Source organism: Jaculus jaculus, chromosome 7, assembly GCF_020740685.1.
Source record: "Jaculus jaculus isolate mJacJac1 chromosome 7, mJacJac1.mat.Y.cur, whole genome shotgun sequence".
In the NCBI taxonomy this organism is placed as follows: domain Eukaryota; kingdom Metazoa; phylum Chordata; class Mammalia; order Rodentia; family Dipodidae; genus Jaculus; species Jaculus jaculus.
In genome coordinates, this window is record NC_059108.1 from 77,315,125 (window position 1) to 77,387,213 (window position 72,089).

Consider the following 72,089-nt stretch of genomic DNA (forward strand, 5'->3'; position numbering starts at 1 on the left):
CAGCAATTCCAATTAAAACCCCTACAGTGTTCTTCACGGAGATAGAAAAACTGATCTCAAATTTCATATGGAAAAACAGAAGGCCTCGCATATACAAACATATCCTCAGCAAAAGAAATACCTCTGGTGGCATCACCATACCTGATCTAAAGCTATACTACAAATCCTTAGTAATAAATACAGCATGGTACTGGCATAAAAACAGGAGTATAGACCAATGGAATAGACTTGAGGACCCGGATTTTGGGTCAAGCAACTATAGCTACTTGATATTTGACAAAGGCCCGAACAATATAGGCTGGGAAAAAGATAGCATCTTCAACAAATGGTGCTGGACAAACTGGATAACCACATGCAGGAAACTAAAACTTTATCCACACATTTCACCCAACACTACACACAAATCCAAATGGACCAAAGACCAGAAACTCAATACTACTGGGAGAAAATCTAGGAATTACTTTCCATGATATAGGGATAGAAAAAGACTTCCTGAACAAAAGCCAGTGGCTCAAGTTCTTAAACAGTCACTCAACCAATGGGTTCCTATAAAGCTGAAGAGTTTCTTTACAGACAAGCATATAATAAGCAAAGCCAATAGAATACCCACAGAATGGGAGAATATATATGCAGGTTATCCAACTGATCGAGGCCTAATCTCTAGAATCCACAAAGATCAAAAGTCTAAACAATAAGAAGACATATACCCCACTCACAAAATGGGGCTCAGTGTTGAACAGGCAATTCACAGAGGAAAATATACAAATGGCAAACACACACTTAAGAAAATGTTCATCATCCCTAATCATCAGAGTAATGCAAATTAAAACAACTATGAGATTCCACTTTACCCCAATAAGTATAGCCAATATCAAAAACTCAAATGAAAATAAATGCTGGCGAGGATGTGGAGAAGCAGGAACACTCATTCACTGTTTGTGGGAATGTAGGATGGTACAATCACTTTGGAAAGCAATATGGAGACTCCTGAAAAGCTGACTATAGAGATTCCAACAGACCCAGTTATACCCTTACTGGGCATCTACCCTAAAACCTTAAAACACAGGCCAGAGAGATTTGCTCAACCATGTTTGTAGAGGCTCAATTTGTAATAGCTAAAATCTGGAATCAACCCAGATGTCCATCATTAGAAGAATGGATAACAAAGATGTGGTATATCTATGCAATGGAATTCTATACAACAGAAAGAAAAAAATGACACACTACATTTGAGGAAAAATGGTTGAACCTGGAACAAATCATTCTCAGTGAACTTACCCAATCACAAAAAATAAATCACCACATAGACTCACTCATCTACAACACCTAACCTGAATCTACCCAAGATACCTTACATACCCAGCAAGCACCTCATGGACTAGACAATAGGATGAATGGGGAGGGCAGGGAGGGCATTGAAGGGTGGAAAACAGTAACCTGGACCCAAACGGCAATGGTACCATAAAATTTTACTTCCTAAAAGACTGACTAAATGGCTGAACCTTCACTAGACCCTTAAAGGAAACACCTGAACCACAAGACACTGGAGAGGGTAGGATAAAGACTAACCTAAATCTTCTACATCTTCACTCCCTCCCTCTCCCTCTCTCCCCTCTCTCTCTCTCCTCTCTAACTCTTGTATATTAGTTATGCTTTTCCTCAATTTCTTAGTGGGCACTGACCTGTAACCCCCACTTCCAGCTTGGGGATACCATCCACAATGAGCTTTTGATCAGAGAAACATACCAAGGTTTCCCAAAACAATGACAGGCTTCTGTCAGAGTACTTGATGACCCACCAAAGGCCAGTGGTAAGACCCTATTGCTGAAGACTCCATACACAGCTGACACGTAAAATGGAACAGCATGGCTGGAAGCCAGGAGAGAGTCAGTCCCCAGACAGTCAGCGTGTCTAGTGCCAGAAGGTGCTACATGGGTGAATGGAGGAAAATATCTGTCCAAGTAACTCATTGTCTAACCTAATTAGCAACAAATAACCTGTTGTGATGCCCACACAAGTGCAACAGTGGCACACAGCCATGGTGGGGAACCAACTGCTCTTGATTTGGCTAACTGATACCCTCAGTGGTACAAGACCCATTGCTGGAGCTGGGAAACAAGTCAGAAGCATACCCAAACATACGCCCACTCTCCAATATCAAGCTACCATCAATCATGGGGTACAAGAGGGCCTATACCTATCAAACTCTCTATCAAAAAAGTAATTGTTATCTCAATTTTCCGCGTGCTAACTTACTCTCCATTGGAGAATCTGCTTCTCTTTTTCAGATAGATGCAGATCCTAAGGAGAGAGCTGGCCCAACATACCTCAAAAGGGTGACTAAAACTAAAGAAAATTGGCAAAACAAGCAAGGGTGCTGTTTTCCTGATGAACCGGATACCAGCACAAAGGGGAAGGAGGCCAACACAGAGCAAAATCAACTCCTACAAAATCAGAGAGCCAGAGCATCAGAGGCCCCCAACACCTGAGCACTGAAGCAGACCAAAAATGAACCCAACATGGCTCAGGGAAATTTTGCAGAAGAGGGAGCAAAAAGAATGTCCCAGTCACATGTTGGGTCATGATATGCAGAGACATTTATTGTACCAATAACTGTGGGCTAACTCCACAATGCATGACCCATTTACATCAACAAGGAGGGTCCAATGGGAGGGGGTAGATCATGGATGAGCCTAAACAATGGTACCAAACTGACTGTATTTGCTGAAAAGAAAACTAATAAATTAAATTTTTTAAAAAATGACATAGTCAGCAACTATTCGAATTCTCTGAACCAATTGTCTATAGCAGTTACTTTCTTGTTTCTGGAACAAAGCTTCAGACCATAGGCAGATTATAGAAGGAAACAATTTATTTAAAACTTATAGTTTCCAGTGGAAGCTTCCATATGGCAGAGAAAAGTTTGCAAGTACCAGAGATAGCTACCTCTAAGCTAAAATAATAATTCATCAGTCCATCCCAGTTACACAGCTCCTCCAGCAAGGCTCCATCTTCTAAAAGGCTGAGTTGTCTCTGACAGTAACTAACCCTGGGCAGCATTGACTAGAAAGTGCTATCTGTTTTCCATTATTTTCTTTTTCTGAGCTATGTGTAAGTTGGGTGCTTTCATTTCATACTTCCTTTGCATCTGCTGAGTGATTCCACAGAAGGGCAGTACTTTACACATCCTCCTCCCAGTTGGGATAGCATGATAGATACCGCAGTCACACCCATACTACTCACCAAAGCCATAGCCTCATCCTGGTTGTGGGTGTTCTAATGACCTTTCTGAATTCCTGTAGAAGTAGTAAAATAATGAGCTCTTTGGTTTCATAAGAATACAAAATGAAGTGTAACATGAAATTTCACCTCTTTTTTTCTGTTTTTAATTTTTTTTTTCCTGAGGCAAGCCCGACAAACTGGCCTGTTTGTAATGCAAATGAATAAGAGTAAGACAGAGAGAGAGAGTCAGAGCAAGACCGAGAATGAAAGATAGAGAGAGAGAGAATTGGCATGATAGGGCCTCCAGCTATTGTAATTGAACTCCAGATGCATGTGCCACCTTATGTGCCTGTGTACCATGTACACTTGCCTCACCTTGTGTGGGATCTGGAGAGTAGAACCTGGGTTCTTAGGCTTCACAGGCAAGTGCCTTAACTGCTAAGCCATCTCTCCAGCTCTCACCCCTCTTTTCTATTTTTTTAATTTTAATTTTAATTTTTTGCTGTTTTGAGGTAGGGCCTCACTCTAGCTCAGGCTGACCTGGAAATCACTCTGTGGTCTCAGGGTGGCCTCAAACTCATGGCAATCCTCCTACCTCTTCCTCCTTCCTCCCAAATTCCGGGATTAAAGGTATGCACCACCATTTCTGGCTTCACCCCTCTTTTTTAAATTATATCTACTCACCAAAGCTGCAGTCATCATCAAATGCTCTTTCAAGATTTAAAAAAAAAAAAAAGTGTTTTCTAAAAGTAGAGAATAATTAACAGATGATTAGTGAAAGATATGAATCAGAGTTTTGGGGATATCCAGGTTTTGATTTCTGTGTTAAATATTTTGATTCTAAGTATTTATCAAACTTGTAAATATGATTGGAAAATATGAATGCACTGATGTTCAAGTAGTCTGACTGTATTTAAAAGTCTGCCTTTTGCTTCAGATGCTTTGGTATTTGCTAGTAGAAAATAGTGCTTGCAGTGCTAAATGTTTACCTACATATCAGCTTCATGGGACATAGGTATCACATAGAAACTAAGTCATTTTTGAAATAAAAGTTAGAAAGATAATCTGTACTTGTGAACCATGCCTTCTAAGAAATCAAAAGATATAATCAAAGTCTAAAATAAAAGTAATTAAACCATTTTATAGGAGAGAAAGATAGATAAATAAAGAATGATGTGGTAGAACACTTTTTTAAAAAATAAGGATTTACATAAATGTCCTGTTCATAAAATTAAATATATTCGGAGAATATTAACACAGTCACTAACCCTACTGAAATCTCACTAAAGCCAGTCAACCACGTGGTTAAAAGTATAAGTATGCATTTCTGGGGAGCATGTGGAATATATGATCATAAAAATTGATGGTCACAGTCACAAAGGAGATCATTTCCTAATCTCCAATATCCTGTGGACTTTGGGAAGCATGGGTTTTGAATGGATTTAGACATTCTGCAGAGTGTGTGGGAAAAAGACTAGAAAAGTAATAATTAAATTTTTGTCTCGTGAAGGTTATCATTTTTTAGAAAAAATTAAAAATTTGGAAAACTGATGATGTTCATTACTATACAGTTTCAGGATTGTGCAGAAGCCAATTCATTGTCACTGCTTTTTAAAAGACACTTAAAACATGAAAGAGCTTCTGTAAATGCATATGTACCTTCACCATTGCCATTTAATATCTTCAGACCTACTAAAAATGAACTTTGAACATTTGTGCATGCAAATCCAGGCCCCATTAAAAGAACATAGTTTACTTTAACTAAATATTAACTGAACAGCTTGGGAAAACTTCATAAAACTCTGCCAAATATGAAGTATTAATATTAAGGAGTTCATAGTAAACATAATGCCTATGCAATTTGTGACAAATCCTCATAGTTGAGGCTGTCTTTGATGATTTATAAATGACCTCATTGTCTTAAAGAAGCTTCAGAAAATGAAAACTGTATGCACACTAACCAATAGAAGTCCTAGGAGCCGTAAGAGTGACTTTCCTGCTGGTGGTATCAATGGAAATGAAGTCACCCACTACATTAAAATAAAAGTCTGAGATGTGGAATTTCAGATAATCAAATGTAAATCCTTTATCAGATTTTAACTTGTGCAGTACTTGAAGTGAAACATAATAAAAAATTTTAACATAAGTTGTCTCAATACATTTATAGTCTTGTATTTACAAGCTAAATATATAGGAAATCACAAATAAATCCTTTTTAAGTTTGAAAAAAAAGAAGCTTCAGAGCATTCTTCTTGTATCCCCAATAAGTAGCTTTACTGATACCCACACACCACCCTGAAAGACTTCACACTATAACACAGATAGGAACAGGAAGCTTAAATCCACTCCTGCAGTTTGTGAGGCTTCAAAGGGTGTTAGCAAACAATGCACTCAACCGTTCTCAGCAATGCTTGTATCGAGGCACACAACCATGATTGTTTTTGATCAATGCCCAACAGTGTTTCAAAGACAACTTGATGAGGGATTTGTCTCAGTAGTATTAAACATCCAAAGCATACTTATACCAGGTTAATTTATTATAACATTAAACTGGATTTGCTATTCTGATATATTTTCCTCCATCCTTTTGATGAGTTTGCTCTTTTCTGCTTAGGGATTTCTGCCAAGCTGAAAGCAGAAGCTACTGAGAATAAACATGTCTCATTGCTTCTCATAAAGCCTAAACTCCTTGATAAGATTATACCATCTGTGATAGAAAGGGAAGGAAGAAAATTGACTGTTCTCAGCATTGCAAGAAACAATGGCAATATCCCTGAAATAGGAAATGGTAATAAATGTACAGGCCTTGAAACAGCTGTGTGCTTCAGGGAGGTGGCAGTTTTCAGGAGCTGAAAGCTCTGTCATGCACGTGTAAGAGCACATGCAATGGATGTGGCACTACAAGAGTCACTGATACTAGGAAATCTGAAGTGGCCAACACACAGGCTACCAAAGAACAACTCCAAAGGAGACCACTGGGAAGCTCCAGCTGGAGGATGACTGGCCAGGCTTTAGTATTTCAAGGAACAAAGGAATCCACATAGTTTTTCAGGGAAGAAAGAATCTTAAGGAAGATTGAGATAAAAAGTCCACTCCAAAATGGTTTAAATTGATTTAAAGGAAAATATTATGAGCCTTCTTTCTTGAATTTGTAGAGTGCTTTATTCTTTCTAAAGAGTTCTAACATTCTTTCTGGTTCTGATACAAAAGAATATTGTATTAGCCATGTGATATTTGTTTTCATTTTAATTTTAATATACAATACATGTAACATAGGATAAAACTTAAGACTTGGCTGTGATTTAGGTAAATTTTCCCCAGGATATACACATACTTAAGGATGACTGTGTCAGATAATCAAGAAGGCTCTCTATTGCAATATTTCTATTTTTGCCTCTGTCCATTCCTCTATTCTTTGTAGATACATGTACATACACACAAACACAAACACACTATAGTGTTTTTGCTTTTACATTTTTAATTATTTTTTACATATAACTACATTGCAACTCCTTCTCATTTTCTTTTGTTTGAGAAAATCAAGAATTCTAATTTCTGCCCCATTAAATGAACCTGAAATGAGAAACAAAAGACAGATTAGGCAATGAATGATGTTTATCTTACAGCTAAGACAAAGAATAAGAACCTTAAAGCATTGTTTGGACATGGCATTACATCTATGACAACACACTGCAGTCAAACCTAGAGGAAGGTGAGAATGATTTACAAGTCTAGGTTTGGCCAACAGAATGCCTTGATAGAAGGGATTTTGTGTGAAGTACATAATTTGTTGGTCATCTATTTTAACAACATGCTGGCAGCTTAGTAAGCAAACATGCGATTAGCATAGATGGAAATACAACTAGTGTGTAAGTCTACTTCAACAGAACTACAGAAGTCAGAAAATGATTTATTAGAAAGATAGCAGGCACTCAGTTGGTACCAGCAGAGAAAATGAACATTTTGCTTCTACCTATAATATATGTGACTTTTTACAACTATGTACATCACAATGAAGGTACATAATAAATAAGTCCCCAAAGGATTTAAGAGAAAACATCCACTTTTAGATGTGGTTAACAGACAACTTTTACTGAAGCTCCCAAAAAGCTGGGGTGGAGGAATCACAAAGTAAGTAACATTGCCCAGTAGCCCCTCAACTAGCTTAGAAAGAGGGGTAAACAAACACACAGATCTTAATAGCTTATGAGAACTTCCTGTATAGAACTTCACACTCTAAGACCAAATCAGGAATTCTAACTCCTGTACCATTAAATGAAGTTAGAAATAAGAAAGAGATTGGGTAATGAATGGTGGTATTTGCATGTAAAACTACCCTGGTTGTCAACAGTGATTATGAATCTCACAAACTTTTATTGAGAAGAGAATATCTGTAGCACTACAGTTGTCAATGGCATTAGTCTTTGGGAAAAGTCAACTGAAGGAAAATAGACTCTTCTCTGAGAAACAAAGATTGGGAAACATGCCTATCCCCAGTGACCAGAAAGATGACTTTGAATGAAGATTATGTTTCATTAAAATGTCCTGTCATGGGCTGGAGAGATGGCTTAGCAGTTAAGCGCTTGCCTGTGAAGCCTAAGGACCCCGGTTCGAGGCTCGGTTCCCCAGGTCCCATGTTAGCCAGATGCACAAGGGGGCACACGAGTCTGGAGTTCGTTTGCAGAGGCTGGAAGCCCTGGCGCGCCCATTCTCTCTCTCTCCTTCTATCTGTCTTTCTCTCTGTGTCTGTCGCTCTCAAATAAATAAATAAAAAATTTAAAAAAAATAATAAAAATTTTAAAAATGTCCTGTCATAAAACATGCATGGTGGTGCACGCCTTTAATCTCAGCACTAGGGAGCAGAGGTAGGTAGATCACCATGAGTTCAAGGCCATCCTGAGACTACATAGTGAATTCCAGGTGAGCCTGGATGAGAGTGAGTCCCTACCTTGAAAAATGAAAAACAAACAACAAAAAAAAAGTCCTGTCACTATTTATTGCCAATCACTTGAAACATACTGTAGGACCTACTTTCAGCATGTAGCTTTGAAAACAGAAGTTACTCCACGGACTTGAGACCTTTAGGAAAAATTCCTAAACTCACTGAAAAGATTTATTTGGACACCTGCACAGAACATGAAAAAATAGCATTAATGGGATAACTGGCAGATTCTGTGGTGAAAAAATTCACATAGTCATTACAGTGAAACACAGGCAAGACCCCTCTTCAGCAAGCTTCCAGTTTAGTTTACCTCAGATGATTTATAAGAAATATAAAAGCATTATTTGGCCATGTTATTGTAACTAATATGTGTGTACTTAACTGACATGGTGAAGTTAGTTCTTTTTATTCTGATAAATCACAGGCATATCAATATGTAATTAGAATAAGTTCAGCTTTCAAACCTTCACAGCTATGAAAAATATTTGCACAGAATACCCAATTTAAAATATGGAAGCCTCATATGAAATAATTAGCATAAAGCATTCCTTTAAAGTCTTTGAATCTAGACAAAACAGCTGATAATAAAAACCTTTGTTAAACCCTTGGTACACATATAAGAAAAGAAATATCATATTTTAACAGAAGTTGAATAAATTAGTCTTAAGAATGCATTTGCTGAGAAAATTGTAGCTGCAGGAATAGAGCTAATCTTCAGAAAGGTTTCTAGCTGAATTATAATCAGTTCTATCCTTATGAAAAAATAATAAAGAAACTCATGTTTTTGCTGTATGGCGTTTTTTGTTCAATAAATGGATTTTTAAATCTGCATGAAAGGAAATACTGAGAAAAATAGCAGATCTGGCAATAAATAGAAGCTATAAAATTTTAAATTACATTAGTCATGTATGTTCCTACATCACCTGTTCATATATGATTTTATCTACATAGTATTTAATTTAACAAGGTTAGTGAAGGCAGGACTTAGAGCACTGCTGCCTGGCACTGCAGTCTGTATCTGACAGCAGCTGTTAACATGAGAAAGCCTTGGACAGATAGATACACACACACACACACACACACACACACACACACACACACACACATATATATAAAATTATTATAAATTATTTATATATCTGCTTATTATAATTACTATATTATGATTATTAATCATATATATGATTATTTGAGGGCTAAGGAGGGGGAGAGAGAAATATAAGCATATTTGTTAGTATTTCATAAGTGAAATTTCTTACTGTCACAATTAGGTATTCATAAACCCAAAACTCAATGTCCTTTCATTCTCTTTTAATCTACCTATATATGATGCCCAACATTTGTTGCCTCTTTTTGCTTTGAATATATTCATTAATGTTAAATCTATCATTAACATGTCAGACAACATTCAAGAGCCAGGTATATTTGTCTTTCAGTGGATAGATAGTTTTTTTTCAGAACTTGGCATGATTTTAACCTAACTTGGCACAGAATTTTTGAATGTTAAGAATGGCTATACATATTTAGAAGGAACATTGCAACCAGAGCCAATTTGAATTGATTTTGTATTTTGAGGAATTTAGAGGATTTTATTAATGAAACAACTCAGACATTTCCCAAAGTAAACAAATAGTAAATAAGCACCTGTGAACCCACTATATAGCTTAAAAATATTAATTAGGGACTTCCATGCAAGATGGTAGTTCAGAAAGCATCATAGTGACCAGACTTGCTGTATTACCCAGCCAACTTGCTCCTGCCCTGACATGCCTGACAAGCACTTGCTCTGCACACCAGCAAGCTTCCTCCAAGATCCAACTCAGCACCCACCACTGTTTCACCTGTGTTGATGACAACTGGGATGTCGCCCAGCCTTATTTGCCTCTTCCACTAAACCTTCTTCAGGAGCTATATCACGAGAGATCTTCACAGCAGCCACCAATAAGCATCCACGAATCAGCATCAGTTGTCTCCACAAATGAACTTCCCTCAAGTGTATTCCCTCTGAGAATATAAGAGGTAAGAATACTTGACTATAGAAAAATAGTACAGATTTCAGAGTGAACAGGGTAAACACAAAAGAACAGCTACAGAATAATAAGGCTAGAAAACTTGATCATGAGTCTTCCAATCAGAGAAAGCAAATCATCTTCCCCTTTAATCCTGTGGTCAAGCTACAAGGGAACTCTATGCTACAGAACTCAGTACTCAACCAGCACACAAAGATTCTCAGGTGGACAGGACTTCCAAATCTCTTCAAAGCATGAACCACAGAAATCCCTACCTAAGCAAAGTGATTTACCTCACTCACAGTGGTAGAATTGTATCTGGTCAAGGAGCCAGAGGGACCCAGGCAAGAAAGACATTTATATTTACAAAGGTCATTCTTATCTAAAAGGACACACAGACTTCATGTGACTGAACTATTATGCTTAGCAACCTTCCCTGTATTGTGGAAACTGATGCAAATGTCAATCACAGGAAGAGAAGGAGGGATCATATCATGTCACTGTAGGAAAATTTCAGGTCAATACTTTCTACTCCAGGTAACCACCCTTTATCTTGTTTGTTTTTGTTTTATGATTTGTCCTTTTTAAAACATTTTAATAGTTTAGTTTATCTAATAGGATTCTTTATTACTGCTGGTAATTTTCTAAATTAGTTGTTAAGTTACTATATTTTAATCTTTGTCTCGCCAGAATAGATCATTCATGACTCATCCTTACTTTCCTACACTAACAAAAATCTCCTCTGTATTTCTGTTTATAATAGTCTCTCTACTTCCTCTCATACCACCAAACCACCAAATCATATACTTTTCTTCTCATTCACAACTTACTAGTTTGTCATTTTATTTTCTCATCTCACAAATTAAATATTGATATGCTTTGTTCAAAAACATCTTATCAACCAGATGTTTTACAAATAATACCTTGATGCTGCTGCCTCTGAACCTTAATGGCACCAAAGTATGAAGCAAAATGGACTCCTACAACTAGGTAAAACAAATTGCTGATAATTTAGTAGAGTGTTCCACTGTATCTTGTCCATAAACAGCTGCAGCAAACTTAATTCCCAGTGCAGAAAACCCTTCAGTAGAACTCAAAAAAAAAAAAAAAAAAAAAAAAAAACATACAGAGCTGGAAGAAAGGGAAGAGTTAATAAAACTGGAAGACATGGTCGTTCTAAAAAATGTACAAAACACAACAAAGAAACACAAAGATTAGACCATGCCCAACCATGACACACTCCTAACTCCAAAAAAATCAGAGATAATCTATTTGAGGCTGACTTGAGAGTCCTAGTTTTATAAAAGGATCAATTACTATATAAAATAGTCAAATTAGTGGATAAACAAATGAAGGAAATCTCTTCAAACCTTTGACAAGACAGAACAAAATGAAAGTAACTATAGGTTATAGAATATCCTCCATGAGGAAAAGAAAGTGTGGAGAAAAAAATTGAGCAAACAAACTGGAAAATAACCAAACAGGAATACTGGAAATATAAGAAACAATCATTTTTAAAAAATCAGACTACATTAATGATACATAAGACTATGGAGCATAATTAATTTCATGAATTGAGAACAAAGGTAAGCCAATGGTACACTTAAACATATAAGCGCTTACATTAAAATCAGGAGATCTCAAATAAATTACCTAATTATGTACTTTAAAGGTCTAGAAAAAACATTTATTGTTCAGTTTCCAAGTATTTGTGTTAAGTTTCTGAGGTTTGTTTGGCTGTTGATTTCTACCTAATTCCAATGTTATCTAATAGAATACAAAAAGTTATTTCATATTTTGAATTTTATGAAGCTTTATTTGTGGTCTATAACTTTTGGAGAATGTTCTCTGATTCAAAGACGTCCTAAAAGAACAATAATGAAAGGTTTTAGTATCTCACTCCCATATTTGGATAGGTGTTCCAAACTAAAAATCAGTAAAGAAACTTCCAAGCAGGGCTGGAGATATGGCTTAGCGGTTAAGTGCTTGCCTGTGAAGCCTAAGGACCCCGGTTCGAGGCTCAGTTCCCCAGGTCCCACGTTAGCCAGATGCACAAGGGGGCGCACGCATCTGGAGTTCGTTTACAGAGGCTGGAAGCCCTAGCGCACCCATTCTCTCTCTCTCCTTCTATCTGTCTTTCTCTCTGTGTTTGTCGCTCTCAAATAAATAAATTAAAAAAAAAATTAAAAAAAAAAAAGAAACTTCCAAGCAAATTAGGCCATAAATTAACTGGAAGTGGGAAACTTTTGCTGCAATAAACCTGACTATGTGATATGTGGTCTTTTGGAACTAGCTTGCAAGAGGAATGTGGAAGATTTCTGATAGCTAGAAAGCACCTTGAATATTGTAAACTGAGATTATTGAATTATTCTAGTGAGAGTTTTAAAGACAGGAAAGCTCAGAGAAATACACAGTGGAGGTGTGGCTCATAGGATTTCATAGGGGAACATAGTATATAAGGAAGTGGGCTACAGACATTTCATGTGATATTCTGGCAAAGAAATTAGCTGCTTTCTGCCTGTGTCTAGAGACCTTGAGTGAAGTTGAATTGAAAGTTAAGGAACTAATGTTTGGTAGTGGAAATTTGGAGACAATACAAAATTTGGGCTGTAGCATGGCTTATTTGACTCTACTTATCCAAGTTTACAATGAAAAGGAGAAGCAAATAGATGGAAAATGTGCCATAGATTGAATCTAGAAAGCTCTCCATTTAAAAAAAAAAAATCCAGTTTACACTTGGCATTGATTAACAAACAAACTGAAATTGCAGCTAAAACAATACACACACACACACACACACACACACACACACACGTGTGTGTATATATATATATGTATGTATATGTATGTGTGTATATACACATATACACACACCCATATGTTTCTCTGTACTTGACAATAGAAAAAATTCCCTGATGGCAAGTCTACCTATCAAAAGCTCTAGCTTGTGAGAATGCAAGCTTTTAAAGGAGGAAACCTGAAAGTAAAAATGCTGAAGAAGTTGCCTTTTCCTGAAAATCCATAACCTAGGGAAGTGCTTTGAAAGGTCAACCTGGAAGGCATAGAGTTTTCTACAACTTTGATCTAAGAGGCTAGACCTCAATGCCCTTCTGGCAGCAGAACTTAGCAGCAGCATCCCTGGAATACTGGTTTTACAGGATTGAAAAAAATATGAGATTGATGAGGTCATGGACTATTAAATCATGGTAACAGAGAGCTGCTAAGGCCAGGATATATATTGCAGAGTTGCAATCCCTTCAGGCAGACTATGAGAGGCCACTGCATGAAGTTGAGGAGAGAAAACCTGAGTTTCAGTAGAAACCATGAGATATTGGAGATTCTTGGATAATGGGACATTCACCAAGAAATCTATAGATTTTGAGCAATGCTGAGACAAGAAAGAGGTTATATCTGCTATAGGCCCATTGGATCCCAGATGAATTAATGAGTGCCAGGCACTGGACATGGAGCCTTAGGATTTAGGTTTGCTGTGCTGTGTCCCGTCTTGCTTTGGTCCAGACTTTCCTTGTCATGGCCCCATTCCTCCCTTTTGGAACAGGAATATTTATTCTGCATCATTATCTGTCAAAAGTGTGTATTTTTATTTATTTATTTTTTTGCTTTATGGGGCAGATACAAATTAAGAGATTGTATTGAGTCTCAAAGAGACTTTGGATTTTGAATATTGTAGCAGTTATTAAGTCTATAGGGACCTATGAAGTTGAATAGAGTGCAGTTTATATCGTGATTCCCATGGGCCTATGGGAGCCTGTAGGTGGAGTAGCCTTGCTAAAAGAAGTTACAGCCCAGTTTACTTCCTGTTCATTCTCTGTTTACTGCCTGTAGTTAAAATGTGTTGAGCCAGCCTGCCATGCTTTCTCTAACATCAAATACTGCGCACACTTATGCTACAAGCCAAGATAAACTCTTTCCTTCATTAAGTTACTTCTGGTCAGGCATTTGTTCACAGCAGTAGGAAAATAACTAAAAACCCACTTGCTATACCAGTCATAGGTATATGTTCAGAGGACTCCAATTCAAATAAAACAGATACTTGCAAATCCATGTTTATTGCTGCATTATTTACAATAAATAAAAAATGGAATCAGTATATGAGACCAACTGATTAATAGCTAAAGAAATGATAAAGAAAAATGAAACTATTACATTTTAGGAAGATGGATAGGACTGGAGATTATTATATCAAGTGTCCTTTCATACACAAAACTCATATTTAAATTTACTTGTACATGCATGTAGGAGTGTCATGAAACTGTAATCTGGACATTAATAGCGAAAGCAGTTGAAATCTTACTGGTGAGTAAACATAAATGAGAGGGCAATAAAATGCACATGACGTGAAAGAAAAAAGGACTATCTCAGGGAGGGAAAGAAAGAAGCAAAAATGATTAGGGAGAGAAGCATAAGATAGGGATTTGGTAGAGGATGATTTAGAACAAAATATAATGAAACATGTATGAAAATTACATAATGAAAATCATGAGTACAAATCCTAACTTAATATCAGTTTTAAAAATTAAAAAGCAAACTGATATAATGCCTGTCTCTTTCCAATGATATTCTCCTTCCTCAATCCATAAAGTTAGCAGCATTTATAATTGTCATTTCTCTAACATTATGTTATTACTATTAGGTAGTCTCCAACTTTAGGTTTTGAAATAATACCGTATGTATAATTTTCAAGGAAACTTTCTTCTCTCAGGATTGTGCTCAAAGAATTACACAAAAGGAGTTACTCAATCTATTTCAGTAATTTTCATCACTTTGATGTATTTCAACATATGAGTTTTCCATTTACTCATGCTGCTACTGATGATTTAAAATCTAAAATGATCTTTATCAACTTACAACTTCAATGGTCCTGTGCTAACATTTCCTTTGCTGCATGGGCTTTTCAACACATTAGCCTTTTGACTTCATGCTAAGCCATGGTATAACAACATATCACTCATTCTAAAGAGTGTTTTCATCATTGTTAATGAACCCACACACCCTGTTGCTTGTTTTATTGGCTTATGAAATGTCATCCCCTTTTTATCATATCCTTTGCCCATTTCCAAATGAGGTATATGTTCCTGATTTACAGAAATAATCTACATATCTTTATTGGTAATACATTGTCATCTCTAAGAACTGACTATACAAAGCTTCATTTGTTATTCTCTTACCTACCCTGTTTTTCACAGTCTTCTAATGAACCATTGTGTTTAACTGTATTTTTTATTTGCTTATTATTATTATTATTATTATTATTATTATTACTTTTCAAGTTAGGTCTCACTCTAGCTCAGACTGATCTGGAAATCACTATGTGTTCTTAGAGTGGCCTTGAACTCATGAAATCCTCCTACCTCTGCCTCCCAAGTACTGGGATTAAAGGCATGAGCCACCACACCTGGCTTCATTATAATTAATTTTTTTAATATATTTTTTGTTCATTATTTATTTATTTATTTGAGAGTGACAGACAGAGAGAAAGACAGATAGAGAGAGAGAGAATGGGCGTGCCCGGGCTTCCAGCCTCTGCAAACGAACTCCAGACGCGTGCGCCCCCTTGTGCATCTGGCTAACATGGGACCTGGGGAATCGAGCCTCGAACCGGGGTCCTTAGGCTTCATAGGCAAGCGCTTAACCGCTAAGCCATCTCTCCAGCCCCATTATAATTAATTTTATCATCACCTATTTTATCAATAATATCCTCCTTTTTTTCTTTCATGTCAAATGCATTTCATTAGCCTATTTCTTTTTTTCTTTTTGTGATCTCCAATAAGATCTCCAACTCTCAGTCTAGTTTCTAGTTTCATGATAGTCTGACACACATGTACAAATTAGTGTAGATTTTGTGCCTTAGAAATTGTTTACTATGCCAAAGCAAAGATATATCTTACTTTGTTTTCTTCACAAACTGTTACAATTTCTTTTTAGTTGAGTCCCTATTTAACAGAGTGTTTTGATATTATTTTTATATTAAAAATAAAAATTGTCGATGCACACTGTTTGCACATGTTGGACTAACAAAAACATCATTAATATATAAAATTAATCAAAAATATTTAATTTATAAAATAAATATAAGAATCTTAATTTCTTCCACAAGGATCTTTTTTTTACCAACTTTAATAGATATTATTGTTATTATTTTGTATTTATATAGCATTTTCTTTAAGACCCTTAAATGCTTTACTGATATTATCTAATTAATCCCCACAACAACCCTGTGAAGTGCATATTACTCCCATTATTCAAGACAGGGAGACTGGAGCACAGAGAGGTTATATGACTTGCTGAAGTCACACCATTATGTTTACTTTAGAGCCAGGATTCAAGTGCCTCACCCTCCCAGCTCCCAGCCACATACCTCAGAGAATCTTTAATATGGCATGAAAATGAGGTCTTTCTACTGCCATCAAGAAAAGAAAAAAGTGGGCTGGAGAGATGGCTTAGCGGTTAAGTGCTTGCCTGTGAAGCCTAAGGACCCCGGTTCAAGGCTTGGTTCCCCAGGTCCCACGTTAGCCAGATGCACAAGGGGGCACACGTGTCTGGAGTTCGTTTGCAGAGGCTGGAAGCCCTGGTGCGCCCATTCTCTCTCTTCCTCTATCTGTCTTTCTCTCTGTGTCTGTTGCTCTCAAATAAATAAAAATAAAAAATTTAAAAAAAAAAGAAAAGAAAAAAGTCCTATACTGATGGACAAAGCCACAAAGCCCTTGAAGTACATTTCTTTCCTCCTCCTTCCTTAAGCTTCCTGAGTCCTGTCATCTAAAGTAAAATTCTCAAGACAGAAGCCAACATGAGTTAGAAATGGGACTTAATTTAGAATACTTTTAGTTACAATAATTCATAGAAAATTTTATGCCAATATCCAAAATATGGGTGAGCTATCCAACAAATGTACATAATTATAGTGATTGGCCCCATTTCACCACCCAAATCTGCCGCAGATTAATACCAGCCAACTGACCGTCTACAGTGCTCTCTAGATGGATGATCGCTTACTTCCTATGCCTGTATTTTTCTTTTCTCAACCTTAACCCTATCAGTTTTTAAAGTATACCAAGTTTTCAATAAAATTAAGTGTTTTACTTAGATCCAGCTGCACTGAGTCAAAAGTAAATTTAGAACCATTACCCCATTGTCCCTCCACTGTAAATCATACAATGAAACATGATGTGGATGCGTAATCACCATGGAACTCAACACCAATGCTAAAACTTGCCATAACATGAAATTTAATTGGTTTTTTCTGCCACTTTTTTTTGAAATATAAAAACATGTAAAAGGAAACACAATATAACATTTCAATTATATACTTTAAGCAAACAACTTCCTCTACCTTTCTTATGCATGCTGTAGCCTAGAAATGGTACTGTTTCCCTCCACCCTTTTTCTATGTACAGAAAGCTACAAGAACAGTTTTAAATTCCAAAACAATTTTAAATGTCAGAGATGCAATTGCTCGCATTGCTCTGGCTTTCCCCAAATCCTTGCCTGTGACTCTCTGTGCCATGTTGGCATATCAGGCAGAATCAAATACATCTGATATGTTCAAGCAACTCCAGCTGGGGTAAAGCTCCAGGAAATGTATCATAAAAGTGAATTCATCAACATGTCATCATCTTCTCATAGCATGTCTATGTAGCAGCCAAACAGGTAAATGACCCTAGTAGAGATGGGATGACAGATGGAGTCATTTCCTGAGCTAAAAGATATAGGTATGTGTTAATAATAGCAGCACAGAACATGATTGCTGTTTCCCATAGTCAACAGTTTTAGTAAGTCAACTTTATAAAACTAGGGCATTAACCAAAAAAAAAGTCCCTGCATGAAAAAAGTTTGATAAACAATGCCCAAAGGGCTGGAGAGATTGCTTAGGGGTTAAGGCATTTGCCTGCAAAGCCAAAGGACCCAGGTTCAACTCCTTAGGACCCACATAAGCCAGATGTGTCTGGAGTTCCTTTGCAGTGGCTGTAGGCCCTGGCATGACCATTCTCTCTTTCTCTCTCTCTTTCTTTCTCTGTCTCTCTCTCTCTCTCTCTCTCTCTCAAATAAATAAATATAAATTAAACACAAAAGAATACCCAAAACTTGATTGATATTATTTTAAATACAATTTTCAATTACTATCTGCCACTCTCAGACCACTTATATTTGATGCTTGGAAAGTATCAACTACAATAGTTTACATTTCCCATATCATCTACAATCCCTACCAGAATAAAGTCTTCAACATAAATTTTAACTTAGGGACATGATTCCAATTGGACCTACATAAAGTCATCAGCAAGGAAAAGGACTTTATCTTTGGATTACTATACTTCAATGAAGTGTGATCTTCCAAATGAACTTAGCTATTTCCCAGGCTGCTAAGGTTGTGAAGAATCTATTTCTTCCTATGACTTGAAAAAATGGATTTTTGACAATAACAACTGTGATACATGAATTTTCCAAGAATAAATCAACACAAAATATTAGAACATTTAGGAATTCTAAAGATTGGTGTACCACCATTGCACTAGAATTTCTTTTATCATTCTAACAATAATAGAGAAGTTTTGAATTTTTATTTACTGAAATTAAAGCTTAATAAAATAACTGACTTATGAACTATGACAAAAGAACAAATATTTAGCTAAAGATCAGTTCCTCCAGACAAAACATATCTACTCTCATTACAATTTTTCTCATGATTATCTTAGTGGTTTCAGCTAGAATTTGAAATCCTCCTTAAAAAATAAAAACAAACAAATAGACTACTTAACTGACAAGCTAATAAAAATATACTAAAATTTACTGATAATCCCTGGGCACTTATACAGTACTTAGACTCTACCAGTTTTGAGTAAAATAAATAAGGAAAAATATAATTACAAAGCCAGTCTTTCCCCTTGGGAAAACAAAGAGCCAACTCTGACCAATTATTCCATACATATACATAAACTGTATACTACAACTTCTCCAGAGAAGCAAAACTTACTTGTCTTCCTGACACTGGATTCTTATAACTGTTAGTTTTGTATATCAGGAAGGCAGCTGCAAGTGTTGGGCCCAAAAATATTTCAGGTTTATGCTTCAAAAGACCACTGAATATGTTTCTGTACACAATGAATATGGAAAAGGTGTGGGGTTTCATATCATCTCCTTAAATTATCAAACTACCTCAGATTCCAATTCTTTCCACTGTCCTCCCCCAAGAAACTCAAATCATTATTGGTGTAATTAGTAAAGAATGAATCTATGTCAATAGCTGTGAGGCTGCTTCCCAAGAGGTGCTGAGATCTCTGACATCATCTCCTTGTATGGAACTGTAGACAGCATGATTCCTGAGCAAACACATCAACTACCCTGACAGGAAAGGCTTGTTACTCCACAGTCTACCCTGACAAGAAGGGCTGTTACTCCAGGGTCTACCCAGACAGAAAGGCTGTTACTCAAGTCTTTGCTTCACTGTGTGCAAAGTGTGCTTTTGCTCCTTGAGCTTTTGGTGTTTCTCTTTTCTTGAGAAACAGTGCTTGATTTTATCTGAAATAACCAGAGAAGAAATGAAGCAGAAAGTATCTCTTCATCATGGTTCCCTTCAGTCCTGAGACTGATAGAAAAGGATGTCACCAGACTCAGAATTTTTTGAGCTATCTAATGTCAAGCCATAGAATTAATTCTTCAATAGCCCTTGCATCTATTTTTTCCTACAATGTCATCATCAAACAACCAAAAGTCATGACTCTCTCGATAGATAGATAGATAGATAGATAGATAGATAGATAGATAGATAGATAGATAGACATGCCATATATATCTCTATCTATCTATCTATCTATCTATCTATCTATCTATCTATCCATCCTTCCATCCATCCACTATTGCAATGTAATGGCCTTGATTAGGACCACTTCCATAGTGAAGTACAACAGCAACAAGGTCTTACATTCTGTCAGGGTTAGTTGCATCTCCTGAAGTGTTAAGCAGACAGAGTTCTAAAGGAAAAACTACCCAGTAAGAAAGGTTTGTGTATGGATGAAGTTGATCCGTGTATTTAAATCTTTTCAGGTGTAGAGCTAGAATCATGGGCAGTTTCTTTACTTCCATGCGTTTGTGTGCTTCCTATTTGCTACGACACTCTTCATAGTAGTATTTATATTCACTGCAGAGTTTCTGTGTTGCTGAAACCCCTTAAGCAGTGAGCAATTGATGTGTTTTGTTCCACGTCAACAGAAAGGTTTAAAAAATCTTCATCCTTGCTGCTTATCATTGGGTAGGCGACCATTTTGTTGTGCTTGCTTTCTCTCTTGTAAAATATTAGCTATCGTATTTATAAGGTAACTTAAGAATTCATGGGCATCTTACTGCATGCAGTTGTCAAAAAGCTCATTTTCTTTTCTTAGTCTTGTTGAATTACTCCAACCTTTTCCTTCTGCGAAACAAGGCTGTGGAAGAGCTCTGCTAAGCATGTAATAAGGTGCTCTTTTCCCTAGGCTGACTCTTGCATACTAGAACTTTTACCTGAAACAGAGGGCAAAAGTAAAGTGCTTGAAGAACTGAGTTGCAGTAGCAGATATTCCCAAAATTAATCCAAAATAGTGCTGGTTAACTGGAAACTGTTCTGGACCAATATATTTCTCTAATGACCAGGCATTGGTGCCCATGGTACAGATGTCATTAGGATTGCCATCGGCCTAGCGCCATGTTCCACAGCGACCCGGTGGAGGAGGAGGAAGAGGAAGAAGACGAAGACCTGGGGAGCCGGGCTGCCCACTCCCTAGTAGTCTGCGGGGGGGCCCGGAGTCGCTGAAGACTCACTCTCAATCTCCTGGGGGAACCGCTGCCTTCGTCGCCATGCTCCGGCTCTCAGGCCTTGGGCCCAGCACCCCTCCCCCACCCACGCACCCACAAGGATCTCTAATAAATCATCTCTTTTTCCCACTGATTTTTAGGTCCTCATTACAAGAATGTCAATATATAATTGTGCATGTGTGAATGTGTGTATACATACAAATATTTGTATATTGGAAGTAGACTTTAACTTTGTCCACATGGGTCCATTAATCAGCATTCAAACCAATCCTACATTTCCTTAAATATTGTTATTTTAAAGCGCCTTGACATAGTTTTTATTGTATCCCCAGGTTGTTCTTTTTCTCCAGCTTCTCTGGTTTCTGCCCCTTCTTTCTTCCATATGAATCAACCAAAAAAAAAAAAAAAAAAACCTAGGGAGATTTTTATTGAAATATTAGTATAAACTTAAACATGAATTGGTGTAATTTGTACATTTTGACTTTTTTCTATTGCTATTGCACAAAAACTTTCTTTTAATTTACTTGGTTCTTTAGCAACTTTCACTAAAGTTTTATTTTTTTTCTATAAAACCCTTGCACATTGTTTCTTAAATTTATTCCTCCAGTTTTACATTTTAGTTGCCACAGTAAAACACTGTCATTTGGAAATTAGATTTTAAAATGTTTTTGCTGAATCTTATACATAGTAAACATGCAGAAGCCTATTATTTATAGCAATTTAGTTGTCACTTCTCTTGGATTATCTACTAACCTCAAATACAGAGAAAATGTTTCTTCTTTTTCAATACACATATTTACCTACTTCAATTTCTGGGCATACAGCTATTATGCAAAATAGGCTATCCTTTCTTCATGTCTAGCTTAAAGGGAATATTTATCATGTTTCACTACTATCTGTGATATTTGATAGATTATGAAAAAAATTCCTTTATGTCTTCTTTTCTGGGTGTTTTATCATAAAATTACATTGAATTTTAATTATTTTCCCTACTTTTATTAAAATACTTCTATGACTTTTTTTCCTACTAGTTCGTTATATGATTAACTGTATTCATTTTTCAGTATTATCCTTACATTGCTGACAGAAAAAGTTCACTTGATCATGACACACTTTTGTACTTTTAAAGATTTTGTTACTAATTAATTGATTTAGGAGTTATTTTTTTTCTTTTTAATTGACAGTAGCTTGAATTGTCATTTTTCTTTCATTAATTGTCCCTTCATCACTCTGACAATAGTAAAAGGTTTTATTAACAGAAATGAGCACTTGTACCATTTCCCAAATAGTCTCAATAGGGTAATGATGGAGCTGTCTGTTACAGGAATACTTGGATAACTTGCTGCTTACATGACTTTTCTAGACAGTTTGTGTGAGATAAGATGAGGAAAAGGATGACTGGCAGTATGTGTTGTAAATAGTTTTAACTGACTAAAAATAGAATTATATTTTTAATTTCCAGAATCATACTTTTGTAATATTTCCTTAACAAATTTTTTCACTAATTTTTCAAATTATTACCAATGAATTGTTTCTCAATGTTTTTTCTTTATTTTTTTTTTTCCTTTTTCTTTTTCAATGTAGGGTCTCCCTCTAGCTCAGGCTGACCGGCAATTCTCTCTGTACTCACAGGGTGGCTTCAAACTCACTGTGATATTCCTACCTCTGCCTCACCTCAGGAGTGCTGGGATCAAAGGCATGCACCACCATGCCCGGCCCAATGAATTTTTTTAATGAACACTGTGTATGTCTCATATTGGTGATTTATGTGCTTATCCTGTCTTCTCTCCTTCTTGATCTTCCTTTTTCATATTGACTATGGGTTTCCTGTACTGTTTTCTTTGATATTTCCTATTCTGGATACTGATTTCATATTTTTAGTTACTTTTTGCAATAAATTCCATTCTGAGCATTGTTTTAAATTAGCATATAATTTTGATATATTGTGATTCTTTATATTTTTAATTTCTTTATCTACTTTAAAGTGTTTCCTTGCCATTATGCTTTCTTCTTTGAGTTATGTGGAAGTGTGTTATTTCTAGATACATTAAATTTACATTTCCCAAAGTAAGTGTTGCTATTCTAATATCTGACAAAATAGAATTCAAGCCAATACTACTCAGAAGAGATTAAGAAGGATACGTCATACTGACTGAAGGAAAAATGCAGCCAAATAGCCACTATAATCCTAAAAAAACTATAGAGTATACATTATTTTCAGCAGTTCATGGGACTTCCTCTAAAATAAATCAAATATTAGGACACAAGGAAGTCTCAACAAATTTAGAAAAATTGAAATAATTCCTTGTGTTTCATCTAGCCACAGGGCAATAAATCGATAAATTAACAAGAAAAGCTGCAGATAATACAGAAACTCTTTAAGATTAAACAATGCAATACTGAGTAGTGAAATGCTTGTTGACAAAAAACAAGAAGGAAAATGAAAAGTCTCCAGAACTGAAGGCAAATGTAAACGTATCCCAAAACCTATAGGATACAATGGTGGCTGTCCAAGGAAGGAAATTTATAACTTTAAGTGTCTGCAAAAAATACAGAGAAATCTCAAACAACAACAACAATAAAATGATGCTGTGCCTAGAGACCTTTGTAAAATAAGAGCAAACCAAACCCAAAGGACCCAGATGCAAAGAAATTATATGATGAGACAGAAATTAATGCAATAAATAAAAAAAATCAATAAGCACAATTGTTGCAATAAAGAGTTAGTTCCTTGGAAAAAAAAAAATCACATGACAAACCTTTAGCCAAATTAACTAAAGGACAAGAGAGATTTCCCAACTCAACAAGATTAGGAAAGAAAAAGGAGGCATGACAATTGATAGCAGCAAAACATAGAAAATCCTAAGGATACGCTTCCACAACCCGTATTCCACAAAGGATGTGAAAGACCTACATGATGAGAACATAAAAACACTCAAAACAAAACTTCTCCTGCATAGGTAGAATTAATACTGTGAATATAGGAACTGTACCAAAAGCAATATACAGATTTAATGCAATACCAATAAAAATTCAGCATCATTCTTCACAAAGGTAGAAAAAATGTTCTCAAAATTCATATGGAATGGAAGAAGGTCTTCGATATCTAAACATATCCTCAGTAAAAGAAACACCACATCTGATATAAAGCTATACTACAAATCCATATTAATAGAAGCAGCATGATACTGGCAAAAATACAGAAATATAGATCAATAGAAGAGAATTGAATAAGTAGCTATAGCTACTTTTTGCATGACAAGGATGCTAACAATGTAGACTGTAGAAAAGACAGGATCCTCAACAAATGGTGCTGGATAAACTGGATAACCGAATGTAGAAAAATGAAACTAGACCCACTCATCTCACCATACACAAAAGTCAGCTCCAAATGGATTAAAAATCTCAATATAAGACCTGAAACACTTCAATTGCTGGAAGGAAAAATAGGAGGAACTCTCAACAATGTAGGAGTGGGGAAGAACTTCCTGAACAATAGCCCAGTAAATTAAAAAAAAAAAAAAATCTCTCAACCAATGGGACTTCATGAAGCTAAAACTCTTTTGCACAAACATAAGTACAGCCAGTAGATTACCCATAGAGTGGGAGAACATTCTCACCAGCTATTATCATTGTCAAAGGCCTAATAGCTAGAATCTACAAATAACTCAAAAAACTAAACAATAATAATAATAAAAAAAATCAAACAGGTGAGGGGGTTAAACGGGAGGGAGAGTGCTCTGGGCAAGCGAGCGGCTATGAGCCACGGAGGACAGCGTGGCCGGACCGGCTCGCTGCTGCGGCTGAAGCGCCCAAGCGCGGGCGCCACCAGGGGTGACGCTGAGGCCCTTCGCGCCTTTCCCCGGGGCGGGGGACGAGGGCGGAGGCGGCGGCGGCTGGGGCTTCATCTACTGCGAGATGGAAGAGGTGGACTTGCAGGACCTGCCCAGCGCCACCATCGCCTGCCACCTGGACCCGCGCGTGTTCGTGGACGGCCTGTGCCGGGCCAAATTTGAGTCCCTCTTTAGGAAATATGACAAGGCTATCACCCTCCAGTATTTTAAGCGCTTCAAACGTGTTCGAATAAACTTCAGCAATCCATTATCTGCAGCAGATTCCTGGCTGCAGCTACATAAGACCGAGTTTCTAGGAGAGGAAATGAAGTTATATTTTGCTCAGACTTTACACAGAGGAAGCTCGCACCTGGCTCCACCCAACCCAGACAAGCAGTTTCTCATCTCTCCTCCTGCCTCGCCACCGGTGGGTTGGAAACAAGTGTAAGATGCTACTCCAGTGATAAACTATGATCTTTTATATGCTATCTCCAAGCTGGGGCCAGGGGAGAAATACGAGTTGCATGCAGCGACTGACACCACTCCCAGCGTGGTGGTCCACGTGTGCGAGAGCGATTGAGAGAATGAGAAATAGGAGGAGATGGAAAGAATGAAGAGACCCAAGCCAAAAAGTTATCCAGACAAGGAGGCCTGAGTACGCACCCACCCACCTCAGCTGAACTGGCTCGCGGACCCAGCAGCATTCGGGAATCACACTTGCCAGAGGAATCTTTCACTGTGCACGTGGCCAGTCACAGCTTTGGAGGTGGCAGCTGTGACCATTGTGGCAGAAATTCCAGTTCCTGTTGCTCTGAGGAGAATCAAGGTGAGTTTGTGGTCATCGCACAAGGGCATTTGGGGACGTCTTGAGAAAACCGATATAGATAATGTTTTGTACTTGTTCTTTTCTGGTAGGTTCTGTTTTTGTCAAGGCCAGCTTGACCTCTGGGCCCCAGGAGAGATTTCTGTCTGTAACCATGGTGCAGGGTACAGTCCCCACTGGTCGACAGAGGCACCCCACATAGCCACCCAGCGTCCAGTGCAGAACAGTTGTGGAAACAACCCTGGCACCATGTGGAACTTGTGTTTCATTTCCTTCCTCGTGTTCTAATGTTTGTGAATGTATATTACTGATTCTTCAGAACTAAACTTTGTTCATATATGACGTTTCACCTTTGTTGTCTTACGTTGTCCGAGAAAGTAGGAAGCCATGGGATAACAGGAGCACTTTTCCAGATCTCTCTTTGCAGCCGTTCTCACACGGATACGTTCACACATCACCCTGCCCAGGTTAACATGTGACCTATGCTTTTTGCAAAGAAAAAAAAGAAAGTGATCTGAAATTCCTGTGCGGAGTTTACCTGACACAGTTCAGAGAACAGCAGTTTCGCCACCACCTTGTAGCTGGTGACAAATGTTAGTTTAGGTGTTTGAGTTCAAACATCCATCTCCACTGTGTTTTTCATGTGGTGGTTTATATACATGTCTCATAGCCAAAAATCTTTCTGAGAATCATTGGTTGAGATCGTTGGTTTTTCACCCCACTGGCACATCAAGATAAGCCTGTAAATAAAGCTGACAGCATATATCCCTACCCACTGTACACATGGGGGACAGGAAACGAGACAGTGGGCGAATAGTGTAAGACGTATTAACCTACCTGTGAGTTGTATGTGGTAGAAAGTGCTATTGATATGGACTGAATTTAAAGCATGTAGAGTGGGTAGTAACTGTGTGCTGGTATGGAGGGATGCAGTGACTTTCCCCATTAATTCCTGACGGAATTGTCACACTAGGTGAACATATGGAATGTCTCTGTAGTCGTACTGTGTGTGTCTGGTATGTAGGTATTATTATATTTTGGCCTTACAATACCCTAATAATGTCATTTTGAAATAACCTAATGTTGAGTAATAATGCATGCTTCAGAAATTTGGAAGGTGTTCTCCTTTGGGAAGCAAGTAAGCTTGCATTAAATCCTTTGATTGTTCACAACAGGAAATTCATCAAATGTTCTCAAAATCCTGTTTACAGTACTAGGTAGGAGGGAGCCAGTAAAGAAGAGACCATTACATATCTGTTCAAGTGTTTCTAGTTCAGTGCTTTTCAACTGGAGAGGCTAACATCAAAGTATTTTTTTAACTGCATCCTATAATAAATCAGCACAATATGCTCTTTATGGAAAAAAAAATCAAACAACCAACTGAACAAATGAGGTACAGAACTGAATAGGGAGTTCTCAGGGAAAGAATTACAAATAGCTAACCCACACTTAAGAAAATGTTCAACATCCCTAACCATCAAGGAAATGCAAATTAAAGCAAAAATGAGATTCCATCTTATTCCAGTAAGGGTGTCAATCATTTAAAAAAAAATCAAAGAACAAATGTTGGCAAGGATGTGGGGAAAGAGGAACCCTCATTCACTGTTGGTGGGAATGGAAACTTGTATGACCACTATGGAAATCAATACAGACATTCCTGAAAAATAGGAATATAGAACTCCCAACAGACCCAATTATTCCCTTACTGGGCATTTACCCTAAATGATCCATGCTTCACTACAGAGATATTTGCTCAAACATGTATATAGCTGCTCAATTCATAATAACTAAGGACTAGAATCGACTCAGGTGCCTATACTTGGATGAATTGTTAGTGATGTTGTGGTACATATACATAATGGAATTCTATTCAGCCATAAGAAAAAAAGATACAATGAATTTTGCAGGAAAATGGATGGCTTAGAACAGATGTTACTCAGCAAACACACAAAGTCACAAAAAGACAAATGCTGCATGTTCTCACTCATCTGCAGATCCTAACCTGAACCAAGTTGAGTTGCTGACATAACATATAGGCAACTTGAGGCCCATACAATAAAGATGGAAGGAATCATGGGAGAGGAAGGTGTATGGGGAATAAACATAAAACTAAATCCAAAATGAACTGCCACCAGAGAAACTTTCTCCTTGGAGGTAAACTAAAAGATATAATCCTCAACAGGAGTATAGGGGAAATACCTGAAAATAAGGTCTCTGGAGAGTGTGGAATGAAGCCTAACCTTAAAAATTTTTGGCTCTGACCTGTAACTCACAGTATGAGAAATAAGTGGTACCCACATTGAGCTGTTGGTTGGTGAGAACTATGAGGTCCCCAAAACAAGACAGGCTTCTGTGAAAGTGCTTGGTTACCAAACTGAGGTAAAACACAAGACCCTATTGCTGAAGATACCATATGCTGCTGCCACAGAACATGGAGTGACCTGGCTGGTATCCTGAAGAGAGCCAGTTCCCAGACAGTTTGCCCAGCTAGTGCTAGCATTCACTACATGAGCTAGTGTGTGAAAGTAGTCAACAATGCTGTGAGCATACAGGAGTCTAAGCTACTCATAAACAACCAGCTTGACAAGAAGTACATATGAGTACAATGATGACCCATAGCCTGGGTAGATAACCAATGGCTTTCTGATTGGCTAAGGGATCCACTCAGTGGAAAGGAAGCCATTTCTGGAACTGGGAAGCAGGTCTGAATAATACAGTGACAACAATTATGTCATTCAATATCAAGCTCCCACTAGACTTTGGCTAAATAAGAGCTACAACTGCCTAGTTCTCCCAGATTAACAATGCTTATCCATTTTAACCGATGCTGACCTTACTTTCCTTTGGAGAATATGTTTCACTTTTTTAGAAAGTATCATGACCTAAAGAGATAAACCACCCCTCATCTCTCAGTCAAGACCCAGGTGAAACCAGAGGAAGTGGAGAGACAAGCAAGAGTGCTGTTTCCATGGTGAGCCTGACAAGAAGCATCAGGGTGAAGGATACAGACACTGAGGACATCAAAGCAGAAATCCAGAGGTTCTTAAAAGCTCATCACTGAAGTAGACTTAAAATACACCCAGCAAGGCTCAGGGAATTTTGTGGAAGAGGGGGAGAAAAGATTGTAAGAGTCACAGGTTAGGATGTCATCACTAGAGGCATTGCCTCCTCCCAACAACTAACTGCTGCTCCCAAAATTCATGTCCCACATCCGAATTGGGAATACTAGCAGCCCCACGGAGAAGAGTCCCTGCAAAGTGGGGGCAGGGAGGAAGGAAAAGATGGTATGAACACATGATGCAGCCATACAAAACTTGTTCGTAATTTTTTTTAATAACTGAGAAGAAAGATGTAATTTAAACAGATATGTAATAAACAATGAGATTGAAATTGTAACAAACTTTGCCTGACTTAAATTGCCCAGGTCCTAATGGATTCGTGGCAGAATTCTACCCATTATTTAAACCATCACTGAACCTATTGTTTCTCAAATTATTTCATAAAATATTAAAGAAGGTTGCATTGTCTGATTCTGTTTACAAAACCAGCATTACATTAATAGCAAAACCAGGCAGACACGGCAAAAAGGAGCAATATAGACCAATATCATTAATGTACAGAGATGTGTAAGTTCTCAATAAATACCTGCAAATAATACTTAAGAACATATCAAAAAGATCATTCTGTAACTGAAGAGAGAGTTTAGATGTTAAGAGTGCTTGCCACACAAGCATGAGGACTCCTGACACCGTCTGAGCTCAATTCTCTACAATCTATCTAAATATTTGGGTGTCACCATGCATGTCTGTAACTCAGTCCTGTGGGATAAGGAAACCAGAGAATCACTGAAGTTTGAGAAATCTATAGCTCCAGGTTTAAGAGAGAAACTGTGTCTCAGAGAAATATGCAGATATGTGATAAAGGAGGATATCTGACATTATCCACTGGCCTTTCATTCACACATTAATGATGGCATATACCACACAAATACCACCACATACATGATACACATGCATGCAAAAAATTAAAATAAAAAATCACTTGCACATTGATTAAATTGGCTTTCTTCCAGAGATGCAGGGATGGTCCAACCTATGTAAATCTATAAATATAATACATCCCATATGTAGGTTCGAAGAAAGAAATCACATGATCATCTATATACATGTACAAAAAGCCTTCAAAAAATCCAACATTCCTTCATGAAAAAAAAATACTGAGGTGGTTAGGAATAGAGGAAACATATCTGAACATATTATATACATTAAATCTCTAGCCAATACTGCACTAAATTGAGAAAACTCAAAGCATTTTCACTAGGATTAGTAATAAGACAAGTGTGTCTAATAACTACACTACTATTTAATATATTGCTACACACTTTAGCTACAACTGCAAGAAATGAAAGGGATACACACTGAAAAGGAAGAAGTCAAACCATACTTAGTTGAAGATGATATGTTTCTGTAGCTAGCAGACCCTAAAGACTCCATCAGAAAATACGGCAAATAAATACTTTCAGCAAAGTAGCAGGATACAAAATAAACACATAGATCACTTGCTATCTTCTACAGCTATGACAAACCTACTGAAAAGTAAAGTAAGGAAATGGTCCTATTCACCATAGCCCCACTTCCAAAGTTAAATACCATGGAATACTAGTAACCAAGGAAGTGAAAGTCCTGTACAATGAAAACCTTACATTTTTATTTCACATTTCATCTCTGCCTTCCCTTATGACACATGTGGTCCTTTAATATCTTTCAACCAATACTTTTCAAAAAGTTTTGTGACATGAGGTTTAAAAAGTAGTCAACTCTATGACACAGAAAAAATGTGAGAACATGTGTTCTTGTATGTTGTATAGTTTGGAACATGGATAGGAACATGAAAGGATTCCCACATCAATTTTATTTTTGCTGAGTAAATAAAAACTTAGAGGAAATATTAATTTAATTTGTCAATGAAGTCTTCATGAGAGAATTTGTATCTGCTTCAAAGAAGAATGTGGACAATCCTGACTTTTAACCTATCCATGTATGCTCCATTATATGTATGACTCAGAGACCTAGACATTACTTGCGAGTGCAAAACAGAGCATGTATGGATGTTAAACTATTATTCAACCTTTATTTGTTTCATTAGTTGTTCATGAGTCAAAATTATTTAGAAAACATATACAGCATCAATAAAAATATGTTGAAACAAAGAAAGAATTGGATACAATAATAACAAACTCAAGGACAACATTCACATATAAACAACTCCACACCCCAGTTCCCTGGTCCCAGTACCCTGTTGCTGACTTGGGGCTGCCTGGACTCTCCTTGTAACTGTGAAAGTAGGTCTTTTGCTCTAATTTCCTGTTTGACCCAGCCCTGACTCATAAAATCCCTTTTTCTTTGAGCCAGAAGACATACCGGCCACTGTGGGAGCTCCTGTCCTGTACTTGGCTCCCCAGATTCCTGGCTTCTAATTCTTGACCCCTATCTCCCCTGTTCTAATGAGGGCACATAAGTGAAATGAGTAGGCATGAGCTCCCAGTTCCCTGGGTACATTTTATGTACTTGCAACCTCCACAATCTGTGTATATGTATTTATAACCCCAGAATACTCACTGAAGATCCTACGGGGACAAATTCTTGTTTACTCATCAATAAAATAAGACTTTTACCCCTAAAAGGGTAAACTACAAGCCAAAAAATGACTCAGAAAACTGAGAGAACTGCACAAAGGATGCTTAGTCCTACAATAGAAGCCTTCAGTAAAATCAGAGAAAACAACACAAATTGAACCCCAAAATTAAAACACAAAAAGCTATGTAACCCTGATCAAGAGAATTGCTGAACTTGAAGCAAATGATTAAAAAAAAAATCACATAAATAAAATTGAGCAAAATTGTCTCTTAGTGCACTCAGATTTTGTCACTAGGCTTAACTAAATTGAAAAAAAAAGAAAAGCTTCAAAAGAGAGACAAATGGATTGAAGCCAAATCAACAAATTGAGGCTCTCAATTATCAGCTGATTAAGTTTAATGATGACCTGATCAAATGCAAGAATAAATCCTAGGAAACATCAAGAAAATCAGACAACAAAGTGAAATTGTACTTAAAAAGAAAGAGATAGACATGATGCAGACTAACACAACTGAAAACAAAAATCAAACAGCTTTTAAAACTTGCTTTGGACAAGGGGGCACACGTGTCTGGAGTTTGTTTACAGTGGCTGGAGGCCCTGGAACACCCATTCCCTCTCTCCCTCTTTTCTCCCCCCCCCTTTTCTCTCTCTCTCTCTCCATCCCACCCACCCTCTTTCTCTCTCTGTCACTCTTAAATAAAATAACTAAACAAAAAAATTGTTTTAGAACTTCTCACTAACAGAGTCACTTACATGGAAGACAGAACCTCTGAGCTGGAAGACAAGACAGAAGGAATTGATTGTGAGTCCATAAACTTTGCTCACTAAAAAGCAATAATGCAAACTAAAAGGGAACTGTGGATTACCCTAAAACAACCAAGCATTCTGATCATAGGTGTACCAGAAGGAGAAGAAACCTAATCCAGAGGAATAGAGAACATATTCAATAAAATTATTGAAATGTTCCCAATATCACAAAAGAGAAATCCATCCAGATACAAGAAGCTTAGAAAACAACACTTAAACAAGAACAAAGAAGAAACTCTCCAATGTACATCATGGTTAAAACTATTAACAATGAAAACAAAGAGATGCTACAAACAGCAAGAGAGAAACAACTCAGTACATACAAAGCAATGCTATATGAATTTTCTCAGATTTCCCAATGGAAACCATGAAATCCAAAAGGGCCTGGAATGGAAAACTCCAAAGTCTAAAAAACTATAGTTTCCATCCCATGCTACTGTACCCAGAGAAAGCATCCCTTATAATAGAGGGTGAAAAGAAAACTTTCCATAGAAAAAAGTCAGCTCTAGAATTATAAGAGCACAAAGTGAAACCTATAGAGAATACTTCAGGGAATATGCCACACAAAAGAGTCAAACAACCAATCTCAAGAGCCTATTAGAAGACCATCACAATAACCAAAACTAGAGAAAGCTCAAAAAAGTTCAAAGCCCAAGAAAGCACCAAACTTCATAGAGCAGAACATCATGGCAGTGATTTAATCAAATCTCACAGCTATAACCTTAAATAGTAGCAGCCTCAAATCACCCATCAAAAGAAATAAGCTAAGAAGATGGATCAGAAAAATGAGTCCTTCAATTGGCTGTCTTTAAGAAACCCACCTCACTACTAAGGATAGCCACCTCTTCAGGGTGAAAGGATGGAAAATGTTATGCCAAACAAATGGAAATAAGAAACAAGCAAGTGATGCTATGTTAATATCTGATAAGAATTAATTTCAAGCCAAAAGTAATCAAAAAGGTCAAAGAAGGCCACAGCTTACTCATCAAGGGAATGATCCAGCATAAGGGCATCACAAGCACAAATTCATATGCACCAAACATATGTGCACTACAGTTTATAAAACAAAACCTACTTGTCAACAAAATAAATAAACACCAACATCACTACTGTTGGGGACTTTAGTACTCCACTGTCATCAATAGAACATCCAACCATAAAATTAACAGGGAAATAACAGAGCTCAAAAACACCATAAATCAACTAGACCCTAATGGACATTGATAGAATATTCTACCCCAATTCTACAGAATATGCTTTCTTCTCAGGAGCCCACAGAACCTTCTTCAAAACAGATCATATATTAGGCCATAAAGTATGTCTCCATAAATTCAGGAAAATTGATGTAACTTCCTGCATCATATCAGATCACAATCATTTAATACTAGAATTGACAAGAGACACATGAGGATCAGCTTCTAGAGACTAAACAACACACCTTTAAACAATGAATAGGTTGTGAAACACATTGTAATATTTCTTGAATGATAAAGAAAACATAACTTACAAATACTGTCCCATTTTCCATAGCCATAAATAAATAAATACCTTGGAATAGCACTACTCAAAGCTGGAAAAGACTTACCTATATGATGAAAACATAAAAACACTCAAGAAAGAATTTGAGGAGAACCTTGGCACATGGAAAGACTTTCCATGCTTCTGGATAGGTAGAATTTTTTTTTTTTTTTTTCCTGAGGTAAGGTTTGCTCTATCCCAGGCTGACCTTCAATTCGCTATGTAGTCTCATGATGTTCTCAGCCTCATGTTAATCCTCCTACCCCTTCCTCCTGAGTTCTGGGATTAACTAGATCTGAATCCTATGGATACAAAGATTATGATCTCCAATGGAAAGCTCCCACTATTCTTTGGCTAAAAGAGGGGCTACAATGACCAAACTCTCCCTAAATTAATAACTCTTATCAAATTTAACCCATGCTGACTTTAGTCTCCCTTGAAGAATGTCTTTTTTATTTCCTTTTCAGAACGTAGTGAGACCCAAGGAGATGAACCACCCCTGGCATCTCAGTCAAGGCCTAGGTGAAACCACAGAGGAAGTGGGAAGACAAGCAAAAGTGCCGCTCCCATGGTGAGCTGACAAGCAAAATCAAGGTGAAGGAGACAGACACTGAGGACACTCACCACATACTAAAGCAGAGATCCAGACTCATCACTCCTACCATGCTAAGGGAATTTTGTGGAAGATGGGCCAGCAAGATTGTAAAAGCCACATGTTGGGACTTACTGTTCCTCCCCTCCCCCATAACTGACTGCTCTTCCCACAAAGCATAACCCACAACTCCCTGTAGAATATCAGCAACCCCACTGAGGAGAATCTCCTGTGTAATGGAGGCAGTGAGGACGAAACGATGGTACCAACACATAATTTATCCATACAAAGTATCAGTTTTTTCAATTTCAAAATTTATGGGTAAAGAAAAGAACAACAATTAACTAGCCCAAATCAGAGCCTACAAATCCTGTCATCCCTTATTCCCTACCGCTAGCTCTAGGACCTTTTGGGGTCTCAGAGTCTGCTCTCTGGAAGCCAGTTGGGAAGCTGCATGTGTGGGTCTGTGGGCAGGCACTGGTACACATGAAGATGCTCAGGAGCCAAGGAGAATGGGTCCATAGGAAGCAGCCACGGGCTCGGTGGCAAGGAGGGAGGAGAGGGATGTAGTCCAGTGGGAAGAGGCCCATGGCCAGCGGGCAGTGTCTCAGTGCTCCTCGGATTTGTCTGCTGGCAGCCCACATGGCTGCAGAATCTGCTCAATCAGGTTGCACGCTTTGCTCTCCTCAATAATGGTGAAGTAGTTGAGGAGGTCGAAGTGGCCTATATAGGAGTAGCAGGAGTCATGGTACTGGTTCACCAGCCACTCCCACTTGGTGTTGGAGGACCGGGGAGGGGGGAGGGGAAGAGGGAGGGAGGAGAGGGGGCGGGGGGAGGGGCTTGCCAATGCACTTTAATTGCAGGTGCTCCAGCTGCCCATGGATGGTGTAGCTGTCCATCATCTCCCACCACTCCTTTCCTTTGGCTTCCCCTATGACCAGAAGGAGCCGCTCTCAGGTTTCCACAGGAGACACCCTGTCATTATGAGTCTCTGACAAAAGAGAATGGCCCAAAATATGTTTTTAATAATAAAATAAATAAAGGGGAAAAAATACCTCCACACACCATGACTTGCAGAAAAAGCATACTCCAAAAGAAGCTGAGTCATGCCTGCTCCATAGCCATCAGTTCAATATGCAACTTTCCTCTGATTGGTCACAGTACTGTTGCCACTTTGATAATGATCATACCATGTCATTATCTGCCAACATTAACAGAAGCACTTCAGTCAAAATATTGGCTAGCAGATAGGGTGGCTCCTGTGGGAAACTAAATACTGCTACAGAGGGGGAAAAACTTCCACATCATGTTATACAATTGCTAGAGGGGAACAAAATTTGTATCTGAAGAGAAGGAAAAATAAAAGGGACTTCAAATATCAAGTCCAAATGGATCAAAGACTTCAATATAAGACCTGAAACTGTTCTAGTACTGGAAGAAAAAATGGGAGGAACTTTCCATGATATAAAAGTGGGAAAAGACTTCCTTAACAAAAATTTAGTAGGTCAGGAATGTAAACAATCACTCAGTCATTGGGATATCATGAAGCTGAAAAGTTTTGTTTTTTTTTCCACAGACAAACATGCCATAAGCAGAGCCAAAAGACTACCCACAAAATGCAAGAAAAGTTTTGCCAGCTATACAATTGACAGAGGCCTGATTTCTAGAATCTATGAAGAACTCAAAAACCTAAACAATGCCTGGACTTCTGGCCAAGATGGCAACTGCCTAGCTGCTCTGTAAATCCAGAGAAAGAAAGGCAAGACATTAAGGGTTTTCTGGGACTTCTTATCAGTGGGAGGGCAGGGAGGGGGGCAAAACAGTGAATCATGAATCCCCTCGCTGGCAGGTAGACCACCCCTAACACCAAATAGCCATCAAGCCCAGTTGCTGCAAACCTGCAACACCCCTCTGCAGCCCTGCGACCGGCCACCGCAGCCCTGCGACGACCCTCCACAGCTCTGCACCCATAGGGGGCAGCTCCGCGCCCACAGCCAGGGACCCACGCCTGCCACCATGGAACCGCGACCCACCAACATGGTCCTGCATCTCACTACCACCACACCTGCTTCCGTGCCCAGATCACGCGCACAGGTTGATCCCTGTGTGAGGAAGCTTAAACCACTCTGCACGCTTGCACACACTACTGTTCAGTGAGCCCAGTCCACAGCAACTGCCACACAAGCCCAGAGTGTCTCTTGCTTGTGCCAGCTCAGGTGCGCTCTCCTACCTGTCTGCAGAACCTGCCATCCTACTTTCTCCTGTGGCTGGGAGCGCAGACTGTTTCCTGGTCCCAGGATTCCCAGCCAGAGTTTGGGCTGCTTCAGGGCTTTGTACCTCAGTCCTCCTCCAAGCTCCAATGCAGCCAACTTTGGCACATTACCACTTGAGAATTCAGGCAACTTTGGCACCACTGTAGAAAGGTGGCTTTGGCAAGTGGGAGCCAAAGCCCAGGGTGTCTGACAACTGCCCCAGGCTGCCTCAGATTCCCATTGCACTAGAGCCCAGACTAATCCACCCACCTACCTACCCATACACTGTCATGGACAGACCACAGCACAAAAGAAATAACATGAAAAATCAAATGCAAGAAAACCCAGTTAGACCAACTAGTCCTACAATGAATGCATCAAACCAAAACATAGAAAAGTTATTAGGATCAGAACATCAAATTGAAGCTGTGAGCAATGCAACCCTGATCAACCTACTGATAGAACTTGCAGGAAAGCAACAAAGGACAGATAATCCTGTGGATGCTACCATCACTAAGTTAGAATAATTTGATAAGTGAATTGAAGAAGTTCAAAGACAGTTAAGAGTTTTAGGGAGAGTGACAAAAAAGAGGACCTTAAAAATCAGCGGGCCATGGACTAGAGAGATGGCTTAGGGGTTAAGTGCTTGCCTGTGAAGCCTAAGGACCCAGGTTTGAGGCTCGATTCCCCAGGACCCACGATAGCCAGATGCTCAAGGGGGCGCACACGTCTGGAGTTTGTTTGCAGTGGCTAGAGGCCCTGGTGCATCCATTCTCTCTCTTTCTCTCTCTCTTTCTCCCTCTCTCTCTCTCTCTCTTTCTCTCTCTCTGCCTCTTTCTCTCGATGTCTGTCACTCTCAAATAAATAAATAAGAATACCAAAAGAAATCAATAAAAAAAAAAAATCAGCTGGCCATACTAAATGAAGACATAAAGAAATGCAGGGATGAACTCCAAAAATCATCAAGAAAATCAGAAAATGGTATGAAAAGGGATCTTGACAGAGTGAAGGAAATGATACATAGAAAAGTAGTAGAAAATGCAAACTGAATTGAACAAGTCCAAAATCCTATAGAGGCCCTCAAGAACAGAGTCAGCAAAGTGGAGGATAGAAACTCTGATCTGGAAGACAAGATGGAAGAAACACTTCGAGAGCTCAAAAACTTCAGTAAGTTCAAAAGTTTCTGTGAACAGAACATGAGGAAAATGTGGGATACACTTAAATGTCCTAATGTCAGAATCATTGGAATACCAGAAGGAGAACAATTTCAGAACAAAGGCATGGAGAACTTATTTAACACAATAATTGAAGAAAACTTTCCCAGTCTCTTAAAAGAAAGGCTCATCAATATATAAAAAGCCAAAAGAACTCCAAACAGACTGGACCAAAGGAGAAACTCTCCAAGACATATTATCATTAAGACTCTAAACATTGACACCAAAGAGAAAATCCCAAAAGCAGCAAGGGAAAAACAGTGCACCACATTCAAAGGTAACCCCATCAGAATTACTTCAGACTTCTCAATTAAAACCCTGAAAGCTAGAAGGGCCTGGAGTGAAACTCTCCAAAGTCTAAGAACCTATGGGTTCCAACCCAAACTACTCTACCCGGTAAAAGTATCCCTCATAATAAATGGTGAAAGAAAAACTTTCCATGACAAATCTCAGCTTTACAATTATATGAACACAAAACCAAACCTACAGAGAGTATTTCAGGAAATTCTCCTCAAAGAAGAAACAAATAACCAAATTCAAATGGCTATAAGAAGCAGATCACAACAACCAAATCCAGAATAGGCACAGAAATAAATCAAAGCCCATGAAAACACCAACACACATCTACCACCACAATATGGCAGGGATCAAATCAAATCTCACAGTCATTACCCTAAATATTAATGGCCTTAATTCACCCATCAAGAGAAACAGGCTAACAGGATGGATCAAAAAATTAGACCCCGGGCTGGAGAGATGGCTTAGCGGTTAAGCGCTTGCCTGTGAAGCCTAAGGACCCCGGTTCGAGGCTCGGTTCCCCAGGTCCCACGTTAGCCAGATGCACAAGGGGGCGCACGCGTCTGGAGTTCGTTTGCAGAGGCTGGAAGCCCTGGCGCGCCCATTCTCTCTCTCTCCCTCTATCTGTCTTTCTCTCTGTGTCTGTCGCTCTCAAATAAATAAATAAAAAATTTTAAAAAAGAAAAAAAAAAAATTAGACCCCTCAATCTGTTGCCTTCAAGAAACCCAACTCAACACCAATGACAGACATCTCCTCAGGGTAAAGGGGAGGAAGACAATATTCCAAGAAAATGGGAATAAGAAACAAGCAGGTGTAGCTATATTATATCAGATAAAATAGACTTCAAGCCAATATAATCAAAAAAGACAAAGAAGTCTATTTCCTACTTATCAAGAGAACAATCCATCAAGAGGATATTACAATCATAAATTCAAATGCACCAAACACAGGGGCACCACAGTTCATATATCAAAACCTACTTGACAATAAAACAGAAATAACCACCAACACCATCATAGCTGGGACTTCAATACACCATTATCAGTAATAGACATATTATCCAAACAGAAACTCAACAGGGAAGTAAGAGAGCTCAACAAAACCAGAGAGAACTTAGACCTAACAGACATCTACAGAACTTTCCATTCAAAATCCACAGACTACACATTCTTCTCATTAGCCCATGGAACATTCTCTAAAATAGACCATATACTGGGTCACAAAGACTGCCTCCACATATTTAGGAAAATCAACATAATTCCCTGCATGATATCAGATCACAATGCTATGTTACTAGAAATAAACAACAAAAGACCCACCAAGAAATCCAACGGCACCTGGAAACTGAACAGCACACTATTAAACAAAAAATGGATAGTGGATGGAACAAAAAAAAGGAAATTGCAAAATTCCTGGAATCGAATGACAATAGAACACATCATACCAAAACTTATGGGACACAATGAAGGCGGTTCTCAGGGGGCAATTTATAGCACTCAATGCCTTCATAAAAAAAGACAAAAAGATCCCAAATGAAGAACCTAACCATCCACATAAAGGCACTGGAAAAACCAGAAAAATCCAACCCAAAGAGCTCCAGAAGGAAAGGAATAATTAAAATCTGAGCAGAAATTAATGAATTGGAAATCAAGGAAACAATTAACACAACTGACAAAACAAAGAGCTGGTTCTTTGAAAAAATAAATAGGATTGACAAACCACTGGCCAATTTTATCAAGCAAAAAAAGGAGACACTTCAAATTAACAAAATTCAAAATGAAAAAGGAGCGATCACAACAGACATAAGTGAAATTGGGGAATCATCAGGACTTATTTCAAAAACTTCTACTCCACAAAATTGGAAAATGTAGAGGAGATGGATAAATTCCTGGATGCATATCATCTACGAAAGCTAAACTCAGAACAGATTAATCACCTCAGTGGACCCATCATACTCATGGAGATTAAAAAAGGAATAAAAAAAAAAAAAAAAACATTCCAAAAGAAGAGTCGAGGACCAGATGGCTTCTAAGCTGAATTCTATCAAGCCTTCATGGAACTACTCAAACCAATCTTCCTAAAACTATGCCACACAATTGAAGAACAGGGAAAGCTACCCAACTCCTTCTATGAAGCTAGGATCACCCTAATCCCAAAACCAGGTAGAGATGCCACAAGAATAGAAAACTACTGGCCTATTTCCCTAATGAACATAGATGCAAATGTCCTGAACAAAATACTCACAAACCAAATCCAACAACACATCAAAAGCATTATCCACCTTGACCAAGTGGGATTTATCCCAGGAACACAAGGGTGGCTCAACATATGGAAATCTGTCAACCTAATACACCACATAAACAAGGTTAAACATAAAAACCACATGATCATTTCAATAGATGCAGAAAAGGCCTTTGACAAGATACAACATCACTTCATGATCAAAGCACTGGAGAGAATTGGCATGTTTGGTTCATATCTTAAAATAATAAAGGCAATATACAAAGCTCCAAAGGCCCAAATAATTCTTAATGGAGAGAGACTGGAGGAATTCCCATTAAGATCAGGAACAAGACAGGGTTGTTCTCTCTCACCTCTGCTTTTCAATATAGTACTGGAAGTCCTAGCTCAAGCAATAAGACAGGAGAAGGAAATAAAAGGGATACAATTTGGAAAGGAAGAAGTTAAGTTAGCTCTATTTGCTGATGACATGATTGTATATGTAAGAGACCCAAGAGACTCCATCACAAAACTCCTGAAGATGATTAACTCCTATAGCACAGTAGCAGGATACAAAATCAATGCACAAAACCCAGTAGCATTTCTATATGCAAATTACAACAATACAGAGAAAGAAATATGAATTTTCAATAGCAAAAAAAGAAAAAAAACAAATTAAAGTACCTTGGAATAACGTTGACCAAGGAAGTGAAAGATCAATACAAAGAAAACATAAATACCCTCAAAAAAGAAAATGAGGAGGACTTGAGAAAATGGAAATACCTCCCATGCTCCTGGATAGGCAGAATTAACATTGTGAAGATGACAATCCTACCAAAGGCAATATACAGATTTAATGCAATTCCAATTAAAATCTCTACAGTGTTCTTTACAGAGACAGAAAAAAATGATCTCAAATATCATGTGGAAAGGCAGAAGGCCTCACATAACCAAAAATATCCTCAGCAAATAAATACCTCTGGAGGCATCACCATACCAGATCTAAAGCTATATTAAAAAGGCATAGTAAAAACCGGCATGGTGCTGGCATAAAAACAGGAGTATAGACCAATGGAATAGACTTGAGGACCTGACTTTGGGTCAAGCAACTATAGCTACTTGATATTTGACAAAGGCCCGAACAATATAGGCTGGAAAAAAAGATAGCATCATCAACAAATGGTGCTGGACAAACTGGATAACCACATTCAGGAAACTGAAACTTGATCCACCCATTTCACCATGCACTACACTCAAATCCAAATGGATCAAAGACCTCAATGTAAGACCATAAATCTGAATACTACTGGAAGAAAATTTAGGAAGTACTTTCCATGATACAGGAAAGGAAAAAGACTTCCTGAACAAAATCCCAGTATCTCACTATCTTAAGCAGTCATTCAACCAATGGAATCAGATGAAGTTGAAGAGTTTCTTTACAGACAAGCATACTGTAAGCAAAGCCAATAAATTACCCACAGAATGCGAGAAAATATTTGTGGGTTATTCAACTGATAGAGGCCTAATCTCTGGAATCTACAAATAACTCAAAAATCTAAAGAGTAAAAAGTCAAACACCCCACTCAGTAAATGGGGCAAAGAGCTGAACAGGCAGTTCACAGAGGATGAAATACAAATGGCAAACACACACTTAAGAAAATGTTCATTATCCCTAATCATCAGAGAAATGCAAATTAAAACAACTATGAGATTCCACCTTACCCCAATAAGGATAGCAATCATCAAAAAATCAAATGAAAATAAATGCTGGTGAGGATGTGGAGGAGTAGGAATACTCATACACTGTGGGTGGTAATGTAAGATGGTACAACCACTTTGGAAAGCAATATGGAGACTCCTGAAAAAGTTGACTATAGTTACCAACAGACCCAGTTTTTCCCTTACTGGGCATCTTCCCTAACACTTTCAAACCACAGGACAGAAAGATTTCCTCAACCATGTTTGTAGCGGCTCAATTCGTAATAGCTAAAAGCTGGAATAAACTCACATGTCCATCACTAGAAGAATGGATAACTAACATGTGGTATATCTACACAATGGAATTCTACACAGCAGTAAGAAAACAATGACACAAAGAAATTTGAGGAAAAAAATGGATGAACCTGGAACAGATCATCCTCAGTGAACATACCCAATCACAGAAAAAAAAAAAAAAATGCCACATAGTCTCACTCATCTGCAGCACCTAATCTGAATCTACCCCAGATACCTTACATACCCTGCAAGCATCTCATGGACTAGACACTAGTATGGATGGGGAGGGAGGGGAGGTCATAGAAGGGGTGTGAAACACTAATTTAGACCTGAACGGCCATGGTCCCATAAAATTCTACTTCCTAAAAGGCAGACCAAATGGTTGAACCCTCACCAGGCCCTTATAGGAAACACCTGAACCACAAGACACTGGAGAGGGTAGGATCAATCTAACCTAAACCTTCTACATCTTCCTTCCCTCCCTCTCCCTCTCCCTCTCTTTCTCTCTCTCCTCCTTAACTCCTGTATATTAGTTATGTTCTTCCTCATTCTTAGTGGACACTGAAATGTGACTCCCAGTACCAGCATGGGGCTATCATCCACAATCAGCTTTTGATCAGAGAAACCTACAAGGTTTCCCAAAACAATGACAGATTTCTGTCAGAGTACTTGATGTCCCACCAAAGGTTAGTGGTAAGGCCCTATTGCTAAAGACACCATATGCAGCTGACACATAAAATGGAACGGCATTGCTGGAAGCCAGGAGAGAGTCAGTCCCCAGACAGTCAGCGTATCTAGTGCCAGAAGGTGCTCATGGGCAACTGTGGGAAGTAACCAATATCTCTCCAAGCAACTCATGGTCTAACCTACTTAGCAACAAAAAACTGGTTGTGATGCCCACACAAGTGCAATAGTGGCACACAGCCATGGCGGGGAACCAACTGCTATTGATTTGGCTGATACCCTCAGTGGTATGGGACCCATATCTGAAGCTGAGAAACAAGTCAGAATCCTATCCAAACATAATCCCTCTCTCCAATATCAAGCTACCCGCAATCATAGGCTACAAGAGGGCCTACACCTATTAAACTCTCTATAAATAAAAAGTAAGGGTTATTTGATTTGTCCTGGAACTAACTTCCTCTCCATTGGAGAGTCTGTTTCTCTTTCTCAGATAGATGCAGAACCTAAGGATAAGCCACCCCATCATACCTCAAAAGGGCCCCAGCTGAAACTAAGGAAAATTAGTGAAACAAGCAAGGGTACTCTTTTCCTGATGAACCAGATACCAGCACAAGGGAGAAGGAGACCAACACAGAGAAAAATCAACTCCTACCAAATCAGAGAGCCATAGCCTCAGAGGCCCCCAATACCTCATCACTGAAGCAGACCAAAAATGAACCCAACATGGCTCAGGGAAATTTTGTGGAGGAGGGGGCAGAAAGAATGTCAGAACCACATGTTGGGTCAGGATATGCAGAGACATTTATCTTGCCAATAACAGCGGGCTAGCTCCACAAGGCATTACCCATATACCTCAACAAGGAGGGGCCAATGGGGAGGAAGTAGGTCATTGATCAGCCTAATAATGGTACCGAACTGCCTCTATATGCTGCATAGAAAACTAATAAAAACAAAATTAAAAAAAAAAAACTAAACAATGAAAAAAATCAAACAACACACACACAAAGTGTGACAAAGAACTGAATAGAGAGTTCACAGAGGAGAAAATATAAATGGCAAACACACACTTAAGAAAATGTTCAACATTCCTAACCATCAGAGAAATGCAAATTAAAACAACCATGAGATTCCACCTTAACCCAGCAAAGATAGCAAGCATTAAAAAATCTAATGAAAACAAATGTTAGTGAGGATATGGAGAAATACGAACCCTCATTCATTGTTGGTGGGAATATAAGATGGTACAAGCACTATGTAAAACAATATGGAAACTTCTAAAAAGGATAAGTACATAGTTACCAACAGACCCAGTTATTCCCTTACTGGGCATTTACCCTAAAATCTCAACACCTCAGTTCAGAGATATTTGCACAACTATGTTTATGTGGCTCAATTCATAATAGCTAAGAACTGGAATTAACTCAGATGTCTATCATGGGATGAATGCATAACCAAGACGTGGTATATCTACAGAATGGAATTCTACGTAGCAGTTAGGAAAAAAAAAAAATGACACAATGAAATTTGTAGAAAAATGGTTGAACTTGGAACAGATCATGCTCACCAACCTCACCCAATTACAGAAAGACAATTGTTGCACTCATCTGTGGCCAGAGACTCTGACATACCTAACAGGCATCTGGAGGACTAGACAATAGGGAATGTAGGGCTTGAGGGGGAACACAAAACTGAACCGAAATGGAAATGATACAATAAAATCTTATCTCTTTGAAGACAGACTAAAAGGTTGAACCCTTATCAGGATGTTAAACATAACATCTGAATGGAAGGGTACTGGAGAGAGTGTGATGAAGCCTAACTAACTTTCTCCTGTTTCTTTTTCTTTGTTTGTTTTTGTATTTGCTTTCTTTTTCTTCTTTCTTTTCCCTTGGTGCTGGCCTGTAACTCCCAGTACCAAGGTTTGTTTAACACCCACAATGAGCTGTTGATCAGAGAGACCTACAAGGTTTCCTAAAAGAAGACAGACTTCTGTCAGAGCACTTGATTACCCACCAAATGTTAATGGTAAGGCCATATTGTTGAACACACTATATGCTGTCAGTGTGGAACATAGAGAGGCCTGGCTGGAATCTGGAAGAGAACCAGTCCTCAGAGAGTTAGACCAACTAATGCTAGAAGGTGTTACATGAGCTACTGGGTGAAAATAACCAATATCAGTCTGAGCAACTCAAGTTCTAAGCTACTCAGTAGCAAACAACCTGATGTGATGCTCACACAAGTGCAATAGTGGCACACAGCCATAGTGGGTAACCAACTGCTCTTGGATTGGCTAACAGATTCATTCAGTGGAAAGCAATCCATAGCTGGAACAGGGAAACAAGTCAGAATCCTATCCAAATAATGAGGTTGCTCTCCAATTCAAGCTCCCACCAATCATAGGCCACAAGAGGGCCTATACCTATTAAGTTCTCTTTAAACTAACAATGGTTATCCCATTTAACCTATGCTGACTTTGCTCTGCATTAGATAGTCTACTTCTCTTTTTCAGATAGAAGCATGACCTGAAGAGAGAAATGACTTGTCACACTTCACCAGGGCTCCAAATTAAATCATAGAAGTATTGAGCAAGAGTGCTGCTTTCTTCGTGAACCTGATATCAGCACAAGGGTGAAGGAGATAGACACTGAGGACACTGAACACCTACCAAACCAGAGAAGTATACCTAAAACAAACCTAACATAGCTCAGGAAATTTTTATGGAACAGGGGTGGAAAGATTATTAGAGTCACAATTTGGGACATTATGTACTGAGACATTGCCTCTTCCCCATAACTAATAGCTGCCCTCACAATGCATGACTCACAATCTCCATGAGGATAACCAGCATCCCAAATGAATAGGGTCTCTTTGGCGGGGGGGGGGGGGGGGGGATTAGAGCAATGATGGTATCAACATGTTCTGTTTACATACTGTATATGTTGATAACTAATAAAAAAACAAATGTGGTGAAACAAAAAAAAAACAATTTCTAGAATTAATATAGACTAGTTCTCAATGTATTGGATCAAATTATTAAAAGAATGATACTATATTGAGTTCTGTGTAAGGTCTTATATAGTAATATATTGGTTGCAACATCTTCCCTGGGTAAAATGAAATAGAAAAAAAAAATTCCAAACAGAAATTATTCAAAGGTGGTAGAAATTATAACTAAACATTTCTACAGAATGTTACCTATGTCAGCACAAAAGCTGGTAGAATAAATTTTGTGGAAAGTTCTTGTATGATTTTCTCTAGTGTATTTAATAGATGATCTTTCAATTTCCTCTGCCTTTTTATGATATTACTACATGAACTCTTAATAGCAGTATGTGATAATAAAAAATTAGTTTTCTGAATGGGAAAAGTTACCATTAATATTAAAGTCAAGCCTTCCATGCAAAGATTAAAGGCCATATAATAAAATTATTGCATGCTTAATCATAAAGATGTATGTTACAAACTACTTAAATGCATTATGTTGTATAGATAAAAAGTTGATCAATGGGTTATAACTTGTAGTTGGTAATGACTAAAAGTTCTTGTGTCCTTCTCACAGTATGGTGACTATCTGTGAAAATAATGTACTATACATTTCAAAAAGCTAGAAAAAAGAGCTTGAAAATTTCATCACAAAGATATTACAAATGTTTGAAGGGATAAGCATATTTAACCTAATTTAAATATAGCAATGCAATCTTGTATCTAAATGATACATAGAATCCTGTTACTATGTTCCACTTTCATGTGTTAAGTATAATTTTAAAATTAATGAAAAAATCAAGAACTGAGTAATTAACACTGTGCAACTTTACATAACTGTAAGTCAAGGGAAAAAATGAAGTGAATGTCAATACACAGTGTTAGACTTTCTAGTGGGTTGATGCTCTCTACTAGAGTACTAGAATTCCCGAGTAGAGTACCTGTATAGCAGGAAAACTCAACTCCTAGGATCACTTCTTCTGTTACTCTGGGAGCACAAAAAGAGCCACACCTGGCAACTTAAGCTTTTACCCTGAAAATATATAACATCAGATTTACACATATAACAACACTGAAAATAAATAGAAAAACACAAACATCAAATTAAATAAGGATGGAAAAATCTCTACATTATAATATGATGAAAAGCACAAAAAAAATCAGGACAATATAATTTCACCAAAAATTATAAATCCAGGGGCTGGAGAGACGGCTTAGTGGTTAAGATGTCTGCCTGCAAAGCCAAAGGATCCTAGTTTGATTCTCCAGGACCACATAAGACAGATGCACAAGGGGGCACATGCATCTGGAGTTCATTTGCAGTGGCTGGGGGCCTTGGTGTGCCTATTCTCTCTGTCTGTCTGTCTGTCTGTCTGTCTCTCTCTCTCTCTCTCTCTCTCTCTCTCTCTCTCTCTCACTCTCTCACTCTCTCTGTCTGTCTCTCTCTCTCTCAAATAAATAAATAAATAAATAATATTTTAAAAAATTATAAATCCATCAAAAATTACCTCACATGAGACTGATTTTGACAAAATGCCTGAGAACACTTCAAAAGAATGGTTATAGCTATGTTTAAAGAAATAAAACACATCAAAGAAGAAAACAAACTCCTAAAGGAGGATCAGGAAACAACTTTTAATGAAATAAGGAGGCTACTATGAAATATGAGTACAGAAATAGAAATACTGAATAAAAATCAATCAGAAATACTAGAAATGAAAAACACAGTAAGTCAAATTAAAACTCTGTAGGAAGTCTCACCAACAGAATGGATGAAGTATAGAAAAGAATATCTAAACTAGAAGACCAGATGGCAGATCTAATACAGTCCAACAGAGAAAAAGACAAGCTAATATGAAGGTATGAATGAGAATTTCAAGATATTTGGGAAACTATGAAAAGATCTAACACAATAATTCAGGGTACAGTAGAAGAAGAATTTTAGTTCAAAGGCATAATATATGTTTTCAACAAAATATTAGAAGAAAAATTTCCCCAAATTGGGATAGAGATGCCAATACAGATACAGGAAACGTTTATAAATGCCAAACAGACAAAAATCAGGAAAGAACCATCATATTATAAATTAAACTACAAAGTACACAAGCAAATGAAAATATACTGAAAGCAGTTAGAGAGGAAAAGCAAGACAGTTATAAAGGCAAGCCTGTCAGGATAACACCAGATTGCTCAACACAAACTTTCAAAGCCAGAAGGGCTGTGAGTGATGTATTCTCAGTTCTTAAATATAACAACTGTCAACCAAGAATACTTTATCCAGAAAAGTCTATCCATACAAATTGATAAAGAAATAAGGACATTCCACAACAAAAAATTGGCTAAAGGAATATATAACAAGTAAGCCAGCTCTACAGAAAATACTTGAAGGGATCCTCCATGCTGAAGAGAAAGAAAAACACACACATGAGGAAACAGGAACAATTACAACATACTCAAATAACAGTTAATACAAGAAACTAAAGGAAAAACAGAAATAACTACAAAACAAAAAGAATATTGAGAATAAATACATACCTTTCAGTAATATTTCTTAATATTAATGGCCTCAGTGCCCCAACCAAAAGACACAGGCTTGCAGACTGGAATAAAAGTCAGGGTCGTTCTCTTTGTTGCCTCTAAAAAACTCACCTTTACATAAAACATAGACACTATCTTAGGGTAAAAGGATAGAAAATGGTATTTCAAGCAAATGGGTCTAGGAAACAAGAAAACATTGATATCCTAATATCTGACAGGATAGACTTCAAACCCACATTAGTGAGGAAAGATTTTTTAAAAGGGGCACTTTTATATATCTAAAGGAACATTTCAATAGGAAGATATTACAATTCTGAACAGATATGCACCTAATATTGGTGCTCCAAATTTCACCAAACACTATTAGACTTAAGGTCATAGATAACACTAAGCACAAGTGGATGACTTTAATACCCCACACTCATTAAAAGACAAGTCACCCAGGGAAAAGATAACAATCCATCCAAATGCTGGACAATACATATTCTTCTCAGGAGCACATGGAACATTCCCTAAAACACACTAAATACTAGGACAGAAAGCAAATCTTAACAAACACATGAAAATTAAAATAAATTCTTGTACTCTATCTGATTATCATGGGATTAATCTACAAATCAGAAACAAGAAAAACTACAAAGCATACACAAAATCATGTAAACTAAACAGTACACTGCTTAATGATGAATGGGTCATTGAAGAAATTGAAAGGAAATCAAAAAATTCATAGAATCATAGAATCAACAATGAATGCATTCCTAAGAGGAAAATTTGAACGTCAAGTGCCTTTACTAATAAATTATAATGGTTGCAAGTAAACAAGTTAATGTTCCACCTTAAGGTCTTGGGAAAAGAAGAATAAGGCAAACCAAAATAGGTAGACAGGAAGAAATAATAAAAATTAGGGCAGAGGGCTGGAGAGATTGCTTAGTCGTTAAGCTTTTGCCTGTGAAGCCTAAGGACCCGGTTCGAGGCTCATTTCCCCAGGACCCACATTAGCCAGATGCACAAGCAGGTGCACGCATCTGGAGTTCATTTGCAGTGGTTGGAGGCCCTGGCTTGCCCATTCTCAGCCTCTCTCTCTCTCTCTCTCTCTCTCTCTCTCTCTCTCTCTCTCTCTCTCTCTCTCTGTCTCTCCCTCTTTCTCTGTCACTTTCAAATACATAAATAAAAATAAAATTTTAAAAAAAGATTAGGGCAGAAATTAATGAAATAGAACCCCCCAAAAATATCAATACAAAGGATCTATGATAAAAGAGTTGGTTCTTTGAAAATATAAACAAGATTGACAAACCATTAGCAAACCTTACCAAAATAAAGAAGAGATACAAATTCATAAAATTAGAGATGAAAAAGGCACCATTACAACAGATACCAAAGAAATTCAGAAAATCATAAAGACATACTTTAAGCACATACATTGTAGTAAGTTTGAAAATCTGAAAAAAATGGATGGTTTTCTAGATTTGTATGACCTCTCAAAATTAAATCAAGATGAAATTAATCATTTAAATAGACACATAACAAGTACAGAGATCCAAGCTGTCGTAAAAACATTCCCAGGCCCAGATGAATTCACTGATGAATTTTACTAGAGCTTCATGGAAGGACTAACACAACTGCTTCTCAAACTTTGCCATAAAATAAAAAAGGAAGGAATACTACCAAGCTCCTTCTATGAAGCCAGCATCACCCTGATCCCAAAACTAGACAAAAACATGTTGAAAAAAAAAAGAAAATTACAGCTCAATCCCCCTCGTGAACATAGATATAAAATTTCTCAAAAATATATTGGCAAACATTATACAAGAGTATATCAAAAAGATCATTCACCCCATCCAAGTAGGCTTTACCTTAGCGATGCAGGGATGGCTCAACATATGCAAATCAATAAACGTAATGCACTATTTAAATGGATTGAAGGATAAAAAAATCACATGATTATCTCAGTAGATGCTGAAAAGGCATTTGACAAAATCCAACATCGCTTCATGAAAAACTTCCTACAGAAACTTGGAATAAAAGGAACATATCTCAAAATAATAAAGGCTTTTTATGACAAACCTACAGCCAACATAATACTAAATGGGGAAAAACCTGAAGCTTTTCTACTAAAATCTTGAACAAGACAAGGATGTCCACTGTCCCCACTTTTACTTAGTATAGTACTAGAATTCTTAGCCATCACAATAGGCAAAAGACACACATAAAAGTGATACAAATTGGAAAGGAAGAGATTAAATTATCATTATTCTCAGGTGACAAGATTCTATATATAAAGGACTCTAAAGATTCTACCAGAAAATGATTAGACCTGATAAACACTTTTAGTGACATAGCAGAATACAAAATAAATACACAAAAATCAGTAGCTTTCCTATATACTAACAACAAGCATGCTGGGGATAAAATCAGGGAATCTCTTCCATTCACAATTGCTTCAAAGAAAACAGGAGAGGGGGACCTTGGAATAAACCTAACCAAGAAAGTGAAAGATCTACATAACGGAAACTTTAAAACACACAAGACATAAATTACAGAAGACACTAGGAAATGGAAAGCCATCCCACTTTCTTAGATTGGAAGAACCAATACTGTGAAAATGTCAATCTTACCAAAAGTAATCTACACATTTAGTGCCAATTCCCATCAAAATTGCAATGGCATTATTGAAAGAAATAGAAAAAACAAGCCTAAAATTCCTTTGGAAGCATGAAACAACCTTCTATTCCTATATTTTTCTCTCTCTGCCTCTCTCTCTCATAAATAAATAAAAATTTAAAAGTTAAAGACTACATTATAAAAGTTATGTAAATCAAGTGTAAATATGTATGCATATTGCAAATATACCATCTCTAATAAGTCTTAGAATAATAAAATGTGATGACATTACTGTATTGTGAGATAAAGTAAATTTTCCAGAGAGTAAGTTTTCAATAAATTAGAACAGAAATAAAGCTTTTTAAAGGTGAAGAAAATGCATATAATTTGAAAAATCATGTGTGTGAATAAGGCTAGGAGAATAAATGAATTGCCATTAATTAGATAATATCAAGACAACTTTTCTTAATGGAGGCAGAGGGGATAATTTAAGAATAATGCTTGGTTGGAATAAAAAGGGTCATGATTTCAGAGCTAGAAAAGGGATTATCAATGTAGTGAGGCGATCACAGAAGTCACCGATTCTTGAGAACAAAGTCATCAGCACTTTCTAGCTGGAGTTCAAATGTATTAAACCACATAGGAAATTACTGCAATTACCAGGTGGCCATCACATCTCAATGAAATAAGTTATTTTACAAAAAAGACACACGGTATTTTACAAAAAGACAGATAAATCTATTTGAAAATAAAAGTAAGTGATCAATAACAGCACATAGAATTTAGTAGTAAGGCTTGCATATAATTTTGTGTTTTAGTGTGTTTTCTTTATTTTACTCTTTATTTTGTGTGTGTGTGTTTGTGTGTGTGTGTGTGTGTGTGTCCATAAAAGCAAAGGTGCACTCGTAGAGGTAAGAGAATAACTTTGAGGTGTCTTTCTTTGATGCAGGTTTTCTTGCTGCTACAGAGTGCCACACTGTAATGGACCCTCAGAATAACTGATCTACAAGCTTGGGATTCTCCTGGTTCTGGCTCCTACTGAGGTTGGCCTGCTGGGATCACAGATTGCATGCAATGGTTTACATTCAGATTTTGTTAGAACTGTGAAATTGAACCTAGTGTGGCAGAATTTGCAAGGAACCACCTTTAATCACTGAGAACATCTCTCCAGTCCCCAGGTAGATCTTGAAAAGAAAACCATAATGTTCTGTATGACTGTAAGCAACTGTGAAGTTATTGGTACAATTGTCACTAAAGGGAGAAAATCTAAGTTGAGGAAGACAGGCTATATCTGTAATTTTTTCACCAGCTACCTCCACCGAGCTTAAATCTATTGTGGCAAAACTCCCATGTGTAGGATGTTTCACCGTCCAACTTGGGAAAAAGAGTAACAGGGTTTAATACTAAACAAAGTAATTTGCTGCCATCTCGTGGCAAATTTAAACATAACAGTGTCATAACAAGAGCTATACATTTCAAGATTTCTTGAAAGGATTATTACAATTTGTTACATTTTCTCTAAGGAAATTGTGCTTTTTGCACAAATCAATCATATGCTTTAATTAATGGATTGCAACTATTTTATCAAAAAGCTTAGAAAAATTTCACTGCATCTAATTTTTTTAATGTTCACAAAAAACTTAATAATGTAGATAAAGTATGAATCTAGAAAACTAGACCACTTCCTTGTTGACAACTTTATGACCTGGAACATAAAAATATAAATGTATATATAATAAGAATTATGGCTTTAAATGTGACATATGGCAGTGAAATTATTGATTTCTCCTTTTACCTTCATATTAAATAATTGCATGAGTAAGTGTTTTTTTAATTTTTTTTATTTTTATTTATTTGAGAGTGACAGAGAGAGAGAGAAAGAGAGAGACACATAGAGAGAGAGAGAATGGGCACGCCAGGGCCTCCAGCCACTGCAAACGAACTCCAGACGCGTGCGCCCCCTTGTGCATCTGGCTAACGTGGGACCTGGGGAACCGAGCCTCAAACCAGGGTCCTTGGGCTTCACAGGCAAGCGCTTAACCGCTAAGCCATCTCTCCAGCCCAAGTGGTTTGTTTTTTTCAGCAGAGTATTCTGTCCATATCCACAGAGGCCTTGAACTTACAGTCCTCCAGACTAGCCTCCAATGTACTGGGGTTACAAGCAATTGCTACCACATATCTTACTATTGTGGTTAAATGAGGTGTCCCTGATAAACTTATGTACTTGATGCCCAGCTGATGGCAATTTGTGAATTAGAGCCTCTTGAAGAAGGTGCATTGTTGGGACTGGACTTATGGGTGTTATGAACTTTTCCTTGCCAAAGTTTGGCACACTCTCCTCCTGCTGTTGTCCATCTGATGTTGGCCAGGAAATGATGTACAGCCTCTGCTCACGCCAGTTTCCCCTTGCCATATGGAGCTTCCCCTAAAGTCTTTAAGATAAAATAAACCCTTTTTTTTCCCACCAGCTGCTTTTTGGTCAAGTGTTTTATTCCAGTGACAAGAAGGTAAATGCAACATTTACTAAAATCATTTAGCCATCATCAGCTTTCCTTCTCCATTACTCTGTCATACAGATGAAAGTCAAGTGAGATGTCATATAGATGTGACAGGAATTTGAAAACTATATTTCTATTCTAAAAATAACTGAAAAAGTAAACATATACAGTAGAGGATGATGCTAAATGTGTGCCTAGTGGAAATGTGCATTGAATTCAGCCACTTTTCTCTTTATAGCTGAATTAAAACAGGTCTGGGTATAAATTGATTTTAATAAATATTAAATACTTGCTACAAAGAAGAGTATCAAGGGCTGGAGAGATGGCTTAGCGGTTAAGCGCTTGCCTGTGAAGCCTAAGGACCCCGGTTCGAGGCTTGGTTCCCCAGGTCCCACGTTAGCCAGATGCACAAGGGGGCGCACGCGTCTGGCGTTCGTTTGCAGAGGCTGGAAGCCCTGGCACGCCCATTCTCTCTCTCTCCCTCTATCTGTCTTTCTCTCTGTGTCTGTCGCTCTCAAATAAATAAATTTAAAAAATTTTTAAAAAAAGAAGAGTATCAAGCATGGTTACATCTGACAAGCTGACAAGCTGCCACAAATACCTAACTTTCCAATGAAAGATCAACACTTTTATCTTTCTACTCACATCGTCATTGTAAATATTGATGGGGTGTGATGCAATACTTCTACACATGAGCTTACTGATAAAATCCCACTTTTTCCTCCCTACATACCCTTTAGTTTCTACTTGAAAAACATAATATACTTGTCTCTCTGTATCCAAACAGTGAATATTTTTAAAATATTTATTTATTTATTGCATAGAGAGAGAGAGGCCGATAGAGACAGAGAGGGAAAGAATAAGAATGGACATGCCAGGGCCTCCAGTCACTGCAAATGAACTCCAGATGCATCTGCCATCTGGTGCATCTGGCTTACATGGATCCTGGAAAATCAAAATAGGTTCTTTGGCATTGCATGCAAGTGCCTTAACCTTTAAGCCATTTCTCCAGCCCAACAGTCAATATTTTTAAGCATTACAAAAAGATTTTTTAGTAATACTATAAAATATTTTAAAGGTAAAATGAGATATTTCAACAGAAATTAACCATAATTACACTATTATTCTTTATTTAAAATGTTTAGGGGGTGGGACAATGACTTAGTAGATAAAGTACTCACTGTTCAAGCCAGAGTAAAAAAAATTGATCCCCAGATGTTACATTTAAAAACCAGGGGCTGGAGAGATGGCTTAGTGGTTAAGCACTTGCCTGTGAAGCCTAAGGACCCAGGGTTGAGGCTTGATTCCCCAGGACCCATATTAGCCAGATGCACAAGGGGGCATACACATCTGGAGTTGGTTTGCAGTGGCTGGAGGCCCTGATGCGCCCATTCTCTCCCTCCCCACCCCCTCTTTCTCTGTCTGTAGCTCTCAAATAAATAAAATAAACAAAAAAATTAATTTAAAAAAAAGCAGGAAGCTGATTCTCCAATGGAGAGTAAGTTAGCACCAGACAAATGAGATAACCTTTACTTTTTTTTTTTTATAGACAATTTAATAGGTATAGGCCCGCTTATAGCCCACGATTGATGGTAGCTTGATAATGGAGAGTGGGCTTGTGTTTGGATATGGTTCTGACTTGTTTCTCAGCTCCAGCTATGGGTCCCTTACCACTGAGGGGATCAGTTAGCCAAATCAAGAGCAGTGGGTTCCACACCATAGCTGTGACTGAAGCGACCAAAAATGAACCCAACATGGCTCAGGAAAATTTTGTGGAAGAGGGGGCGGAAAGTATGTCAGAGCCACATGTTGGATCATGATATATAGAGACATTTATCCTACCCATAACTGAGGGCTAACTCCAAAATGCATGACCCATATACCTCAACAAGGAGGGGCCAAGGGGTAAGTCATGGAGGAGCCTAATCATGGTACCAAACTGACTGTATTTGCTGAATACAAAACTAATTTAACAAAAAAGGAAATAAACCTTTTCTTTTTTAAAAATAAATAAACAGGGCTGGAGAGATAGCTTAGCAGTTAAGCGCTTGCCTGTGAAGCCTAAGGACCCCGGTTCGAGGCTTGGTTCCCCAGGTCCCACGTTAGCCAGATGCACAAGGGGGCGCACGCGTCTGGAGTTCGTTTTCAGAGGCTGGAGGCCCTGGTGCGCCCATTCTCTCTCTCTCCCTCTATCTGTGTTTCTCTCTGTATCTATCGCTCTCAAATAAATAAATAAAATTTAAATAATAAATAAATAAATAAAAAGCAGGAAGCCATGATGAGGTTTTGTAATCTGACATGCTAACAGTGAGACAGAAGGTGCAGACAGGAGAATTTCCCAGAAGCTCTATGGCTAGTAGTGAACAGCAAACAAACTGTGAGATCCAGAGCAAAAAACCTGCCTTGAATGAGGTGTTAAACAATTTGAACCAATCTGAAAATTGTCCTCTGATCTCATATGCATGCTGTGGCACACTGATGGATGTGCTCATACTCATGAACAGTCATGCACACACACACACACACACACACAAAAGTAAATTAAAATGTTGATAACGGCTTCAAATAATGAAATAAGGCATAGGACTTAAGTTGTTTAAATAAATATTGGCTGTGATTACCTGGTGGTAGTAGTTGGAATCAATATTCAATAATTTCCACAAAACAATCCAAAATATCTTTGTATTTCATAAAGTAGTGCCAATTACTTCTTTTTTATTTTTTTTATTTATTTATTTATTTATTTATTTATTTATTTATTTATTTATTTTATGAGTGATTGAGAAAATGGGTGCAAAAGGGCCTCTATCCACTGCAAATGAACTCCAGATACATTGCCATCTTGTGCTTTTGGCTTTACATGGGTACTGGGGAATCGAACATGGGTGCTAAGGCTTTGCAGGCAAGGGACTTAACTGCTGAGTCATCTCTCCAGCCCCCAATTCTTTCTTGAAGGGAAACCCACAGCAAATTGTTCAGAGCAGATGAAAGACAATACACTAGAGTAGGAGCCTTTGAGAAAGCTTTACAGTCAAGCTTCTAATTTTCAGAGCCTATAAAGCAGAGCTGCTAAGAGTATTACAAACCAACTGATATGGGCCTATAGACAGAGTACTGATTAATTTGCTGATGATTTTTATTTAATATGTAGAAGACAAATGGAATATAGCCTAAGGGAGATACATTGACCCATTAAGAACATAATGTGTTTGAGAACATAAGTCACCCAATGTCTTATTAAGACTGGCTCTTTTTCAGCCTGCCCTATGTGTTCAGATTCTTCAAAATAAACATAACTGTACATCTGATGATTAAAAATATTCACCTTTATGTAGCAATCATTAAAGCAGACATTTTGCTTCAAGGATAAGACATGAGATATCAGACATCAAAATGAAATACTCGGTGTTGTACAGAAATTTCCTCCAAATTGAAACACTTCCTCCTGGGGAAAGGAGGAAATCTCAGGAGACTTAAGATGTTAACAATTTTTTTGGGTGGGGGAGAAGCTTGTAAGCCTCCTCCAGTTATGTAAAGGTAAAATACCTGCTTAGGAAGAGACTCTGACCAGTTGAGCTGACTGACAGTGATGCAGTGAGCCCCAGACATGCAGCTTCTGTGAGTCCTAACTCATGTTGGGTATGCTTGTGAGGATGCAGCTGCTTTTGAGTTATCCATGCTCCTGTAAGTAACCCTTCACCTTGCTCTATAAGTTGGGCTAAATTATCTTCAATAAACTCGTTGTTTCACCAAGTCTGGTTTTAGTGCAATTGTACTTTGGTCTGTCTATGCTCTATCTGTGGTGAATAGCAATGCATTTGTGTCTCCTCAGAGAAAGGTAAATGCTCAAAGAAATAAAACCAAACTTCTGTGTATTACTTCTTTCCTGAAATCTTTGAAGGAAAATATATTTAGAAATTCATTTTTAAATTTAAAAAATTTTAAATTTTATATAAAATTTAAATTTATTTTTTAAATACTCTATGATATAACAGATAGCACCTTTAGTGGACATTAGATTGCTGGGATTTCTGCAGCAAATATATTCATACTTAAAAGAAGGGGGTAAAATTATATAGCTTCATGCTAGGCTTTAATTGTAATTATATTCCAGATTGAGTAGGCAGTCCTCACTTGCTTGCCTGGTCCTCTGGCAACTTGAATGGGGCACAGTTGAAGACATTCTCACTCAAATCATGTCACAAAATTTTGGGATCAGGTAGAGAAAGATATGACTTCAGTTTTCATATGGCATTTATATTAACAAATTATTTTAGATATATAATATCAAATATTCCACATGGGTAAGCAAGATGCCAAAGTGACAAGTCTTCAAAAGTGAATATGTACATTAACAAAATTCAGATTTTTCCATTTAAATACACATTAAAATCTGCTGTTTAATTGAATAATAGTATATATATATATATATATATATATATATATATATATATAATGTATATTATATGTATATATTATATATATATATATATATATATATATATGGTGAAATTGAACACTCATTAGAAAGTACAGATTTTTAACAAGAACATTATTAAGAACCAAGAGAAAGTTACAAGGCATAGGCCCTGTCTGGATATCAGGAAGGCTGGGACTCTAATGAATACTATTTGTGTAATGACAGTAAAACTGTAAGACATAGTTTTGGCAAGTGCACTATATTTGGAGGGGTGACTACTAAGAAACAGCTATGGGCAAGTGACATTAAAATAAAATCTTTATGACTCAACATAAAAATAACAAACCAAATGAAAAGTCATCATCAAGAGAAAACCAGGCACAAAAGTAATAAAGGAGAACATCCCAACATTCCACTCTAGCCACCACAGGTGAAAGACCCCCACAGAAGGGGAGCATATGGGGTCCACAAGTGAATATACATGTGTATGTACCACACACATGTGCGTACACACACATGTAGGCAAAAAAAAGTCATCTTCAGTGAGTCTATTCTATTTTTTAAATATTTCTTTTTATAGTTTGAGGAGCGAATTCTTTAAGCAGCATTCTCTGCTCAAACATATTCCTTTCTTTTTTATGAGGGAGAGAGAAAGATTGAGATAGAAAGAAAGAGAGAAAGAGAATTGGCACACCAGGGCCTCCAGCCACTGCAATCAAACTCCATAGTCATGCACCACCTTGTGCGCATATGCAACCTTACACATGCATCCCCTTGTGTTTTTGGCTTACATGGGATCTAGAGAGCTGAACATGGGCTTTCATGTTTCACAGGCAAGTATCTTAACTGATCTCTCTATCGCTATATTTTATTTTCTAAGTATACATTTTTATTTACAAGCAGAAAAAGAGTAAGAGAATGGGTGAACCAAGGCCTCAAGCCCCTGCAAATGTAACTCTAGATGCATGTGCCACTTTGCTCATCTGGATTTACATAATAAGTACTGGAGAAATAACCCCAGGCCATTAGGCTTTGTAAGCAAGCACCTGAACTGGTAAGCCATCTCTTCAGCCCCTATTTTTAAAATTTATTTTTATTTTTATTTATTTGAGAATGGCGGACAGAGAGAGAAAGAGGCAGATAGAGAAAGAGAGAGAATGGGTGCACGAGGGCCTCCAGTCACTGCAAACAAACTCCAGACACATGCGCCCCTTTGGGCATCTGGCCAACGTGGGTCCTGGGGAATTGAGCCTTGAACTGGGGTCCTTAGGCTTCACAGGCAAACACTTCACCACTAAGCCATCTCTCCAGCCCCAGCCCCTATTTTTAATTTTTAAGTTGACATAAAGTTTATAGATAGATAGATGATAGATAGATAGATAGATAGATAGATGATAGATAGATAGATACATAGATAGATAGATAGATAGACAGACAATAAATGATACTTTTATATGCTGTATGCATATGTGGTAAAAATCCAACTAATTCAAATACACACTGCTTCATACACTTAATTTTTGTGGCAACAATACTTCAGTTTTACACTTGTCATTTCTCAAATATACAGTGCAATTATTGAGTATAAATATCATCGTGGACAAGACATGTCTTAACTTATTCCTCGTGTCTAACTGAACTTTTTATCCTTTGCCCAAAATTATTCCAATTCTATCCACCACCTCAGGCCCTAGTAAATACCAGTTTACTATTGGTTTCTAGGCTTTCCCTTTTTAATATTCTACTTATGAGTTCAATCATGCAATAATTTTCTTTCACATAAAAAATATGTGGGTTATACAAACAATGGAATAACAGCAATTCTTTCCTTGATGAATGTCATCTACAGCCATGCAACTATCTAAACCAGGGCCATGGGATACTCCAGAAAACAAATCCTGAATTTCTACCTTCTTCCTACTTCCCAAACTCATATATTTCCCTGAAATTCCACTGGACATCACTTTTAAAACAACTTGAACTCCTGTAAGACCCCCCTGCCTGAGTTGCCATTAGCCTTACTTTCTCTAGTGTTCAGCCAAGATTGTCCTTTGATTTCCATAATGGCTGCAAGGGATTACTATTGCCATCCTGTGGGTCAGTAAGGCTGCAGAAGGCAATAAACTCTGTCCTGCCCACTTTTTTTCTCTCTGACTTTCTATTCCTCATTTCCCTTTCTTATCCACCATCTATCCATTTTGTCCACATATGAAAAGGAAGGACTATAGTAGAATAAAATAAGTAGACGCAAAGGAAGAACTCCCAGTCAAGATGGCATTCACTTAACCTCACTTCTCCTCATGGGTAAGGAAAAGAAAGACTCTTAAGGTTCAGTGTTTTTTTGTTGTTGTTGATTTTCAAATTTTTTTAGGGATTTGCTGATTCTAGTAGGCTTCCAGTGGGAGAGTGCACAGGAGCAAAATACAGAACCACTGCTTTCCATGTTCTTGCTCTTGGGTAGCCCACCAGTCCCCCAATCCCCTCAAGCAGCCTTGCTAGCCACAGTCCTAGCAGAAGATCCCTCCTGCACTAAGTTCAGGCCAAGTGGACCTAAGCTATCAGGCTAAGTCCTCCACCCTAAGCTTTCCTGTCCTTGCACAGAGCTCCAAGGACATAAATGCCATCCCAGTCACTATTGCCAACCTAACATATCTGAGCCACACAAGGATGATTGCTGGCCTACTCACTTCTGCCCCCTCCCACCAATGAACAAGTAACCAGGCTGGCCAGGCTGAGTACATGCCCTATCCTTTCTGAGCTCTGTGCATGTGATCACCATCCCACTCACTGTCCCCTCCAATCCACAAACAGGAACCCAGGTTAGTGTGTCCACCCCAGCCTTTCTGAACTGCAAGGGTAATCACCTTCCCACTCACTGCCAGCCCCCTCACACCCCTGGCCAGTATGCTAGCACCCATACCTTAGGCTTTCTGAAACATTGCAATGGCAGACTACAGTGGAAAAGAAATAGCACTAAAAATAAGGTGCAAGTAAATCCACCTAGATTGCCCAGTCCCACAATGTAACTCTCTAATCAAAACATAGAAGAGACAATAGAACCTCAAAATGATGATACAAACTATGTAACCCTGGACAAGCAAATAGAAGAACTTGCAGAAACTCAACAAAGGACCAATACTTGTATGAATGGTATGCTTGCTAATTTAGATCTACTAGAAAAGGACCAGGAAGGGTTCCAAAGACAGTTAAATAATTTGAAGGAGAGTGAAAACAAGGAGGTCAATAACCACCTGACTAAGCTCCATGAAGACATAATAAAAAGTGCAAGGATGAACTCCAACATGCTTTTAGAAAATGTCGTAAAAAGGAAACTTCACAGAGGGTTGGAAACTTTACATAAAAAGCAGTAGAATATATGAACAAGTCCAAGAATATATGAATAAGTCCAAGACTATAGAAGCTCTCAAGAATAGAGTCATCCATATGGAGGATAGAAACTCAGAACTAGAAGACAAAACAGAAGAAACAGTTCATGCTTCCAAAAGTTTCAATACATTCAAAAATGTCTGTGAATAGAACTTGAGGGTACTGTCGGATACCCTTAAGCATCCCAACATTTATATTGTGGAAATACCAGAAGGAGAAGAAATAGAGCAAAGGCATGGAAAACTTATTCAACAAAATTATTGAACAAAACTTTCTCACTATCTCAAAAGAAACTCTCATCAAGTTACAAGAAGCTAACAGAACTCCAAACAGACTGGAACAAAGGAGAAATTCTCCAAGACATATTATCATTAAGGCTCTAAACATCAATCACAAAGAGAAAGTCCTAAAAGAAGCTAGGGATAAACAACAAATTACATATAAAGGAAACCCCATGAAACTTCTCAATGGAAACCCTAAAAGCCACAAAGGTCTGGAATGGAACACTGCAAATGCTAAGAACCTATGGCTTCCAACCCAAACTACTGTACTCAGCAAAAGTATCCCTCATAATAGGTGGTGAAAGGAAAACTTTCCATGATAAAACTCAGCTTTGCAATTTGATGAACACAAAGCCAAGCCTACAAAGAGTACTTTAGTGAATTCTCCAAACAGAAGAGACAAATAACCAACCTCCAGTGCCTACGAGAAACAGATCACAATAACCAAACTTTGAGAAGGTACAAAAACTACAAAGGGCAAGAAAACACCAAACCACATAAACCACCAAAATATGGCAGGTATTATATCAAACCTCACAATTAATACCACAAGTATTTATGGCCTTAATTCACCCACCAAGAGATATAAGCTAACAGGGTACATTTGAAAATCAGTCCCCTCAATCTGCTGACTTAAAGAAACCCACCTTACCCCTAAAGACAGACACCTCCTGAGGGTGAAAGTGTGGGAAAAAAAAATTCAAAGCAAATGGAAATAAGAAGCAAGCAAGTATAATTATACTTATATTGGATAAAATATACTTCAAATCAAAAGTAATCAAAAACAAAAAGGCCACTTATTACATACCAAGGGAACAATCCAACAACAGACTATCACAGACATTAATCTTTATGCACCAAACACAGGTGCACCACAATTTATAAAACAAAACCTATTTGACAACAAAGCAGAAATAACCAACAACACCATCATAGTAAGGGTCTTCAATACTCCACTATCAGCAATAGACAGATAATCCAAAAAGAAAATTAATAGGGAAGTAAGAAAGCTCAACTACACCATAGATCAATTAGACCTCATAGACATCTACAGAATATTCTACTGTAAATCCACAGATTACATATTCTTCTCAGCAGCCCATGGAACCTTCTCTAAAATAGACCATATGCTGTGTCATAAAGCTTACCTCCATATATTTAGGAAGACTGACATAATTTCATGCATGATTTCAGATTGTAATGGTGTATTGTTAGAAACTAACAACAAAAGATGCACCAGGAAAGCCAGGAGTGGTGGCTCATGCCTTTAATCCCAGCACTTGGGAGGCAGAGGTAGGAGGATCACCATGAGTTCAAGGCCACCCTGAGACTCCATAGTGAATTCCAGGTCAGGCTGAGCTAGAGTGAGACCATACCTCGAGAGACCAAAAAAAAGATGCACCAGGAACCCAAACAGCTCCTGAAAACAGAACAACACACCTTTAAACAATAAATGGGTAGAGGACCAAAGAAAAAATGAAATTGTTAAATTTCTAGAAATGAATGACAATGAGAACACAATGTACCAAATCTTATGGGACACAATGAAGGTGGTCCTCAGAGGAAACTTTGTTTCACTAAACACCTTCAAAATGAAGACAAAGAGATCCCAAATCAATAATCTAACCATCCACCTAAAGATATTGGAAAAACAAGAAGTATCCAACTCAAAAATCTCCAGATGGAAAGAAATAATTAAGATTAGAGCCGATATTAATGATTTAGAAACAAAAAAAAACAATTAAGAAAATTGATAAAATAAACAATTGAAAAAATAAACAAGATTAATAAACCCCTGGGCAATTTGATCAAGTGAAAAAAGCAACAATTCTAATTAAGAAAATTAGAAATGAAAAAGTAAAGGTCACAACCAATCTAAGTTAAATTCAAAGAAAAATTAGCACTTACTTCAAAAACCTCTACTCCACAAAACTGTATATTATGGAGAAATTGATGAATTTCTTAATACGTACAACCTACCAAAGATAGCCTCAAAGCAAATTCATCTCCTAAACAAACGTATCACAACCACCAAGATTGAAAGGGTAATCAAAAACCTTCCTAAAAAGAAAAGTCCAGGATCAGATGGATTCTCAGCTGAATTCTATCAAACATTCATGGAAGAACTGGACCCAATTTTTCTCAAATTGTGCCAAACAATTGGAGGAAAGAGAAAGCTCCCCAACTCCTTCTATGAAGTTAGTATTACCCTAATACCAAAACTAGGCAGAGATGCTACAAGAAAAGAAAACTATAGGCCTATTTCCCTGATGAACTTAGATGCAAAGATCCTGAACAAAATCCTTGAAAACCTGGGCTGGAGAGATGGTTTAGCGGTTAAGCGCTTGCCTGTGAAGCTTAAGGACCCTGGTTTGAGGCTCGGTTCCCCAGGTCCCACGTTAGCCAGATGCACGACAGGGCACACGCGTCTGGAGTTCGTTTGCAGAGGCTGGAAGCCCTGGTGCACCCATTCTCTCTCTCCCTCTATCTGTCTTTCTCTCTGTGTCTGTCACTCTCAAATAAATAAATAAATAAAAATTAAAATCCTTGAAAACCAAATTCAACAGCACATCAAAAGCATTATCCGACTTCTGGCCAAGATGGTGACTGCCTAGCTGCACTGCAAACACTGGGGAAAGAAAGGCAAGAAATTAGGGTTATCAGGGTCTTCTTGTCATTGGGAGAACACAGAGTGGGAAAAACAGGGAATCGCGGATTCCCTCTCAGGTGGGTAGTCTACCCCCCCATATAGCGGCTACACCCTGTGCCCCAAGTGTCTGTGCTCTGATCACGCACCTGTGGGGACCTCCAAACCCATGGGGACCTCAAACGTTGTGCTCTGATCGTGCATGCTAGCCCGCCATGCTGTGCTCCGTCCATACACCCGCGGGGACCACCACCGCTGTGATCTGATTGGGCAGCCAACTGACCCCCCCCCCACTGCTGTGCGCTGACCAGGTGCCCATCGGCCAGCCTCCACTGTGCCCTGATCCCATACCCGCTGCAGCTGCCTCTATACTACAATTGCAAGTGCAGTGGGCAGGGAAGAAACAGAGCTCAACAAATCCATAGAACACATAGACCTAACAGACATCTACAGAACTTTCCATCCCAACTCCACAGACTACACATTCTTCTCAGCACCCCATGGAACATTCTCTAAAATAGACCATATACTGGGTCACAAAGACTGCCTCCACATATTTAGGAAAATTGACATAATTCCCTGCATGATATCAGATCACCATGCTATAATGATAGAAATCAACAACAAAGACCCCCCCAAGAATCCCAATGGCACCTGGAAACCAAACAGTACACTCTTAAACAAAAAATGCATAGTGGATGAAATATAAAATGAAATTGCAAAATTCTTGGAATTGAATGACAATGAGAACGCATCATACCAAAATTTATGGGACACAATGAAGGCAGTCCTCAGGGTAAAATTCACAGCATTCAATGCCTTCATAAAAAAGACAGAAAGATCCCAAATCAATAGCCTAACTATCCACCTAAAGGCACTAGAAAAACAAGAAAAATCCAACCCAAAGAATTCCACAAGGAAAGAAATAATTAAAATCAGAGCAGAAATTAATGAATTGGAAACCAAGGAAACTATTAAGGCAATTGACAAAACAAAGAGCTGGTTCTTTGAAAAATAAACAAGATTGACAAAACCCTGCCCAATTTGATCAAGCAAAAAAAGGAGAGGCTCCAAATTAACAAAATTCAAAACGAAAAAGGAGAGATCACAACAGACATAAGTGAAATTGGGAGAATCATCAGGACTTATTTCAAAAACCTCTACTCCACAAAACTGGAAAATGTGGAAGAGATGGATAAATTTCTGGATGCATATCATCTACCAAAGCTAAACTCAGAGCAGATTAATCACCTCAATGAATCTATCACACTCATGGAGATTGAAAAAGTAGTAAAAAACCTTCCAAAAAGAAGAGTCGAGGACCAGATGGCTTCTAAGCTGAATTCTATCAAACCATCATGGAAGAACTAAAACCAATCTTCCTAAAACTATACCACACAATTGAAGAACAGGGAAAGCTACCCAACTCCTACTATGAAGCTAGTATCACCCTAATCCCAAAACCAGGCAGAGATGCCACAAGAAAAGAAAACTACTGGCCTATTTCCCTCATGAACATAGATGCAAAGATCCTGAACAAAATACTCACAAACCAAATCCAACAACACATCAAAAGCATTATCCACCTTGACCAAGTGGGATTTATCCCAGGATCACAAGGGTGGTTCAACATATGAAAATCTGTCAATGTAATACACCACAAAAACAAGCTAAAACATAAAAATCACATGATCATTTTGATAAATGCAGAAAAGGCCTTTGACAAGCTACAACATCATTTCATGATCAAAGCATTGGAGAGAATAGGCATGTTTGGTTCATATCTTAAAATAATAAAGGCAATGTACAAAGCTCCAAAGGCCCAAATAATACTTACTGGAGAGAGACTGGAGGAATTACCATTAAGATCAGGAACAAGACAAGGTTGTCCTCTCTCACCTCTGCTCTTCATTATAGTACTGGAAGTCCTAGCTCAAGCAATAAGACAGGAGAAGGAAGCAAAAGGAATACAGTTTGGAAAGGAAGAAGTTAAGTTAGCTCTATTTGCTGATAAATAAATAAAATACCTTGGAATAACATTAATCAAAGAAGTAAAAGATCTATAGAACGAAAATATACAACCACTTTGGAAAGCACTATGGAGACTCCTAAAAAAGCTGACTATAGAGATACCAACAGACCCAGTTATACCCTTACTGGGCATCTACCCTAAAACTTGCAAACCACATGCCAGAGAGATTTGCTCAACCATGTTTTTAGCAGCTCATTTCGTAATACCTAAAAGCTGGAATCAACCCAGATGTCCATCACTAGAAGAATGGATAACTCACATGTGGTATATCTACGCAATGGAATTCTATACAGCAGTAAGAAAAAATGACACAAAGAAATTTGAGGAAAAAAATGGTTGAACCTGGAACAGATCATTCTCAGTGAACTTACTCAATCACAGAAAAAAAAAAAAAATGCCACATAGTCTCACTCATCTACAACACCTAACCTGAATCTACCCATGATACCTTACATACCCAGGAAGCACCTCATGGATTAGACACTAGGATGGATGGGGAGGGAGGGGAGGGCATCGAATGGGTGGGAAACACTAGTCTGGACCCAAACCACCATGGTACCATAAAATTCTACTTCCTAAAATGCAGACCAAATGGCTGAACCTTCACTAGACTCTTACAGGAAACACCTGAACCACAAGACACTGGAGAGTGTAGTATCAAGTCTAACCTAAATCTTCTATATTTCCTCTCTCCCTCTTCCACTCCCCCCCCCTCTCTAACTCTTGTATATTAGTTTTTTTCCCCTCATTTTCTTAGTGGGCACGGACCTGTAACCCCCACTACCAGCATGGGCTATCATCCACATGAGCCTTTGATCAGAGAAACCTACAACATTTCCTAAAAGAATGACAGACTTCTGTCAGAGTACTTGATAACCCACCAAAGGTCAGTGGTAAGACCACATTGCTGAAGACTACATATGCAGCTGACATGTAAAATGGAATGGCATGGATGGATTCCAGGAGAGAGTCAGTCCCCAGACAGTCAGCGTGTCTAGTGCCAGAAGAGGATATATGGGCGATTGGGGGAAATGACCTATATCTGTCCAAGCAACTCATGGTCTAACCTACTTTGCAACACATAACCTGGTGTGATGCCCACAGAAGTGCAACAGTGGCACACAGCCATGATGGGGAACCAACTGCTCTTGATTTGGCTAACTGATACCCTCAGTTGTACAAGACCCATAGCTGGAGCTGGGAAACAAGTCAGAACCATATCCAAACATAAGCCCACTCTCCAATATCAAGCTACCATCAATCATGGGGTACAAGAGGGCCTACACTCATTAAAGTGTCTATCAAAAAAGTAAGTGTTATCTCAATTTTCCAGGTGATAACTTACTCAATGTTGGAGAATCTGCCTCTCTTTTTCAGATAGATGCAGATCCTAATGAGAGAGCTGACCCATCATACCTTAAAAGGGGCCCGACTGAAACTAAGGAAAATTGGCTAAACAAGCAAGGGTGTCGTTTTCCTGCTGAACTGGATACCACCACATAGGGGAAGGAGATCAACACAGAGCAAAATCAACTCTTACCAAATCAGGGAACCAGAGCCTCAGAGGCCCCCAACACCTCAGCAATGAACCAGACCAAAAATGAACCCAACATGGCTCAGGAAAATTTTGTGGAAGAGGGTGCGGAAAGAATGTCAGAGTCACATGTTGAGTCATGGTATGCAGAGACATTTTTCATACCAATAACTGTGGGCTAACTCCACAATGCACGACCCATTTACATCAACAAGGAAGGTACATTGGGAGGGGGGAAGTCATGGATGAGCCTAAACAATGGTACCAAACGGCCTGTATTTGCTGAAAAGAAAACTGATAAATTAAATTTACAAAGCATTATCCACCTGGATCAAGAAGGCTTCATCCCAGGAATGTAGGGATGCTTCAACATATGGAAATCTGTCAATGTAATACACCACATAAATAATCTTAAACAAAAAAAAAAAAAACCACTTGATCATTTTGATAGATGCAAAAAAGCCTTTGACAAAATACAACATCACTTCATGGCCAAAATATTGAATAGGCATGGATTACCTATATCTCAACATAATACAGGCTATATATAATGCTCCTAAAGCCCAAATAATACTTAATGGGGAGAGACTGAAGGAATTCCCATTGAGATCAGGAACAAAACAGGGGTATCCATTCTTAACTCTGCTCTTCAACATAATACTGCAAGAACAAGCTCAAGCAATAAGAAAGGAGGAAGAAATAAAATGGATACAAATTGGAAAGGAAGAAATTAAGTTAGCTCTGTTTGCAGATAACATGACTCTATATTAAGTGATTCAACAACCTCCATCTCAAAACTCTTAAAAGTGATAAACTCGGACTTCCGGTTAAGATGGCGGCGTAGGTACCATGCCAAAGCTGCCTAGGGGGGAAAAAGACCAAAAAAAACTCAGCAAAATACACACTTTTACGAAAAAGTGAGGTGTATAGGAAATTGAGGCGGCAGCGGAGAAGTAGAAGAGTTATAGAGCATCCAGAGCCTGCACAGGCGGGAAAAGTGCCTCCGGCAGCTCGGCCAACCGCCGCGGCCGCGGCGCAGCAGAAAGCCGCCAGACTCTCAGCTCGAGCCGCAGGAAAAGCCAGGTGCGGGATTTTCCCCTCACACCGCGCTCTCCGCAACTCGGGAAACATGAGGGGAGAGCGGCAGCGAGCAGCGGAGGAGAAGACCGCGAGGTAGAAGAACACGTGGAGCAGCGAGAGATCCAGAGCAGCCGCGGCTCCCTCCCCTCCCCCAAAGCCTGAACCCAGCTCCAGTGAACACAGCAGCGGCCCGGGACCCAGCCACGCCAACTTGGGCTGACAGCGGGACCCAAACAGTAGCAGAGTTCGGCAGCAACTTCAGCGGCTCCAGCACCGGTACCAGTGGCCCCAGCAGCAGCGGACCCAGGGGCAGCAGCGGCGGCAGATCCCGCAGCAGCAGCTTCGGGGGGAGCAGCGGTGGTGGACATGGCAGTGGCAGCTTCAGCAGCGGTGGTGGCTCCGGTGGTGGCAGCTACGGCAGCAGCAGAGGCAGCAGCAGCGGCTTGGTTTGCCCCGTAGGAAAAGCAAGTGCCCAGATCCAGAAATCAGAACAGCAGCCCGACGACCAAGGCAGCAACTTGACTGAGACCAAAATCACCCAAGGTAACTGGGATTGCACCAGGGAAGGGTCTCACTTGGTCACAAGCTGACTTGGATCGCTCAACAGACCAGAAATCTAAACCTCTTTGTTGATAGAGGATCTGGTCATTATAATAACTACTCTTGCATACATACTCGGGGCTGTTTTTGATTGAATGTGTACAGTGTTTAGTTAAATTTTAGAATCTACCTGTATTTTATTCCACTCAGCCTGCTTGAATACTCCTATAGCAGGGAAACTCAACCCCTAAGAACATCTTTGTAGATACTCTGAGAGTCTTAAGAGCCACACCTAATACCTTAAGGTCCTACCCTGAAAATATATTACATCAAATCAATTGATACAGCTAAGAATACACAGCTAGCTAGAAAATCCAAGCATTAAATTAATCCAAGATGCAAAAATATATACATTATAACACAAGAAACACTAAAAAGCAAGACGATATAAATCCACCTAAAAGTATTAATGCATCAGAAATGTCCTCCAGTGAGAAAAAGTTAGAGGAAATGCCTGCGAAAGAGTTCAAAAGAATAATTACAAATATGTTCAAAGAGGTCAAAGAACACATGAAAACAATCAAAGAAGAAATCAAAGAGGAAATCAAAGGAATCAAAGAAGAGGCAGGACACCAATTTAATGAAATAAAGAAGGCAATACAAGACACAAATAGGGAAATAGAAATAATAAAGAAAAACCAGTCAGAATTACTAGCAATGAAGAACACAGTTAATGAAATGAAAACGCTGTAGAAAATCTCACCAGTAGGATGGATGAGGGAGAGGACAGAATATCTAAGCTAGAAGACCAGGTGGCAGACCTAATGCAGTCCAACAAACAGAAAGACAAACTTATAGAAAAGTATGAGTGGGAATTTCAAGATATTCGGGACACTATGAAAAGATCCAATATAAGAATTCAGGGCATAGTAGAAGGAGAAGAACTCCACTCCAGAGGCATAGTAGGCATCTTCAACAAAATCATAGAGGAAAATTTCCCCCAACTTGGGAAAGAGGTGCCAATAGAGTTATAGGAAGCCTTTAGAACCCAGACAGACAAAACCCAGAAAGAACCTCTCCTCGCCATATTATAATGAAACTTCCAAACACACAAACCAAAGAAAAAATATTGAAAGCAGCTAGAGAGAAAAATCAAGTTACCTACAAAAGCAAGCCCATCAGGATTACAGCAGATTATTCAACACATACTTTTAAAGCCAGAAGTGCTTGGAGTGATATATTCCAAGTTCTGAAAGATAACAACTGTCAACCAAGGTTACTTTATCCTGCAAAGTTATCCATTCAAATAGATGGAGAAATAAAGACATTCCATGACAAAAGCAGGTTAAAGGAGTATTTGAAGACAAAACCAGCTCTACAGAAAATACTTGATAGAATCCTCCATGCTGAACAAAAGGAAAAGCACACATATAAGGAACCTAGAAAAAACAAGCTATACTCAAATACCAGTTAACAGAAGAGAGCACAGGTAGAACCAGTAACACACACACACACACACACAAATGGCAAACATAAATACACACCTTTCAATAATATCTCTTAATATCAACGGTCTCAATGCCCCAACGAAAAGACATAGATTTGCAGACTGGGTTAAAAAGCAGGATCCTACAATTTGTTGTCTCCAAGAAACTCACCTTTCTACAAAGGATAGACATTATCTTAGGGTGAAAGGTTGGAAGACGGTGTTTCAAGCAAATGGGCCTAGAAAACAAGCAGGGGTTGCTATCCTAATATCAGACAGGGTAGACTTTAGTCCGACGTTAGTCAAGAAAGATAAGGAAGGTCACTTTATATTGATTAAGGGCACACTCCAACAGGAGGACATTACAATCCTAAACATATATGCACCTAACATGGGGGCTCCCAAATTCGTCAAACAAACACTATTAGAACTAAGGTCACAGATAACACCAAACACAGTGGTGGTGGGTGACTTTAACACCCCACTCTCATCAATTGACAGGTCATCCAGGGAAAGAATAAACAGAGAGGCATCTGGACTAAATGAGGTCATAGAAGGAATGGACCTAACAGATATACAGGACATTTCATCCAAAGGCTGCAGAATATACATTCTTTTCAGCAGCACATGGAACATTCTCTAAGATAGACCATATATTAGGACACAAAGCAAATCTTAACAAATTCAGGAAAATTGAAATAATTCCTTGCATTCTATCTGACCACAATGGAATTAAACTACAAATCAGTAGCAAGAAAGGCTATAGAGCATACACAAAATCATGGAAACTAAACAATACACTACTAAATGATGAGTGGGTCAATGAAGAAATCAAAAAGGAAATCAAAAAATTTATAGAGTCAAATGATAATGAGAACACAACATACCAAAATCTCTGGGACACAATGAAGGCAGTTCTAAGAGGTAAATTTATAGCCTTAAGTGCCTATATTAAGAAATTAGAAAGGTCGCAAGTAAACGACCTAATGCTTCGCCTTAAAGCCTTGGAAAAAGAAGAACAAAGCAAACCAAAAATTAGTAGATGGGAAGAAATAATAAAGATTAGGGCAGAAATTAATGAAATAGAAACAAAAAGAACAATCCAAAGAATTAATGAAACAAAGAGTTGGTTCTTTGAAAGGATAAACAAGATTGATAAACCCTTAGCAAATCTGACCAAAAGAAAGAGAGAAGAGACACAAATTAATAAA

At 38.2% G+C, this 72,089-nt stretch overlaps 1 protein-coding gene, 1 non-coding gene and 2 pseudogenes across 2 annotated transcripts; 2 read left to right on the forward strand and 2 right to left on the reverse strand.

Moving 5' to 3' along the window:
* Window positions 1–19,765: 19,765 nt before the first annotated feature.
* Window positions 19,766–20,834, reverse strand: LOC101600550 (annotated as a pseudogene).
* A 187-nt stretch (window positions 20,835–21,021) lies between these two features.
* LOC101600847 lies at window positions 21,022–25,528 on the forward strand (annotated as a pseudogene).
* Window positions 25,529–34,796: 9,268 nt separating this feature from the next.
* Window positions 34,797–35,091, reverse strand: LOC123462056 (splicing factor 3B subunit 5-like). The gene is made up of 2 exons (XM_045153866.1): window positions 35,031–35,091; window positions 34,797–34,984 (listed from the first exon to the last, which is right to left on the reverse strand). The coding sequence occupies exons 1-2, from the start codon at window positions 35,089–35,091 to the stop codon at window positions 34,797–34,799; spliced, it is 249 nt and encodes an 82-aa protein (XP_045009801.1).
* A 150-nt stretch (window positions 35,092–35,241) lies between these two features.
* Window positions 35,242–35,476, forward strand: LOC123462621. The gene has a single exon (XR_006638408.1).
* Window positions 35,477–72,089: the final 36,613 nt, after the last annotated feature.

Bases quoted from the DNA above. Each gene is read 5' to 3' on its own strand.
- LOC123462056 (XM_045153866.1), bottom strand. From the start codon at position 35,091: ATGATGGACAGCTACACCATCCATGGGCAGCTGGAGCACCTGCAATTA. The intron at 34,985-35,030 runs AGCCCCTCCCCC...TTCCCCTCCCCC, and splicing joins GCAATTAAAGTGCATTGGCA to CTCCCCGGTCCTCCAACACC.